General features: G+C 42.7%; 1 protein-coding gene across 1 annotated transcript; it reads left to right on the plus strand.

The window, feature by feature from the left end:
- The first annotated feature begins 30001 nt into the window (after positions 1-30001).
- On the plus strand, positions 30002-60144 carry LOC137444837 (vasoactive intestinal polypeptide receptor 1-like). Its single transcript, XM_068145906.1, has 13 exons — positions 30002-30068; positions 41586-41685; positions 44190-44297; positions 45957-46066; positions 48282-48379; positions 50159-50291; positions 50725-50878; positions 53342-53402; positions 54265-54334; positions 55111-55202; positions 56188-56317; positions 58138-58179; positions 59366-60144. Exons 1-13 carry the CDS (start codon positions 30024-30026, stop codon positions 59552-59554), a joined length of 1332 nt encoding a protein of 443 aa, XP_068002007.1. The 5' UTR covers positions 30002-30023; the 3' UTR covers positions 59555-60144.
- Positions 60145-68519: the final 8375 nt, after the last annotated feature.

Consider the following 68519-nt stretch of genomic DNA (forward strand, 5'->3'; position numbering starts at 1 on the left):
CAGATACTGGATTCCAGTGTTTTCTGAAGTGCAGAAGGTTTGGTGGACCATGTTGTTGTTTATTTATAGGATCTATCTGTATCCTTCCTAGGGAACTTGAGAAAGAGACAAAGAGCAGGCATGGCAGAAGATGACCAGTAGTGAAGTGAGCTGAGACATTTGCTTGAGGTTCATCAACTGCAGTGTCTTGGCCAACAGCAGAACAGGGACTGCAGAAAATGCAGGAGCTCATGAAGGAAACAACCTGCTTTAGGAGGCAACAGAATAATTGGCTTCACAGTAGACCTGGGGAGTGCTGCTATAGTCCTTGGAGTCTGAAGACAAAAAAAGTTTAGTGAACCAACATGAGTGAGCTGGATCATGAACTTGGTTGATGCTTCTAAAACTCAGTATTTACATGGGCATCTCATACTGAATAGACTGGATTGTCAGGACTTTGTTTTAAAACATTTGCTGAATTCTCCAGCAGAAAGTACCTGAAGGGAGGTCGTAGCCAGGTGGGGGTTTGTCTCTTCTCCCAGGCACCCAGCACCAGAACAAGGGGACACAGTCTCAAGCTGTGCCAGGGGAAATTTAAGCTGGATGTTAGGAAGTTCTTCTCAGAGATTGGCCATTGAAATCTGCTGCTCAGGGAGGTGGTGGAGTCACCAGCACTGGAGGTGTTTAAGAAGAGACTGGATGGGACATTTGGTGCTATGGTTTCATTGATTAGATGCTGTTGGATGATAGGTTGGACTTGATCTCAAAGGTCTCTACCAGCCTGGTTAATTCTACTCTGAATACTGGTTTGGAAACTGTAGATTAAGTTCCTGAGTCCTATTCCACCAGCTTATAACTTCATTGGCTACCTTACAGCAATAGAACTACTTTCAAGGAGTGCATGAATGAAGGAAAATTACTTCTGCAACACAGGGAGTAAGCCACATTCACTGTCTGTAAGGCTGTAAATGTGTCCTCTAGCTCCAGACTGTGAGAGTCTGGGATCTCCTATCTAAAAAAACCCCAAACCCATAACCAGCCAAAACCCCCCACAAACCAAAGAACCAAACCAACCAAAAAAGTCCCAACAATAATAGGGCTCTCAATGGTTCCTAGTCCCTTGTTCCATATGGTTCATAAATTTACCAACTCTTCCTTTCTGCAGCATCTGACTCGTGCTACATTGTGCAAGAAGTTCGCCACTTGTGCAGATTTTGTTCCTGCTCTCTCAGTAGAGCACAAATTGCTGCAGATGAGCACAAGATGTTACAAATGGCTGGATATGGGAAGATGATTGAGAAGTTCTTCCCTGGACCACCAGTTATTTACCTTTGTTAGTACAACTTGCACTCACAGTTATATTGCAGAGCCAAGTGGGACACATTGAACTAAAACTGCTGATCACAACAGTATTCAAACCATAGCAAACCTCTTCAAATATTAATTTTCAGTCTTGTTTTTGTAGGAGCCTGCTTAGCTTTTGGCAGAACTAATTTAGTGAAGGCAATTCATTTTGGAGCAATCACAGCAGAGTTGTTTAGATCAGGGGAGTTTAATGAGAGTGATCATCATAATTATGAAGTGACCTTTTGCTATTTATTGGAACATGAACTTCATGAGTTCCAGGAAAAAAACAATAATCCAGGTGGCACTGAAGAAGGATAAAAGAATACATTAAGGTTTCTCTTAAATTTGACTTCTTTCAGTATTCATAATCTTAACATTTAAAATTCTGGTCCAGCTTAAAACATCTCTTTGCCAGTTACACTCCACTCTTAACACAGACTCAGAATGGTTTGTGTTGGAAGAGAGCTTTAAAGGTCATCTTGTCCAAGCCTTGCAGTCAGCAGGGACATCTTCAACTAGAGCAGGTTGCTCAGAGCCCCAAACAACCTGACCTGGAATGGTTCCAGAAATGGAACATCTACTACTTCTCTGGACAACCTGTGCCAATGTTTTACCATCCTCAGTGTATAAAATTTCTTCCTTCTATCTAGTCTGAATGTTCCCTCTCTTACTTTAAGCCCATCACCTCTTCTCCTGCCACAAAAGGCCCTGCTTAAAAGTCTGTCATCATCTTCCTCATAGGTCCCCTTTAAGTACTGAAAGGCTACAATAAGCTCTCTCCAGAGCTGCCTTCTTCAGGCTAAAGCACCCCAATTCTCTCAGCCTGTCCTCACAGCAGAGGCGTTCCATCTATTTGGTTGTGAAGTGCCACAACTCTCCAGAAAAACTACAGGTATTTCCTCACTGTCCATGCAAGCAAGGAAAAGGGAAATTAAAAGTGCATTGGCTACTAGTGAAAAGGATTAGAGTAATAACAGAAAGCACAGCTGGGACTTGAAGTGGAATTAACAGAGCAAAACTCCAACAATTGTTCCAACAGCAACAACTCCCATGACAAAGTGACTTGGAAGCTTCTGTCCTTTGAGAAAGGAAAAAGTGTCCTGTGTAAAAGCAACTGTGAAGGACAGAGACAGATATTCAAGTCTTTACTGGGGGTTGAAGAGCATCTCTGGTGATTGTAATTTTAGTTGCTCACCAGGAAGGCTTTCCCCTCCCCCCCACTGGCTAAGGTGAAACGATATTGGGGTCTCAATGGAGACAAGTGATTCCCTGTGTGCATGTGAAATTAAACATTAAAAATCTAATAACTTGGAGGGTAGCATTTACTAAATCACTGAATTCATCTGGCTTATTCTTGTGGACTTAATCTTTAAAGGTCATCTCACTCAACCCCCCTTGTGAGGCACAGAAATGCCAAGATTTCATTCTAAATTTTATAAACTTTGACTCTAAACAGATATATTTGTGTGAGAAGCTCTTTCAGTACAAGCTGGAGAAGGAAGAGTGGTTTAAGGGTTTCCTATAACCTGAAAGGGGGATTTAATTCTTCTATTAATTGAAATATTAATGGTTAGGGAAGTTCTGAGTTTAAAAACAACTATCAAAACCAGATAGGTCCTGTGATGTGAGGCTGAAGGAGCTGGGGTGGCTTAGCCTGGAGAAGAGGAGGCTCAGAGGAGACCTTATTGCTCTCTCCAACTACCTGAAGTGAAATTGTGGCCAGGTGGGTGTTGGTCTCTTGTCCCAGGCAACCTGTGACAGAACAAGAGGACACAGTCTCAAGCTGTGCCAGGGGAGGGTTAGGGTTGAGGTGAGGAGAAACTTCCAAGAAACAGTAATTAGCCATTGGAATGTGCTGCTGTCACTGTTACTGGAGGTGTTTAGTAAGAGACTGGATGAGGTACTTGGAGCCTATCTTTGCAAGTGCAGAAGGAAGCTGAAAACCCAACCCAGGTGTGTTTTGCTGGGCCAGTGGGAGTTCTGCAGTGAGAACCCTGGCAGCAGACAACGAATTGATGTAATCCCTCCAGGTCCTTGCTGGAGTGACAAGTCTATAATGCAGGCCCTAGCCAGCAGCGGAAGGGATAATAGTGTGTAGGCTGATAAAGCAAGAGCTCTGTGAGGATTAAATTGGCTACACAGCTTCATCCCCACATCTCATAAAGTGAGGTGTTTAGTTCTTTAGAAAATGATGCTGTCTCTTCCCTGACAGCACCAACCCCAGCAATCTGGCTTTAAAGTGAAGCCATTTCCAGGCTTGTTTCTATCACAGGGCAGCTGGGAGAAGTCAGGGGGGAGCTTATCCCTAATGGACTTTTCTCTCACCAGGTTGATTGTACAGCAGAATGGAAATGGTTTGACACACTACTAGCACATGGCCAGAGGAGCCAAGAGGCCTGATATCCTCTAATTGTTTTATAAGCCACTTTCCCCTCAAATGGGCAGGTGGGTTGAATAGCTACAGAGAAAACCTTCAGTTACAAAGAGAAATGACCACTGGTTGGGTTTCCCAAGTAGGGGGTGTATTATTGCCTCAGACTGAGGGACTGCTGGGAGACAGAGCTAGTTATAGCTTACAGGAATATGACCATGCTGGCTTTGGCAGAGCTGTGGACCCCTGGGGTTGTCTCATGACATCTTATTTCCTTTTTGCTTCAGGCAGGACAGTGGCAATAGAGTCAGCAGCCTGTAAGGATCCAAATGCATAGCTCTAACCTTTTTCACTCCTATATGCACCTATGTGCAGCATATGAAAAGCAACAATCTGTGTATTCATTATGACACTTGCAATCAGATTGCTAAAGATGCTGCTGGTATAGATCATTCTTCATTACAGACAACTGGGACACAAATGTATTTTATAAGCACTTGTAGTAAATTTTTGACCATGCTCCCAGAACTTGCTTCTCTTCTTGATATCAGCCACAAGGCAAAAAAAGCTGCATGGCTCCATCTGATGTCATTTTCTTGACTATTGTCATCCTAACTTCCATCAAAACATTCTAGTCCCAGAAAGTCATTCTTAAGTTTCTAATATTAAAGTGTAGAAGCCAGAAACAGATAGATTGTGACATCATCCATCAGGAAAATTAAGCTGTAAGACTGATGAAGAGTAACAAATATCTTCTACTGGCCTGTATCAGTAGTGTGGCCAGCAGGATCAGGAAAACAGTTGTGCCCCTGTACCTGGCACTGGGGAGGTTACACCTCAAATACTATGTGCAGTTTTGGAGCCTTTACTACAAGAAGGGCACTGAGGTGCTAGACTGGGTCCAGAGAGGGGCAAAGAAACTGGTGAAGGGTCTAGATCACAAGTCTTGTGCCCAGCAGGTCTGGGGATGTTAATCTCCCCCTCTACTCTGCCCTGGTGAGATCACACCTGGAATACTTTGTACAGCTTTGGGCTCCCCCAAGATTATTTGTTTAATCTTGACAGTCTTATAGCTGGATGAAACCCATCAGTTAAATTAACAAATCCAGGCTTTAAGCAATGTCTCTGACTCAGCTGTTCACTCATTCAGTGAGCACAGTCCAATTAAGAACCAGATTAGTCAAGCAGGATCTCCCCTCAGTAAATCCATCTTGGCTACTTCTGATAACCTCCTTGTCTTCCGTATGGTTAGAGATTACCCCCAGTCATCTCATGATATCTAGTCTAAATCTATCCTTCTCTACTTTAAAACCATTGCCCCTTCTCAAATACATCAAACATTATCTGTAATTGACACTATCAGCAGTTAGTCTCTCAGTACTATAAGTTACCGAAACCCAGACTGGAAATTATGATAGGTTGGACATGATGATCTTGAAGGTCTCTTCCAACTTGGTTTATTCTATTCTAAAGTCTGGAGAGTGGGAGGAGGAATAAAACACACCAAAAAAGTCAAAACTCCAAGAGCTTCTAAATAGTTTCAGGGTGTTAAAAGGACATTCAGCCCTCTGAATCTTTTCTAGTGCAGCTACCTGAACAGTCCCAGATGTTAAGAGACCTGTTTGTTCAATTAACAGATTTCTTAATGAAAAGAAATCTGTGACAGTTCCAACCTGCAATTAAACACTGATCTTTCTCCTGAAGGGAGAACTTTCCTCAAAGTGCTGTCTGAATGTAACCATTTCAGCCATCACTGCAAGTGACAGCTCCTAGCAACATGTCAGGGAAAAAAAAAAGGGGGGGGAAAAAGAGAAAGGAAAAAAGACAGTATGGATCCAGGCTCAGCATGTTCTATAACAACATAATTGTCATAACCCTGAAGGAAAAGTATTTGTCAGACACTGTCAGTTCCAGCAGCTGCAGAGTCTCAATTTTCTCCAAATTATAAGGTTGGGCTTAAGGACTCTTTGTAACAGAGTGGGGAGGAAAAAAAAAACCAAAACAACCCCCAAAAGTAACATATAGAAAAATGAAGTTCCTTGTCAGGAATAAAAGATCCAGTTAAACCTCCACAATTAACCCCCATAATGATGATGATGTGAAGGAGGCATCCAAGCTTGATTTGGACTCTGCTGTGCAAGTACTGCAAACAAGCAGGGAGAAGTGTTTCTTACAGCAGAAGTTTGGAGCCCTCAGGATATTGGTTGAAGTAAGATGTTAAATAAAAGCCATGTGCTGACCATCAAGTCAAGAGTAACCAGCTTGAAACAGTTAATAACTACCAAATCCTGCTCTTGGTCAGCTGAGGAACTGAGCAGCCATGGCTGTGCTGTGTTACACCCATGTACAAAGAGGAGGGGTTGATACCTACATTTCAAAATAGAAACAGTGATGAGAGCTTCCTTCTCAGCCCCCTTTCTCTCTTCATTGCTGCTCTCCACAACATTACACAGCTTGTGGCAACAATCCTAAACACTTGACTCCTTTTTATTTGTTATTTAAATAGCTTATTTATTCAGGAGAAGAAATCCAATCCTATTCCAGGTGTTTTGGTTGGTCTTGATCAACCACTGCTTCCTCATGCATTGTTATAAAACTCAAGTAACCTAAATGCCTAAAATCCCATTTCCCAAATATACTTTACTAAAAAGCACAGGATTTAGAGTTCCCCCCCCCCAATAAATTCCATGCATATATTTCACTAGCATACCCTTTGCAAATCTACTTGCCTTTAAGAAGCTGCTTCTTAATTGGACTGTGGTCCCTAAATGAGTGAAGAGCTGAGTCAGAGACATTACTTAAATGAACAAATCCAGGCTTTATCTTATGGGTTTCATCTGACTGTAAGAGACTATGGCTGCTAAGGTGAAAGAAAAATGGAATAAACCAGGTTGGAAGAGACCTTAGAGATCATCATGTCCAACACATTATCCAACACTATCTAATCAACTAAACCATGGCACCAAGCACCCCATCCAGTCTCCTCCCGAGCACCTCCAGTGATGGCAACTCCACCACCTCCCTAGGCAGCCCATTCCAATGGGCAATCACTCTCTATGAAGAATTTCCTCCTAACATCCAGTCTAAATCTCCTCTGACACAGCTTGAGATGCTCAGGCCTCTCAATAATGGGGGATCATGTAAGTGTCAGAATCAGGTAAGAACTGACAGTGTTGATAGACTGTACAAAGATTGTATGGATAGTTAAGTGTGTCTCTACAGATTCATTTAAGCTACACAAATATTTTCCTAGTATTACTCTCAGTAAAGAGAAAAATCAACCCAGCAAGATCAAGCAGAGTTGAGATTATTTGGGTGGGTGCCAATATCAGCAGCAATATTAAAATGGAAAGCAAAACATAGCAGAAAAAGACACAGAACTCCTGCTTTCTAATATAAAAGAGTTAATGAAAGGAGCAAACATCTAAATTTTGTTTAAAAAGTCAGGCCTGAAGGTCTGACAGCTTCCTCTTTACAAAGTAAAGTGGAGCTGAAACAGAAGTTGCATGTTTCAAGCCTAATGGGTGCTGAGGAAAGTGCAAGCTCTGTGCAATTCAGCTAGACTACAAAGTTGCTTCACAAGCAAAAAGTTTGACACTTGAGAGGGTGCAGTAAGAAAATCTTGAACCTGTTATCTCTGCTCCCTTCAGCAGAGAGCAGCACAGACATACCAATAAACTAAGTTCTGCAAGAAGAACTGCACTCAGAACTCTGAGCTATTTATCCTGTCAAGCTCATTCATCTTCACCACCAGCAGCCTCACCTGAGACAGTCAGCTTTTGTGCCAGAAAGATCCAACATTATTGAAACACTTCCATCAAATTCCAGGAGAAAACAATAACTGCAATGCTAAGAGTTGCCCCAGCTGGATCCAAAAGCTTCAGTTTATCAGCTAAGCTGGAATCCCAGAATTCACTACTGAAGTGGTAATGGAAACCAGCAACACCTTTCCTAAAAGCTCTTTTAGACCACATCAGCTTCTACGTACTTCAACCACCATCCAAAAAGGAAGTGTACACATTAAATTACACAGAAAAAGGCTGGAATACATCTTGTAGTCCAAGAGTTATTAGAAACCACACTCAGAGCACTGTAATAACACACTGCTGCTTCTCAAGCACCACTAAACCCATTTAGTGAACACTCATAAATCTTACCTGATTGTAATCTTAGTGATGAGGATGCAGCAAAAGAATAGAGTCAAACCTACCCCTTACAGCATGAGAAAACAGAAAAGAACCTCCCTGTGAGATTAGATGTTATTCCATCTGATCTAATCAACCAGTTTGCAAGTGCCAGCAATCCAATCAATACTTATACAACTTGGAATTAACCATCAGGCAGGTTTTACTTTCCTAGTATTTAGGAAGTAGAGTCTAGGGGGTATGGATGCAGGATCACAATGAGAAGTAGGTATTATTGCAGCTGTAGACAGAGTTAAGAGGCAGGATCATGATAATTAGCTCCATTATTTCATCAGCTCTATTGTTTAAGGAATGGTTTTAGGAAACTACAGAGAGTACCTGAAAGGCATATGGAGGCAAAAAGACCATAAAAGGAACAAGAATTATTCAGTATGTAGCCTTATGGGAAAGGCAGAGGTGCCCCTATCCTCTAGGTTTCTTTTATATTTCAGGGCAGATTTTTTTTAATATTAAGACATTTTAAAGGTTTCATTCCAGGTTTGAATAGAAGAGCAGAGCCACACAGAAATCACAGAGCCTTACCATGGTTTGGGTTGGAAAGAGCCTAAAGTTTAAGGATCATCTGTCCAGGAGTTACCTGGACAGAAATCTTCTACACGCTAAATAGGAAGTGACTCAGAGCATTTCAACAGGATTTAGCTGGTTTTGATGTTCCATCTTTTGAGTCATGTAGTCTGAGGTGTACTTGAAAAAGAGTCTATATTCATGGGAAAAGATGTTCAACACTACCTGATGAACAAGACTCCCCTGAGGTGTATCCAGAACAGAAGCACTGCAATTCTTCGTGGATTGCTTTAAGGAAGCATTGCACTTACCAAAAGGAACAACAACAACAGCAAAAAAAGACATTAAGAAAATCCATTCCCAGATGCTGCCATCTTTTCTTTAGCATACATAAAGTGCTTACCTTTTTAGTTCTCCAGAATCTGCCTGGATTTGTGCACAGAGAACTTCAGAGATAGAGCTCAGTCCTAGTAAGGAGGCACAGTCAGCACCACTCCCCTTCATCTTTCCCAAGAAGCTCCTGCTCCCCCACCACCATTTTTGCACCCATCCCAGAGCTGTGGGCAAGACCCTCAACCAGCCAAGGTACTACACAGAGGAGCTGAGCTCCAGTAAACAGACCCAGTCAGTATCCATAGATGATATTGGAGAAATTGTCAATCATAGCCCTAACAACCGGGGGGCCACCAGGCCCCCCGGCCTTTGTTGTCACCACCACCAACACCCAGTGTGCACCATGGGCACTCACCGGTGATGAGAGGAGGATCCTCCAGCCCAGAAGGGCTCAGCTTAGGGCTACTGCCTTTCCTGGGGGGGATTAAATAGGGGAGTGGGTGGGGAGGGCCAAGTGACCACACCTGGGGTGGGAGGAGACTCCAATAGAGCCCAGGTGGGGTTCTTACACGGGACATTAGGGAAAAATCTTTACAGAATGTGCTGCCCAGGGAGGTGGTTGAGTCACCCACCCTGCATGTGTTTAAAGGTTGTTTTGCAAACAATGACAATTAACCAGGTTGGAAAAGACCTCAGAGATCATCAAGTCCAACCTATCATCCAACACCACCTGATCAACTAAACCTGGACATGGTGCTTGTGGACATGGTTTAGGGATGAACTCAGTAGAGCAGGGTTACGAGTTGGATTTGGTGATCCTGAGGGTCTTTCCCAACCTGAATGTTTCTGTGATTGCTCTGAACTAGAGTGTCCAGATTGCAATGGTAGGGTGCAAATCATGACTGTCCCTTCCTCAGTCTCACTAGGAGGCAGACAGAAACTATCAGGCTTAATTATTCCTTAATATCATTATTTATATTCTAAATCACTGGGGGTGTTAGTGCCACATTTCACGCACTGACATGCCGCAAGGAGTCTCAACCAGTGCTGGTAACCCTTTAGTGGCTTCTCTGCAGGATTCCTTGCTGATTTTGTCCCAGAGGCTATTATACAGAGATTATTAGCAAGCCATTAGCAGGTCATTTCATGAGGAAAACATTTAGCTTTCATTACAAAGTCAGCTGGTGACCCAGCTGAGACAGATGCATGTGGGTTTTTTCATGTGAGAACTGTAGATAAGTGAAGTGGTGAATGAGTACAGTTCATTCACATCTGCTGCACCCTTGGTGGTTAGTCATTTTTATTACTGTACTTGTTTTGAGACCAGAACCAATTCTGGTCAGTGATTTGACTTCTCTGCTCAGTCTCTGCTCAGTGAGGGCACTTTCTGAGGTTCAGGGCATGTTTGCACAGCCAGGGGCTGTTTTTGGCAATGAGAACACTGATGGGGAGAGTTACTGCCAAGAACTGGACTGTGGAAAGGCTCTGGCTTAGATTAGGTTCTGTGGAGACCAAGGGCACTGCTAGATCTTGTGTGCCAGGTTTGGGTGTTGTAAAGCAAGAGCTGACACCTGTGAGAAGGAGCAGACAGTCCAGGTGACCCTAAAGTGACCAACAAGGAATTCCACCCCACTGATGTCATCTTCAGGGTAAAGCTGGGGGATCACAAGGGCCAAGTTCTCTTTTTTTTCACCAGCTGGTGTCTGAGAAGACCTCTGTACATTCTTGTCTTCCATCCCAATCAGAGTGTTCCTGAGTCCAGCCTGGGATTTCCCCAGTGCCTGCTTTGCAGCACCAGCGATGACCATTTAGAGAATTCAATATTGATTATGTATATGTTTAATTACTTTCTCATTAACAATTTATTGTTACTGTTTCATTAAAGTTGTTCCAGGTGTGGCTTCTTTCCAACCCATCAGTCTCTCTTCCTTATTCCCTTTTTTTTTTCCCCTTTCAAGAAGGGAAAGGGGTTAGCAGAGAGTATGTCATTCCTTTAGTAGCCAGCTCAGCCTTTACCCTTTACAGTTAGATCAAAAGGATTATGCTGAAAGCTTTTGTGGATTTAATTTTGGGGGGCAAAAATGTGACTAGTCCTAGAATGTTACTTTAGCCCTCAACAAAAGCCTACTCTGCATGTGGAAGAAGAGACAATGCCCTCAGCATGGCTGGATATTTTGGACAAGTGAGGCAGAAACAAGATAAACCTGGGAGAAAGCCAGCTAATCTGGGTCACCAGATGGGATGCTGTACAGCAAAAGGCACAGGAGCTATCTGACTGACAGCAAAAGAAAAGAACACAGCCATTATCAGGAGCTTGAATGTTGGTTTTTTTAGCTAGTGGGGATGGCAACAGAAAAAATCTGTAGCAGATTTGTGTGTGCTTATAAAACAACAGACGTTTAAGAGAGCAACGTTGTACCAAACAGAGCCAGTAGAGGCTATTTATTATCCAGGCAAGAGCAGCAAGGCAGGAATAATTAGTTATTGTAAGTTGAAATCCAGGAGAAAAGAAAACAAACCAGCATCTATTTCTTAAAGGCTCTAGAGATTTGCTCCTGCATCTGCCTTTTGGCATTCAGGCCAAGCTGCCATACATCCATCTCTGAAACTTAGAGGGCAGCCAGCAAAATCCCCACTGTGCCTTGCTGTGCACAGCATGAGTGCTCTAATGTATCAGCTGAATATCTTCTTCAGCCCCCAAAAGTTCTTGTTCAGTTTTGCCTCCAAAACGAGGGCTGAAGGCTCACATACAAACAATAACTTCTGCTCTCCTCTCGTGAACAGCTGATGGGACTGGGAGCTTTGGGACCTCAAATTGGTTGAATTGAAACATTTCCTAACAAGGTCTACAAAATTAAAAGTAAAATAAAATGAAGTCCTCAGAGGACTTGCTTTAATCAACTGTGCTAGTTAATGGGTTTAGCTCACCAGCCTGATCTCTTTCTCAGTCTCTTCTGCCAACCTGCCCTTAATCACCAGCAGGGTAACTGAAAACCTAAATGATCTCAGAGAGACTTGCTTGCAAGCAAAATCACTGCCTGCCACAGCATGGGATTCCCCTAATTAGGACCTTAAATCCGCTCCTTCTACCATCAGTGGTCATCATGGCTTAAAGCATAAATGACTTTTTAGTGCAGGGAAAGACTCTTAGAGGAAGATATTTTGCCACTTTAGCAGCAAGTATGTACATAAAAGATATTTAAAGCAATGAGATGGAAGATTTAAAAGAGAGAGAGTAGAAAGGTCCCCATTACAGTTATAACAAACCAAGACATGTTCCCTGATGCCTAACTGTGTTGATGGACTCTTCTCTAGCATCCTTGTGTTTTGAGCATCTCTCTTCTAACCTTATTCAATTTTTTTCCTCTAATTAATGTGATAACCTGAACTCACAGCTTGACTTATTAATTTTTTTTCCTCTAATTAACGTGATGAAATGAACTCACAGCTTGACTTGCTCATCAGAGTTGGATTTTGTGGTTTAACGTTCACACAGGGAAAAGGCAAGGGAAAAAAAAACCCAACCCACCCAACCAAACAAAACCTGTTCACTGGGGAAAATGTTACCTGGTGTTTTTAAGGAAGATCAAACAGACTGCACATATTATCCAGCCTTATTGTGTAGAAGGCATAGGTGAAGTGTTCCAAAGACAAACAACACCTTCATGCACACACACATGGTTAAAAGTAAAACCTAAGGTTCTGCTGTCTGCTTAGACCCAGAGGAGCAGAAGCTGGAGGCACAGGATCAGTCCCACTGCAGGGAGACTGCACATTTCCTTAGTCCTTGCTGTATTGCCTCAGAAGCATCTTTTCTTCTCTCTTGCAGTAATAGAAATGCAAAAACCTGTTTTCCTGAACCTCCCCCAACCCTGTGTCTTGGGTCTGTCATGCCCTGTTCCCTTCCAGGCAGTTATCAGGCTTCAGCACTTCAGGAATGGGACCTTATTGCAGGGGAGACCTTCTTGCTGTCTACAACTACCTGAAGGGAGGTTGTAGCCAGGTGGGGGTTGGTCTCTTCTCCCAGGCACCCAGCACCAGAACAAGAGGACACGGTCTCAAACTGCACCAGGGGAGGTTTAGGCTGGAGGTGAGGAGAAAGTTCTTCACAGAGAGAGTAGTTAGCCATTGGAATGTGCTGCCCAGGGAGGTGGTGGAGTCACCGTCCCTGGAGGTGTTCAAGAGGGGATTGGATGTGGCACTTGGTGCCATGGTTTAGTAGTCATGAGGTGTTGGGTGACAGGTTGGACTTGATGATCTCTGAGGTCTTCTCCAACCTTGTTGATTCTGTGACTCAAATCACCTGATTTTGGATGCATTGCTGAGGTGTCTTCAGCAACAAGTGTGGCTTTTTCATGATGCACTGGAGTGACAGAGAAGCTAAAGACACTAAACCAGCCTGATGGCTTCTTTGAGTCCCTGCTAAAATGCATCTCCCTCTTTCCTTTTTCTTTCTTTCCTTTTCCCTTCCTCTACAGGAACTTTGTTTCTATGACTCATTCTTTTCTTGTTCAAAGAACTTTACATAAGAGAAAGGTAAATATGACTTGGATTGGTACAAACCAGCTCTGCTGGCCTGGACTGGAGGCCAAAGCTGGGTTGATTAAAAAAGTTTGACGTCATGTTCTCCAAATAGAAAGCAAAATAACATATTTTAGAGGGCTGAGGGGAGGGGAAAGCACAGTATTTAAGGCATCTAATTTACCAACAAGTGAATAAAGAAATGCATAGAGATTTACATGGAAAATCCCCATTTCCCCTCTTTTCCAGAGCTTGATTTTGTCTTATGTTAAGCACAACAAAGTGGAGAAGAGGAGGCTCAGGGGAGACCTTCTTGCTGTCTACAACTACCTGAAGGGAGGTTGTAGCCAGGTGGGGGTTGGTTTCTTCTCCCAGGCAATGAGCACCAGAACAAGAGGACACAGTCTCAAGCTGTGCCAGGGGAGGCTTAGGCTGGGGGCAAGGAGAAAGTTCTTCCCAGAAAGAATAATTGGCCATTGGAATGTGCTGCCCAGGGGGGTGGTGGAGTCACCCTCCTTGGAGGTGTTCAAAAAAGGATTGGATTTGGCACTTGAAACCATGGTTTAGTTGTCAGGAAGTATTAGGTATATAGGTGATAGGTTGGACTTGATGATCTCTGAGATCTTTTCCGAACTTGTTGATTCTGTGGAAGTTAAACATGGAACAAATATCCACAAGCTCTGTTTAGGCAGAACATTTCTTGCTGCTGCTGTTTCAGATGTGTTGTAAAGACAGTGTGCTCAAAACTTTTGCTTTAGTTTTTTCCCTCACTGTTTGCTGTTTTAATGGCAGCTACCACCTCTGTTTCCAGGTTTTGCTTCATTAAAGCTGGAAGCAATCTTGCTGTTGAGCAAGGTCAGATGTTTAACATTGCCATCATGCACAAAGCAGATAATCATAGAATCATAGAATTGTTAGGGTTGGAAAAGACCTCAAGGATCATCTAGTTCCAACCCTCCTGGAACTAGATGATAATGGACACGTGAGTCCAAGTTATTCACAAATAAGCCCTGAAAAGGTAAGGCTGATTGGACCTTATTAAGGCAGAGACCTATTGTTTTGAGGGCAGTGGAACAAAAATCATCCTGAGTGCAGATTCCTACACATTGTTCTAAAAACTAAACTGGAGTAAGATTGCAAACTGGAGCAAAATAAATAATAACAATAAAAAAGTCTCCCCCAACAGCTGTCATATTTGCCTGGCTTTATTAGCATGAGAGGCAGAGCAGCAAAGAGTCAATTAATTCTTTTCCACAAACATACCCTCTAATTAGTGACTGCTGTTTGTAAACTGAATAGGCACTAAACATGGCAAAGTTTATCTCCACTGGAAGGTAAATATGTGCAAACATGTATAGATTTGGATACAAACACACAGACACATGTATATTTGATATAGCTTGCAGCCTGGAATCATAGAACCATCATTTTAGTTGCAAAAGACCTGCAAGGTCATCCAGTCCAAGCATTCCCAAGCTCTGCCTAGTCTGGTGCTAAAGCATGTCCCTCAGCACCACATGGAGGTGTCTTTTAAACACCTGCAGGGATAGGGATTCAACCACCTCTCTGGGGAGGCTGTTGCAGTGTTTGAGAACCCTTTCAGTGGGGAAGTTTTTTCTAATAGCCAATCTAAACTTCCCCTGATGCAAGTTGAGGCCATTTCCTCTCATTCTATCACTTCCTACTGGAGAACATAGACCAACACCCCTCCCCATTCCAACCTTCTTTCAGGGAGCTGTAGAGAGTGAGGAGGTCTCCCCTCACCCACCTTTTCTCCACTATTTAGACAAAGTGTATGGCTTACTGGGGTCATCATGCCATTAAATCTTGTGACAGTGGTTTTATCATCTGGTAGGAGAAATGCATCTGCCTATTTTACTTTGGAGATGGGAAATAAGCTTTAAACACTGCTTTAGAATTGCCATTTTCTGTCTTACTATCATCGTGCAGGATGTTGTTGTGACAGCACCTAGAAGCTTCAAACAATTTATGGTCAAGATTCTTCATTGTCTGTGAAGTTCCTTTAACTGCATGATAGGAAGACCAGAAACAGAGCTGAGTGATAAGAAGCAGAGGTCAGGTAAACTCATTTCCTTTTGAAATGAAGCATTTCTGGGGTTTGGCTGGAAGAGTACCTGGGGTTTGTGGAGAAATTCTGCACAAGTAAGAGAGCTGAGGGAGCTGGAATTGTTTAGCCTGGAGAAGAGGAGGCTCAGGGGTGACCTCATTGCCCTCTACAACTACCTGAAAGATGGTTGTAGCCAGGAAGGGGTTGGCCTCTTCTCCCAGGCAACCAGCACCAGAACAAGAGGACACAGTCTCATGCTGCGCCAGGGGAGGTTTAGACTCCAGGGGAGGTTCAGACTCGAGGTGAGGAGAAAGTTCTTCACCGAGCGAGTCATTCGTCATTGGAACGGGTTGCCCAGGGAGGTGGTTGAGTCATCGACCCTGGAGGCGTTCAAGGGGAGATTGGACGTGGCACTTGGTGCCATGGTCTAGGCATGGGGTCTGTGTTGATAGGTTGGACTCGATGATCCTCGAGGTCCTTTCCAACTTAAGTGATACTGTGATACTGTGATACTGTGAACATTAGATCATTAGAACATTAGACCTGGAAGGGCTGGCTCTGTATTTTGGTGGAAAGTGATAAAGAAAAGAGAGAGGATGGAATATATCAATCAGATGAACCTGTTTTATCACAGAATCCTTAAGGCTGAAAAAGACCTCCATGATCATCAAGTCCAACCATCAACCTAACACCACCACCATGCCCACTAAACCTGTTCCTGAACTGCCACATCTACACATTTTTTACGTCTCCAGGGATGGTAACTCCACCACCTCCCTGGGCAGCCTGTCCTAATGCTTTGCCATTTAGCAGAGGGGTCAGACTAGCTGATTTCCAGCCCCTACCATTCTGTGATTCTGTGATATCAGAGACATGAGGGTGGCAGTTCAGTGCTGTCCCCCCAGCCATTCTGGTGGTGGCAAGCAAGGAGGATGGATCTGTCTGCCCCCTGATCTTCTGCCAAGATACAGCTTCTCAAAAGCCCTGCTTTTACCATCTTACCATCTCCATCTTGCACTCTTAACCTTGAGAAAGCATCCCAAAGCCATGCTTATCACAAACATGTTACATTCACAAACTCTTTGCTGTGCACCTGTTGCCTGTCCCCATCTCTGCCTACTTCCAAAAATCCAGATTGTTCAAGAGCCAGTTAAGAAAACCTCCCCCCGAGGCCATCATTTTTCAGAAGGGTTGAATCAAACCGCCTGTCCCACCTCCCCAGATCCCTCACTGATGTATCACAGGACTGGATTTAGCTTTTCTTGATCCCCTGGTAGGAAGGGATGACCGAACCTGGGAAGAGCTTGGGTGCCCTCTGCGGGCATCGGGAGAGGTGGAATTCGATGCCTTCAGAAGATCCGCAGCTCCATCTGCTGTCACAGAACCAAACAGCGACGGAGGGAGCAAACGGAAACCGAAGGAAATACCACAAGGAAAACGTTTGGGATGTGAAGCACGTCCTTTGTAAGAATAGAAAGGGGTTTGTGCTTTTGGAAAGGCTTGTCTTCTTAACCGTATTGCACCTGCAGGGCTTTTTGTTTTGTTATGCCCACAGGCTTGCAAGGAATAACTGATGGCTCCAAGGACTGGAGATACTGAGTGGCTTGCAGGAGCACAGTGTCATTGGAGCTGAGATTTCTGAACAGAGCTTTGAGCTTTCAGTGGAAAGCAGCACAACAGAAGAATTCAGCAGGAGGAAGGCTTGAGTTCTTCTCTCCAGACCTGAGTATCAGGTATGTTCCACAGAATCATCAAGTCACCAAGGTTGGAAAAGACTTCTAAGGTGATCAGGTTCAGCTGTCAACACCAGCATGGCCACTAAACCATGTCCTCAAGTGCACAGTCTGTATTTTTGAAACACCTCCAGGGATGATGACTCCAGCACCTCCCAAGGCAGCCTGTTCCAATGCTTGGCCACTCTTTCAGTAAAGAAATTGTTCCTAACATCCAGTCTAAATATCCCCTTGATGCAACATGAGGCCATTTTTTCTTGTCCTTTCACTACTTCCATGAGAAAAGAGTCCAACCCCCACCTCTTTTCAGGTAGAAAGGCTATAAAAATAGAAGTACCCAAGATCAAATTACTGTTCTAAAACTCTCTGCACAGAATGGGCTGGACTCCAGAAAAGTGATTCTTTTTTGTCCCTTTAATTTCATTATTCTTTTGGTTCCTAGAAGCATTTAGGCTTCCTGCGTTGAGGGAGCGATGTCCAATTCAAACATCAAACATGAAAACTCCCTGGAAAAAAAACCCTGGTAATTTATTTAATATCATTTTCAGTGGCTTCTGGAGGGATTGCAGTTGTTCCTCAAGGTTGCTTAATGATTCAGGATGCAGAGGGCTTGTAGGGGTGCATACATCTTGGGAGACAACCCATAGTAGCTCTCTCCTCAGCCTGTCTGGATTAGAGTGACCTTTCGCAGTGAAGATTTTGCCTCTGTGCTTTGGACACTTTTCCTCTGAAACACTGACCGTCTGCAGAGAAGAACAAGCCACTGGACTCAATGTGACATAAATCATTCCCAAATCTTACTTCCAGTGATTCCAGAGATGTAGAAGCATTCCTGTGTGAGATCCAGAGAGGCAGGCTAGGGTTACAAGTACTGTACTTAGGACTTGAGAAGTAAAATTGATTTTATACCCAGTGGTATTTGTTCAGCGTGTGCAAATACAGCCATGTAAATAACTGACTCTGTGTTTAGCTTTCATTACTGAGAAATTAGGGAAACTCCAAGTAAAATGTGAATCCACCTGATATTTCTTTTCCTGCATCTGAAAGGTTAGGTGATGTTTCATTTAGATTTGAAGCTCTTCTTCATCTCTTCAGTTCTAAGAGGTTCTGAAGTTCTCAAGGATTACAAAAGACAAAGTAAAACACACAAAAAAAACCCAATTGGGGTAATTACTTTACAAAAAAATTTGAGGTAATTAAGAAAAAGAAAAAGAAAAAGAAAAAGAAAAAGAAAAAGAAAAAGAAAAAGAAAAAGAAAAAGAAAAAGAAAAAGAAAAAGAAAAAGAAAAAGAAAAAGAAAAAGGAAAAAGAAAAAGAAAAATAAGAAAAAAGAAAAATAAGAAAAAGAGAAAGAGAAAGGAAAAGGAAAAAGAAAAGGAAGAAAAAGAAAAAGGAAAATAAAAAGGGAAAGAAAAAGAAAAAGAGAAAGGAAAAGGAAAAGGAAAAGGAAAAGGAAAAGGAAAAGGAAAAGGAAAAGGAAAAGGAAAAGGAAAAGAAAAAGAAAAAGAAAAAGAAAAAGAAAAAGAAAAGGAAAAGGAAAAAGAAAAAGAGAAAAAGAAAAAGAAAAAGAAAGAAGGAAAAGGAAAAGGAAAAAAAGGAAAAGGAAAAAAAGGAAAAGGAAAAAAAGGAAAAGGAAAAGGAAAAGGAAATCCCACCACAAACTAGAGCAAACCAAAACCCACACACAACAACAACAAACTCTCCACATTTTTGCTCTTAGAATGTTGGAGCTTGTCTTCCCAAGTCACTACTACACATGATGGATCTCTACTTTCCTGGAAATAACTGAAGAATTCCGTATTTTGCTCTGCTTACAGGTGCATTTTGCTCCCCTGACTAGACTGTCTTTATGTCCATCCACCAGCTTTCACACTTTTACTCTCTTAATTCTCTCCCCCATCCCACTGAGCGGGAGGGAGTGAAGTGGCTGTGTGGGGCTAAGCTCCCGAGGTTAAACCTCAACAGAAATTGTGTGTCCTTTAGGAGTGGCAGCTGGAGGCCAGGCATAATGTCCTTGCATATTTCAAATGAGGCCATATGTCCATCCTTAGGCACTTGTAGTGCTCTTTGAATAGTTGCCTGGGTAAAACAAAACAAAATAAAACAAAACAAAACAAAACAAAACAAAAACCAATCAACCAACCAACCAAAAAAAAATGTTAAGAAAAATATTTCTTTCAATTTTTGTTGTTTTGACTTGAAGGGTTTAGGGAAATGTTTTTCCTAAGGAAAAAACTCTGCACACTGAACTACATTTAAATTAGAGTTACAGTCACTGGGGGGGCAGGGCGGAAAGAAGGAGAAAACCAAAAGAGAAAACAAAAGTTGCATCTAGATGGAAAATTTCTAAGCTGCTTTTAAAGCCCAGTTCTTGGATTAGAGTTGTTTTGGGAGTGAAGTGTGGATAAAAGGGCACAGAGTTTAGGTTATAGACTGCCTTCCTTCTGTTGAATTCAATGAAAAACAACCAATTTCCACTGCCTTCAGATTGAACTTTGGATCATAGAATCATAGAATCAATAAGGTTGGAAAAGACCTCAAAGATCATCAAGTCCAACCTGTCACCCAACACCTGATGACTAACTAAACCATGGCTCCAAGTGCCACATCCAATCCCTTTTTGAACACCTCCAGAGATGGTGACTCCACCACCTCCCTGGGCAGCACATTCCAATGGCTAACAACTCTCTCTGGGAAGAACTTTCTCCTCACCTTGAGCCTAAACTTCCCCTGGTGCAGTTTGAGACATTGGATTGAAGTTCATACCCTGAAGTAGAGTTATGAGCAAACCATAGTCCACAGAGTGTCTCCCCAAATATCACCTTGTTGGTGATCACCCGCACTTGCACCTTTTTTGTCTGGTTGAACATGTAGGATTGAAACTATGAATGAGTATTCTTTGAGTGAGTATTCTATGAGTGAGTATTGATTCTATGATTCCAGGAGAGGTTGAGGCTGGATGCTAGGAAGAAGTTCTATGCAGAGAGAGTGATTGCCCATTGGAATGGGCTGCCTGGGGAGGTGGTGGAGTCACCATCATTGGAGGTGTTCAGGAGGAGACTTGATGGGGTGCTTGGTGCCATGGTTTAGTTGTTTAGGTTGGTTGGATTGGTTGATGGATTGGACACAATGATCTTGAAGGTCTCTTCCAACCTGGTCTATTCTATTCTATTCTATTCTATTCTATTCTATTCTATTCTATTCTATTCTATTCTATTCTATTCTATTCTTCTATTCTATTAGTATTTTCCATGGGTAGGAAATCTACAGCCTTTCTCAAAAGCCCAGACAGCAACAAAATCTCTTTATTACTTTTGGTTATTGGGCCAATTGGCTTTGCTCAACAACAAAACCCATTGCCTTGGATTCTTTTATCTATGACCTAATTTCAGCTGTTCCTTTTTCCTCTGTCACAGGGCTGTCATGAACAGTTATACACCAGCAGATCTCTGAAGAGTTGTCCTTGTACAAACATTTACCAAGTTTCTAAATGTGCATTATCTGAATGTTTCTTGGTGTACCTAAATTTCTGTAATGGGTTCCATAACAAAGATGATTGCTCATCAGCTTTCCAATCAGCCTGTGTGATTTCTGTTAGCAAGTGCATTCTACAAACCATCTAACTGTTTTCTTGCCTCTTTCTGAGCTTGAAACACCTTCCCAAGTGCTTGACTTGTCTCAAACACACAGGTAGCATTTATGTTCAAACACTTTGCAGTACTTGGCCCCTACTTCCATTCTCTAGCTTTGCAGAGATATAAGGAGATAAAGATATATAAGAGAGATAAGGAGATAAAGAGATATAAGGCAATAAGCACATCAGATAATCTCTGTATGGCTTTTCGTTGACAGCATGCTGATATCAATCATGTAACACTTGGAATATTGTGATAAATAATCAATAATAAAAGTAAACTATTTCTACTTGTTCTGACCTATTTTGGGGGTCTGGGTTTTTTTGTTGTTGGTTTTTTTTGGGTTATTTTTGTTTGGTTCACTGATGTATTTGAAGGGGAAGAAAATTAACCAGATCAGACTGAGCAGCTCATTTTTGTTTCAAGGTTCTCAGTTCAGTAATGCCTTGACTCACACATTTTGTCTTTTCCTTTCTAACCACCAGCACTTACCCACTTCTTTTCAGCAGGTCCTGTTGTGATAGGACAAGGGGTGATGGTGTCAAGGTATAAGAAGCAGAATTAGATTAGGTAGAAGGGAGAAATTTTTTACCCTGAGGATGGTGAAACACTGGCCCAGGTTGCCCAGAGAGGTGGTAGAAGCCCCATCCTTAGAACTATTCCAGGTCAGGTTGTCTGGGTCTCTGAGCAACCTGATATTGTGGAAGAGGTCCCTGATCAGTGCAAGGGGGATTGAACTAGATGACCTCTACAGGTCCCTTCCTGCCTATTGTATGATTCCAGTACGGTATTCAGGTGTCAGGTCCCTGTCAGAGATAAGACCTTTGTCTTTGCACAAAGAGATGAGTATAAACCAACACAAAGTTGTTAACCAGGTGTTATGACAGCCTACCTGCCTGTCAGATCTCACTGCAGAAGAAAATACAGGGGAGAAAGTACCTTGGGTACCATCAAAGGAATCTGTATGTGTTGTGCCTTTAAAAGTTGTTGGCTGTGTTTGCTTTCTTGAATCCTCTGCTGTGTAAATCTCTTCTTGTTTAATTCTCTCTTCTTGTTTAATTCACCAATGCAGCCAGGACACCACCACAAGCAACAATTCAGCACATAGCACCAGCCCCTCAGCCTCTTCAGGCCACTAAGTAGTTTTACACGTAACCAGCCCAAAAGAGGACAGTCTTCCTGTTCGTGCTTCATGAAATGTCTTTTTAATTATGGTGATTGTACCTCAGTAGCTTTTGCACTATAAAATAAGCACTCCACTGTCAGGAGAAGAAACAATAATAACAACAAGCCCTGCATTAGGAGGAAACATTTAAGTCCTTGATGCAAAGCTCATTGCCATCTATTAATTAACAGGGGCCACAGGAGGTGTTTTTGTCATTCTCAGGGAGAATTGTATTTGCAGCTGATGATTATTTCCCTGGTAATAGGAGGCTGCAGAAATAAACTACTAATCACCTGATCACTTCAACCTGAATTAAGGTGGCAATGTTTCCAAGAAAAGACCTGAAGATGTGTACCCAGGATGTGTCAAGGATGCAATCATGGATCTTCTCAGGATTTATATGCTCTCCTGAAGGCAATTCTAAGAAGAAACCAGCAGTGCAGAACAGCCTGCCTTGCTGTGTGCATTCACCTTCACCCACCTTCTGCTTGAACTTGCTGGTTAATATTTGAACCAAGAGTTTCAGAATTCATAGCAAGTGTAAATGTGAGTGTTGTTGGTTTATTATTTCCTTAATCACATCTCAGAGGAAAATTCAAGGTCTCTCTTTACTGCTGAGAGAGCTTTTATTTAAAGAGCAGAATCAACTTTCCACTCCTGAAATATATTACATGAGGAAAACCCACTGGCTCATTAGGGGCTTGGTTCTGAGTTATTTTAAAGCTCCAGAGCATGAAAATCAGCAGCACGGTCCAGCACAAAGGCACTGATAGATGATTCTGTTCTCTGAGGTTCACTCTCTGAGAGTGGCTGTAAAATAAAGCTCAGTAAAGGTATAAGAGCACAACAGCTAGGTAGTGATTCTTCCAAGAATCCCTGGCTGAATTCCAGCAATCTGCAGCTCAGCAACCTTTGAAAAGATGTTTTTTTTTGAGACAAATTAGTCAATGGCTTAATTCCTTGTCACACAAGTCACTTTAAACACAATGTGTTAGGCTCAGGTGGTCACACCTGAATGCCTATTGACCCATTTTGGCCCTAAATTGACAACTGCTGTTAAAAGAAGATAAGTAGGTATTTGTTAAGGGTGTGGGTTTAGTTGGGGGTTTTATGTTGTTGGTTTGGTTAGTTTCTTATCACTTGTTTCCATCACCCTCCCCATCATTTCCTCCTCCTTTTAGCAGGCTAAGACATAAAACTTGACTCTCCTTATAGATTAAGCCAATGTCAGAATATTTCTTTTTCCACTACCACTATGATTTCTTCTGTAATGTTGCTTGCTTCAAATGGAATTTAACTTAACAAATGAGTCTGAGATGGAATTTAACTTAACAAATGAGCCCAATCTTCATTTTGAGCCCAGGTATTGCCTTCTCTTCCTCATTTGCCAAAACTTTAGACAATAATCTCACTTTGAGTCAAACCAAAATTCCTTTTTCATTTCCTTGTGAATGCCATGACAGGGGCAATGGCATTTATTTGTTTATCTTACAGTTTTCCTGCAGACCAAACTGTGGCAAATCTGTCAAGATGTTGCCAGTTTACAAGCTTTGCAGGGTCAAGTCTCTTCTTTGTCTCACTGGAGAAGTTTGTGGGTTTTTTTTCCCCTCCTGCACTTCTGCTTCAGAAGGTAAGGTGATAATTACCTGGTGTCATCGCTTTTGTGTTAACATGAAATGAATGCTTAGGATACTATAGGAAAAAGGATTCCATATTTTTCTGTGTCATGAATTTGTCATGAGGAACTGTTCTGACACTGACAAATGGACCTGTTCATGATTTGTTAGTTTGGACTCTGATTTTAGTTTGGTATGTTATTTGAAAAGTGGTTTTCCATCTAAAATCAGTCATTTGAAACCACTTTTTATAGTCAAAAGAATTTCTTTAAATGTATTTAATGGTTTATTCTATTCTAATCTCTTAGGAGAGGGGAAAATCGTTTACACTAGAGGACATAAATGAAAGTACAGAGGGAAATGGGAATAAAGAAGAGAAGTTGATGGGAGATTTTTTGACTGTGTTTTGTATGTGATCCTTTCTCATTACTAGACTGTCAGATATTATTTGTGAAACAGGAAACACCTCAGCTTCTAAGAGTGTGAAGGAATTGCTGTTTCTGAGATGTGTGGTAGCTTAGATTGCAAGATACTTCTCTGTGCTCCTCGGGGTAGTCTTTAGGGAATCCACTTTGCAGCATCCGCTTTGTCAGACTTTGGGGAGGTAAGACATAAGGTGAAGGCCTCCCTCCTTACTCCATAGTCATCAGAAAAGGGGAGAGATGTCCTTCAACAAAATACTTCAGAGCAGAAGCTTAACTTCGACACTCTGGGGAGCAGGGCCTCTCTAGAGGAAATTAACATAAGGCTTTTATCCAAGTTTTATGTAAATGGATGTATTCCACAGTTCTCCTTCCATGGGCTGAGTATATATGTTGAAGAAAGTAGGCTGAAAGTATATCAGAGTTGTGGGTTTGTATTTGTTTTAGCCTGGAGAAGACAAGGCTCAGAGGAGACCTTCTTGCTGTCTACAACTACCTGAAGGGAGGTTGTAGCCAGGAGGGGGTTGGTCTCTTCTCCCAGGCAACTAGCACCAGAACAAGAGGACACAGTCTCAAGCTGTGCCAGAGGAGGTTTAGGCTGGATGTTAGGAAGAAGTTCTTCATAGAAAGGGAGATTGGCCACTGTAATGTGCTGCCCAGGGAGGTGGTGGAGTCACCATCCCTGGAGGAGTTTAGGAAGAGACTGGATGAGGCACCTGGTGCCATGGTTTAGTTGATTAGATGGTGTTGGGCGATAGGTTGGACTTGAAGATCTCGAAGCTCTTTTCCAGCCTGATTAATTCAATTCTATTCTATTTAAGTATTTTACATTATTTTCCTTATAAGCAGCCATTAAATAATAATGATAAAAAAGCAATGAAAATGAGTGTGTTTGCACACTGCAGTCTTGTTCTGTGTGTAATTCAGATACCATCCATCACAACAAAGTATAAATGAGTTCTTAGCAGGAACCTTCTATGCTGTTTCCATCACTGTAAAAGAAGCCTTTCTAATTTATTTAGTCTTGCTATTAACCACAGCAGGAGCTCACTTCTCCAGCTTATACAACCAGACAGATGTCTACATCAGGTATCTGTACCCGTGGGTGGAATTCCACCCCTCAAGCAAACATCTACACCTGAATGATCATCCTAGCCTCCTTTTAGAGATGGTGGAGAGGAGTAAGCCCTGAGGAGTTGATTATCTTCTCCTCTGTAGACATGTAAAATATATCTGGCAAATTGCATTCAACGGTGTCTGTGACTGTGAAAATACCTTGCAATAATCAGTTCACATCTACACTCTAAGTGTCTGAAATTAGATGAGACAAGTACTACTGCAGGGGTGTGAGATGAGCTATCTGCTTGAGCCCCTTCTTTGATCAGTGGACACACTGGCCGAATCAAAGAGAAACTCTGGCCAAAAGATTCCCTTCTCTCTGTTAAACATAAAAGAAGGGGAGACCAGTATACACCAGTAACTCCACTTCTGTGTTGTTAAAAGTAGGTTATTCACATCTACCTATCGTGTTTTGTAGACTCAGCCCAAGAATCTTCTCTTGGACCTCATGAGTTGAGCAAACTTAATCTTAAAACTTCATTTCAGTGAATAAAAATCAGTGCTCTACTTACTGTGAAAAAAACCACAGAGAAATTAAAGTGGAAACAGCCAGAGGAAAGCCAGAAAACAAATGAATAATATAATGCAGAGAACTATTTCTGAGGACAGGAACAGCTGGTTTGTCAACTCTTTACAGACTATTAATAGGAAGGAAGATTGTATTGCCTGTCACTTGGAAAAGCAAATTCCCCTAGGTTTGACAAACTAACTTTCTTATTCAGCAAATGAGATACAATGGAAAGGGTGAAGGGACCACTGACAGATTGTTTGGTTTTGCTTTTGAGTAGAAATGCTGCAAAGATTAAAGGAGTTTATTTTTAAGAGAGTACAAATGGTACCTTTGAGGCAGGTGAGCACAGATAAAAGATCTTTTTCAGATTCAGAGAGCACCTCAGATGCTTGCATGGAATTAAGTTTATGGATGTGGGATAAGTTTGTACATGGGATGGAATTCATGGGAGCCAAGTGTCCATGGCCACATGATGAAACTGTCTCTATTGCTGTGGTCCTTGGAGTCAGAGCAGGTGGCAGTAGCAGAACCCAGGTGCATAAAAAGTCAAAGGCTTAGGAAACTTCAGGAGTTCATTCTAGCCAGGAAAACATACAAAGTAGGTAACAGAGATAGTGCATGTAAAGAAAATTAACCAGTGAAACTATCCTTTTGAAGCTCTAAGTACTCATTTTCTGACATTTTGTGAGTTCTTTAGTATCTCAACACCAATCTGTTTCTTCAGTTTCTTTTATTCTCATGCTCTCACCCCACTGTCTCAAACATCCCACAGAAATCAGCCTTGGCTTCCATCCTTTTTATACACCCCCCATTTTTTTGACTGGTGTTTTGCTTTTAGTTCTAGTTGCCACATTCTATCCAAGAACTGGATTATGAGCTTTCAGGACTTGCAGCCTTCTTCCCATACCCTAAGGGCTTTTTGTTTTGCATCTTTGTTCAGATTTGTGAAAAGGTTGTTTAGAAATGTCAATAGAGTCACCTTTATTCTCTGCCTGATAGCTCAAACAGCAATGTGGTGCTGGTGCATTATGCTCTTGCTGTCTAAGGAAGTGCTTGTACATGCAGAGAGAAAATGCAGCTGCATTACAGAAAGGGCTTTTTTGTTATGGGAAAGCTTTACTCAGGTAATGTATGGCATAAAGAAACATTCTACAGAAGTTCTAAGCAGCTCAGTAAATGTCAAGTCATTGTCATTAAATGACATCAATTGATTCAGAATATCCATGATGGGGATTAGGAGGAATCTCAGGTCTGTTGCTTCATTGATTAAGTTTCATACCCTCATGATGGCTGGACTGCTTGATGCTAACAAGAGGATGCTTTTGTGCACATCACAGTTGCATTCTGAGGCCAGAGTGGTGTCCTAGAGAATCAGGAAAGGAAAGCTGGTTGTTATCATAGATTAGTTGTCTTAGAATTGTTGAAGGAAAAAAAAAACAAACTAACAAACAAAATATCAAACAAAGCACAAAACAAAAAAAAATAGTTTTGTTAAGGAACTGTTTTGTGATAAAATGCAACAGAATGCCTCAGAGCATACCAGAGATTTGGGAAGTATGGGGACTTTAGTGTATGGTTTCATTATTGCATCTTCTTTGGGTGCATACAGAGAAATAACAAAGACTAGAAAGACCAAAGTAAATTAGTACAATAAACAGAAATTAGGTTTTAGCCTAAATAAGGGCTTAGCCTACAAAATGATCTGTTTAAAGTAATGAAGGCATAGAAGTAGACTAAGGAACTCTGAGACTGTAATGCAGGTGAGGTTTATAACATCAACTGCAGTAAGATGCTACAAAAACCTGAAGAGGAGATTCTTTTTTCTTTATTAGTATGGACAAAAGCTCTCACAAGAGGAGTTTGCAGCTATTTAATTGAATGCTCAAGGACTGGAATGTGGCCTGGGTTTTAGATCAGTTGAATATTAGGTAGGAAAAGCAGATTAAGATATGTGTATGTGTGTGTATCCCTCTCCCTGCCTCCCTCTCCCTGCCTCCCTCTCCCTGCCTCCCTCTCCCTGCCTCCCTCTCCCTGCCTCCCTCTCCCTGCCTCCCTCTCCCTGCCTCCCTCTCCCTGCCTCCCTCTCCCTGCCTCCCTCTCCCTGCCTCCCTCTCCCTGCCTCCCTCTCCCTGCCTCCCTCTCCCTGCCTCCCTCTCCCTGCCTCCCTCTCCCTGCCTCCCTCTCTCTGCCTCCCTCTCCCTCTCTCTGCGACCCCCTTCTGCTTGGAGAATCAATGCCTTCTCCTAAGGACTTCTCCATGGGGTTCTCATTTGGTTTTGCTCCAAACTGTGTGACTTCTTGTGATGACCTAAATGACTTCATTGAAGTGACCTGAGAGGCCTTGCAAAACCAGAATGCAGTTGGCATATTGTGGGCTGGAGTGTCATGCTGCTATCAATGTAATTGCACCTTTGTGGCTATATTGTGACTCCTGAGAGCAAAGTTTTTTGAAACACAGCAACTAAATCCCTATGCAACATGAACTAGCTTTGAAATTTGAGCTGTTTTGAAGGGAAGAAATGGTTGAGGCCAGATCTCCATAGGTCCTCTCTGACCTCAATTCTCCTGTTATTCTATCAACTTGAGCCTATCCTAGGGGTATTTAAGAAGCCTCTACTTTGCATTTTCTATTGCATTAGAATTAGAAGCTGATACCCTGTGGTGTGTGCCTTGACTAGTGAGAGTTGTCTACAGCTTTTAGCTCATTTATTATAGATGAGGCAAACCACTCAAAATCAAATGTCTATTTACTTATTTTAGGTTTTAATCTATCTTATAAGAAACTTGATTTTTGCAGCAGCATTTGAGGCTTATCTCTTCAAGGAAGTGATCAGATGCCATTATGCACCAATGAAAGAGAAATGTGTAGAAGAGGGGAGGTAAATGAGAATTAGTTTACAAATGTTATCCCACAAATCTGTGCCTTTGTCCTCTTCTTTATTCTGCACTGTCTCTCTAGGATGAGACTGGGGATACTATTTGATTTTTAGACCAAGTTTCCTTTGATTTGCAAGACTAAGGTGAAATAAATCCTGATACAAACCACCCACATTTCAGCATCTTGATGCAGCTGTTGACACAGGCACACATTGCCTAGATTCTTATTACAGCAGACTGATTTGTTCAGGACTATCATGCAAAGAGAGAAATAAATAGATGTCACTGACATGACTCAGATTCTACAACAAAAATAAGGTGCCCTTCTGTACCTGAAGCACAGGTGGTGATAGGACTAGGGGGAATGGAATGAAGCTGGAGGTGGGGAGATTCAGACTGGACTTGAGGAGGAAGTTCTTCACCATGAGTGGTGAAGCCCTGGAATGGGTTGTCCAGGGAGGTGGTTGAGGCCCCGTCCTTGGAGGTGTTTAAGATGAGGCTCTGGCCAGCCTGATCTAGTGTGGGGTGTCCCTGCCCATGGCAGGGGGGGTTGGAACTAGATGATCCTTGTGTCCCTTCCAACCCTGACTGATACTATGATACTATGATAAGTATCTAGGTGGAGCTGGCAAACATGATATAGGACTTAGAGGAAAGTTACACACTTAGGAAGAAAGCTGAAGAAATTATTTCCTCTAATGGTACTAGATGTTTATTTTGGAGTAACCTAGGTGAGTCCTGAATCTCCTCTTGCTATAAAGAAGTTTTCTGTTTGTCACCATTGGGAAATAATGAATGATGAACAGGATATGAAACAGCACTTAAATCTTATCAAGAAAAATGGGGTTTGCCTTGTCCACAATTTCTGCTCTAACAGGCTTTGAAAAGAGCTTGGTGCAGTACTTGCTGTGGAAAACCCCAGGACTGCTGCTGAAGTCCTATGACCCCTGACAGTAAAAAAAATGAAGTTAATTTCTGCCCCCTCCCTCCCCAAAATCCAAGCTGTAACCAAGAAGGGTTTTAGCTTTTACCTCTGCCACCAAGAAATAAAACTACATTTGAGGCATTTTCGTAACACTAGAGCCAGAATGTCATTATGTAAGCTGGGGGGTGGGGGGGGGGAATCCTCAGCCACTGCTCAGATTTTTTTTTATCTGAGAGGAAGGGTATGCCAAACCCCAAAAGCTCCATCTCCGAGAGTTGCCAGGGAATCTCACATTGTTGGACTCACTGAAAACCCAAAACCTTTGAAATCCTACTGCCACTGCCCACAAGCGTGGTCCCATCCGCAGGAGGGGTAAATCCAGCATCTCTTCTGGCACAGAGAAAGACCAGACAGTGCTCCAGCTTCCTGCAGTTCTACAGGTGGGCAAACAGAAGACAGGATCAGAGACTGGAGTCCAAAATCCCAGGAGGGATGCTGGAGCATTTCCTTCCTTCTGGTCCTGCAGAAGGGGCACGCAGGTGCTGGGCTCTCCCAGGAGGACCCCCGGGCGCCCGGGAAGGGAGGTTCAAAAGCTCTCCGGGGCGGGTCTTGAGCAGGTTGAGGTGGGGTGGGCTGAGTCTCGGCTTTTGGCGGTTTCCCAACAGGCAGAGGGATCGGGGAGGACTCGGCGGATGCTGCGGAGGATGCGAAGTTTGTGCTGGTTGCTGCTGCCGCTGGTGAGTTCCCGACGACGGTCACGCTGGGGTCGGGAGGGACAGGGAGCGGGGCACTGCACATCTGTCTCCTTACAACGCTGTCCACAGCTGGGCGGCTCTGCAGCTGCCCAGCAGGGGCCGGGGAGGCGGGAGATGTCTGCAGATGGGTAACTTTTCTCATAACAGGGAAAGAAAGAAAGAATAATAAGGAAAGGTTTTTAAAAGGGGGAGATGAGCATGTAGGAGGGGAGGAAAGAAAAAATATTCTGGAGTTAGCAGCTTGAGCCAGGTCTTGTCTTTAAAAAAAAAATCAGCTCTAAGATGCTATGAATAAATGCCTCTTGCAGTTACTGCAATTGCAGTTCCCAAAGGAGAGAAAAGCATCCCTAAATCGGAATAGCTGTAGCATGGCTCTAGAGGGACAGAAGGGGACACCCTAGCATCCCAGCTGTCCTAAGAAAGGCAACTTTCCTGAACAAGAAGGATAACTAAAAGGGAACAGTTCTTCCTGATGGATCTGGGACGTTTACCTCTTTGAGAGGATGCTGTCTTTTTTTCACTGCTGAAGGCATCTGCTCACAATGTCACCAAGCAGGTTCATGAACTATCTTATGCCTGCTGTGCACTGGCCACAGCAGCTGAAGATGCAACACTAAACATCAGGGAAAGTGTATGAGCTCAGGGACACATTTCAAGCACATACATTCCTCCCTAAGTCCTGTGCTCTGCTGCTGGCATTGCCGAGGCGGGTTAGCAAAAGCTGGTGTGAGAGTAAGTGCAGCCACAGAACCTCAATCTGCACCTTCAGTTCATCCAGTTGGGAATGCTTCCTGTGGCTGTCATTCCCAGGGACTCATTCACTCCAGCTTCAGTCATTCCACAGCTGAATGCTTAGCATAGGCTGGGATTTGAGCTCTTGGTGTGGTCAAGGGAAGACAGACACCTTCCTGGGAGACATTTCATCTTGTCCTGTGAAAGACTGATGAGGTGAATGTTCCTTCAGGGCTTGATTTTGTCTGCTGATAATTGTGAGAGCTTAGATGGTTACTGACTGGTCTTGAGACTTCAGTTTTAAAAGGTGAAAGATGAGATGTAATTTTTCACACCTATACCTCACATCTTCCAGACCTTTATTCTTCTATATTCATGCAGCTTTACATATAAGTGATAGAATATAGGTCCTTGCTACATAAACCTTGTCACATATAGTTATTACCATGCCTCATACCTTTCTTTCAAGGAAAAGTAGTCAGCCCAAATTGTTACCCTGCTACAGATAGAATAGAATAGAATTAACCAGGTTGGAAGAGACCTCTGAGATCATCAAGTCCAACCTATCACCCAACACCATCTAATTAACTAAACCATGGCACCAAGCACCCCATCCAGTCTATTCCTAAACACCTCCAGGGATGGTGACTTCACCACCTCCCTGGGCAGCACATTCCAATGGCCAATCTCACTTTCTGGGAAGAATTTCTTCCTAACCTCCAGCCTAAACCTCCCCTGGCACAGCTTGAGACTGTGTCCTCTTGTTCTGGTGTTGGTTGTCTGGGAGAAGAGACCAACCCCCACCTGGCTACAACCTCCCTTCAGGTAGTTGTAGACAGCAACAGCAGAGTGCTATGAGTGGCAGAGTGCCTTTGGAGTCTGGACTGGCTTTTTACACATTGTAGGGGCAGAGTTATTTTCTTGCAGCTGTCAGCAGAGTGGAGCTAAGCTGAAGGGTTGTATCATGCACATCTGTGGGCTGCCATCCATCACTTTAATGGTTTAGCCTCTTGCAGCAGGCTCTGCCCATAATAAATTCTCCAGTCTGCTTGCTCTCTGTAGCTTTTGGCTTCAAACTATTACTCAGATATGAACTTCAACTGCATGTCCAGTAAGAGTCCATGCTCTAAATATCAGTGATTTTTGTGTCTCAAACTAGGTCTTGTGGGAAGATTTACATCTTAAGTTAGAATCTCAGAGAGAGAGAGAGAGTTAGACTCTGAGACCTATAAAAGTAAACAGTCATTTCATATTGCAGAGAAGCAATTCTCATGTGGATTCTGGCAATAATTTGTTATTCAGATATGTAAATAAACCCAAAGAATAAACCTGAAGACTTCCTCTGTGAAACAGGGTAATTCTACCCTCCATCAGCTCCACAGGGAGCTGTGTATTGCAAGATATACTTTGTGTCTCGCACGCTAGAGTCCTTGACATTAAAAAATTACCATTTGCTTGTAAAGGACAAGGAACAGAGAGAGGTGGGGGCTGAAATGCATAAAAATGACTTTTCCTGTCTTAAAGAGTTCAGAGTCTCAGGAAACAGAGACTGTGGAGCAGAAAGGGCTTTGCTTTCACTGCCCTTCCTGCTCAGCTAATCTGCTTTTCCTCTTCAACACGGCAGCTGTTCACATTTCTGGGGAAGGGGTTCAGTCTGATCTGGTGAACAGAGGTGAGAATGGAAGCATAAATGGCATTCCACTGAGCTGTATGGTTGCTTCAGCAAAGGTTTTCCTCTGGTAATAGGCGTACAGATCCAAATCCATGGCAAGATGCTGAGCTCCCAGTAACACACAGCTGTGTGCCCAAATTTCTCCCATGGCTACTCTTTGCTGATTTGTGTTGGAGGGAAGCACATGTTTCTCCTGTGAAGCTGGTGCCTGCAGATCTGAAAGTCCCTTCCACAGGGAACTGGAGGTGTGGAAGAATCAGTCTGTTTAGGCATTTCATTAGCCTGTGGGGAGTTAATGGAGGCAGACAGCCTCCTGTACAATGAGTCACTGTCTTCAAATAGGTGTCTGAGAGAAGTAGGAGGAATCCTTCCCTGGAGCTGCTTGTCTGCCTTTATTGATCATCAAGGACAGCTCTATGGGGGAGTTTAGATTAATCATCAAAAATGATGTATCTAAAATTAGGAATCTGGTCTAAATCAGCTCCTTTAGCCCTCTTTCAGTACTACTGGGAAGAGATAGAAACACTCCAAGGACAATGGCTGTGACTAGAGTGAACTTGCTGAATTGATACCTAGGTGTTAGGGATTAGGTGGCTTGCACCCCACCTTGAGAGAAACATTCTACAGCCTCAGAAAGGGAGGATTCTCTCCAGTTTGGAGGAAAACTTGCAGCAGAAGAAATGAGGACTCTCAGCCATTTGTATTCTGTTGTTTTCTAAGTGTTAGTGATAATGAAGTGGTCTACCAAATTTAGCACAGAGCTAATAAATTGATGTTCATCTTTATCAGACTAATATTAATTACACAGAGTTAATAAGCAACAAATAAAAGCAGCATGGCTGTTTACTCACATATTGAATACCTGTGAGTAAGCACAGTGATATACACAGCTGTGTATGTACAGCAGACACTGTTCTGCATAACACTATGCAGTTAAATACAGTCAGATAAATACAATCCAACACACAGAGGAGCACCCTAGCATTACTCCAATGTTTTAAAAGCAATCTTGAAAAGATATTCCTCTAAATGACTGTAAGGCAATCAGTGTCTCAGCTTCTCTTTTTTTCCATAGGTAATTGAGTTAGCAAGAGAAAACAAGCACTGAAAATGGCCTCTAGGTAGTCATTTTCAGCCAAAATACTTGTGAAATAATCTGTTTAACTGGATGAAGAGAAAGGTTGGAAATAGGCCTTTACCTTTGGGCTTGAAAGCTTATGGGATCAAGACTGTGTCAGAGCTTGTGAGTAGAGGGGAGGATGTTTTATGGTAAATAAATAAGCTGCTGGTTGTTGGAGTAATGTCACTGCTGTGGTGATCTCAAGTTTTAGAGTCAGTCAGGTTCAAGAGTGGTAAACATGGAATAGAATAGACCAGGTTGAAAAAGACCTTTGAGATCATCAAGTCCAACCTATAAACAACCTGGACCTTCATCTGTTCTTGCCAGCACATTTGAGTGGTGGACTACTTTTTTTTTTCTTGCTGCAGGAGAAATCTTTGGTTGTTTTTTATAGTTTCATGCAGTTTTCTGGCAGGACATGACACTACACAAATTGCATTCCAAATATCACAGATTTGCTTACAGTGCACAGTGGAAAGGAAGGCCTTTACTGCAGTGATTGTGAAGGTAGCTGCACTGAACAGACAAGAGCTTCTTGAGCTTGAGGAGGTTGGTTCCAGTTGCCTTCCTAGCCCATGTGAAGATTGACCATGATTTTGGTGACCTTTGCTTCTCAGACTGAAGGCTTCTTAAATAGCACTTGGCTTTGTGAGAAAGTTGTTAAGCAGCTGGAAAGAGACAAATCTTATGGAAGATTTTTATGAGATATATATACAACAGTCTGGGAAGTTTGTAGAAAAAGGCTGAGGATTTCTTTCTCTCCTTCAGCTGTTCAACTTGTGCTCAATATTTTTCATGAGCCTCCTTCCATCCTATAAGGCCTTCCTGTTCATCAGAATTTCAGCTGAAAAATAGAATAGAATAGAATTAACCAGGTTGGAAAAGACCTTTGAGATCCTCAAATCCAACCTATCACCCAACACCATCTAATCAACTAAACCCTGGCATCAACTGCCTCATCCAGGCTCTTGTTAAACACTTCCAGTGATGGTGACTCCACCACCTCCCTGGGCAGCATATTTCAATGGCCAATCTCTCTTGCTGGGAAGAACTTCTTCCTAACATCCAGCCTAAACCTCCCCTGGCACAGCTTGAAACTGTGTCCTCTTGTTCTGGTGCTGGTTGCCTGGCAGAAGAGACCAACCCCCACCTGTCATACATATCAGAGCACATCCTGGCTCTCTACTCAATGCCTTTGGCGTCAGTGGCCAACTTTCAGGGCTGCCTGTACACTTCATTCCATGGTTAAAAATGGGCAGAGGATGCAGGAGTTTTGAATGTCTTTGCTGTGCCTTTCTGTATCCTAAAATACCAGGTGAGTTTTTATCTTCCAAGCTGGGAGTCAGTGTGTGACATGAATGGCAGAAAACTCGGGTTTTGTATGAGGAGAGGTAAAATATTCCTGCATCAGAATCATATCACAAAAACTGAGCAGGGGAAGCACATGCACAGAGAATAGGGAGTACAGTGATGACTTCAGAGCAGACCTGAGATGAGATCTGAGGCATGAATGCAAGCTGTAGAGACAGAGGCAAAAAGAACAGTGATTAACATTCTCAGTAAATGATTGATACATTCAATGCTAAACCCATTAATGAGTTTTTAAGGTTACACAGCATTGGAAACTGAACTACATCACTGGCAAGGCCCTTCAAGTTCTCAAAACCTTCCCATCCTGACAATGATTTCAGTCACTTTGATTCTTTTTTGTTATTAATTTTCAAAAAGACTAAGTGTTGCCAATTTAATTCTGCCTCTTTGATCTCACTGAACTGCTTTTTTTCCTCAAAAGTGACTAATGTGTCTGACCATCTTTGAAGCACTTCCCTTGTTTCCAGAGAGCATAGAAAATGTCCTTGCATTTCCCCAAGTGTGCTAATGGACTTCTTAATGAGTGAAGATCTCTCTTTTATGTGAGTTCCAAATTGCAGTTTTTCTACCACCACAACAGCCTAGGGACACCATCTTTGGATGGGCTCTCAGGAAAGATTGCTCTGAACTACAATACAATAGAATAAACCAGGTTGGAAAAGACCCTTGAGATCATTGAGTCCAACCTATCACCCAACACCATCTAATCAACTAAACCATGGCACCAAGTGCCCCATCCAGTCTCTTCCTAAACACTTGTTCTGGTGCTGGGTGCCTGGGAGAAGAGACCAACCCCCACCTGGCTACAAGCTCCTTTCAGGTAGTTGTAGAGAGCAAGAAGGTCTCCCCTGATCCTCCTCTTCTCCAGGCTAAGCAACTCTAGGTCCTTCAGCCTCTTTTTATAAGGCTTGTGCTCCAAACCCCTCCCCAGATTTGTTGCCCTTCTCTGGACACCTTCCAGCATCTCAACATCTTTCCTAAACTGAGGGGCCCAGAACTGGACACAGAAGCCAAGGTGTGTCCTAACCAGTGCTGAGTACAGGGCAGAATGACCTCCCTGCTCCTGTGGCCCACACTATTCCTGATACAGGCCAGGATGCCGTTTGCCTTCTTGGTTGCCCTTAGTATGGTGTGAGGATGTTGCTAGAAAAATTCTCTTCCCAGTGCTTGCTAAGTGATGTTGTCTAGCATAAGAAAATCAAAGCCCAAAGTGTCATTAGCTTGGCTTGGGCAGCATTGACATACCAGTGTTGGGTTAATGGTTGGACATGATCTTTAAGTTCTCTTCCAACAAATATTATTCTATAATTCTGTGAAGTAAATTATCTGTCATGCAACAGAGGAAATGCAAAACAATGTTATCCTTGGTCAGTTACTAACACTTGAGGTTTCAATGCAGTAGGTGGTGAGGAAGTTTAAAAGCAAGCCTGAAATCTAGCTTTCTACACTGCCTCAGGTTTCCTGCATGTCCATGCCTGACACTTTTTAATGCTCAGTGTGTGATTACTTTGTTCCAGGCAAGATTGTTTCAGTGGTTAGGACTTAATGCTAAAAAGCCTTTGTGATTTTTTTTTTGCCTGGGCAGTAATGTTCAAGCCAGCTGAAAGATCTTTGTGTTATGATGCTCAGCAATGCAAAGCTCCATTTCTTCAGTGTTGTCTACAGCACTGCATGGAACCTCTAAGGTTTTTTTGTGCAAGTCTTGGGGGTGAAAATCACCCACTGTGATTTGCAGTAAAGTTCATGCCAGGTTACTGCCTAGCTACTGGGAAATGTTGATCCAAACAGTAGCATTTAAAACCAGCCTCTCTACCCTCCAGCAGATCAACTCTTGCCCCCAGCTTGGTGTCGTCAGCAAATTTATGGATGAGGGCATTGAGTCCATCATCAGTAAATTTGCTGACGACACCAAGCTGGGGGCAAGAGTTGATCTGCTGGAGGGTAGAGAGGCTCTGCAGAGAGACCTGGACAGGCTGGACAGATGGGCAGAATCCAACGGCATGAGATTTAACACATCCAAATGCCGGGTTCTGCACGTTGGCCACAACAACCCCATGCAGTGCTACAGGCTGGGGTCAGAGTGGCTAGAGAGCAGCCAGGCAGAGAGGGATCTGGGGGTGCTGGTTGATGGTAGGCTTAACATGAGCCTGCAGTGTGCCCAGGCAGCCAAGAGGGCCAATGGCATCCTGGCCTGCATCAAGAACAGTGTGGCCAGCAGGAGCAGGGAGGTCATTCTGCCCCTGTACACTGCACTGGTTAGGCCACACCTCGAGTACTGTGTCCAGTTCTGGGCCCCTCAGTTTAGGAAGGATGTTGACTTGCTGGAACGAGTCCAGAGAAGAGCAACAAAGTTGGTGAGGGGTTTGGAACACAGCCCTATGAGGAGAGGCTGAGGGAGCTGGGGCTGCTTAGCCTGGAGAAGAGGAGACTTAGGGGTGACCTTATCACTCTCTACAACTACCTGAAGGGAGGTTGTAGACAGGCTGATGATGGTCTCTTCTCCCAGGCACCCAGTACCAGAACAAGAGGACACAGTCTCAAGCTGCACCAGGGGAGGTTCAGGTTGGATGTTAGGAAGAAGTTCTATACAGAAAGAGTGATTGCGCTATGGAATGGGTTGCCCGGGGAGGTGGTGGAGTCGCCGTCATTGAAGGTGTTCAGAAGGAGACTTGACGGGGTGCTTGGTGCCATGGGTTAGCTGTTTGGGTGGGTTGGATTGGTTGATGGGTTGGACACGATGATCTTGAAGGTCTCTTCCAACCTGGTTTGGTTTATTCTAATAAAGGTTTATTCTAATAAAGGTTTATTATTCTAATAAAGCCTGTTATAGTTATTATGGCAGAGAAGCCTCTGCCACATTGGGCATTCTTGCCTCAGAAGTCACTGCTCTGCTTTGGTTTCTAAATTATCCCTTTCTAGGGTGGACAGGAGCTACTCTTTTCCTACAAAAGCTCAGTTGTTACAGCAGATGCTCCACAAATTGCAGTGTTCCATCCCTGCAACAAATGCTGATCCCCTGTGTTCTTGAAAGCCACATCACCTAACCTCTGCAGGCAGATGAGAGCAACAAGATGTGCTTTTTTTCTCAAGGCATTGTGAGATTAATAACAAAAAAATAAGTAAGCCATAACCAACAAATCACAAGTAATATTCTGCCCAGGAGGCTTTTGGTTAACTGTAAAATAGTTTAATGGTTTTCTTTTCCTTAAAGCCTGAGGAAAACCAACAAACTGAAGCATTATCACAGTATTCAGTTTCTTCTAGATGTGTTTGTTTTTTTTCCCTCCCCCCATTAGAGGGGATTTAATAAATGTGTATAAATATCTGAGGTCTGGGGGTCAGGAGGGAGGGGACAGGCTCTGCTCACTTGCTCCCTGTGATAGGGCAAGGAGCAATGGATGTAAGCTGCAGCACAGCAGGTTCCACCTCAACACAAGGGGATACTTCTTTACTGTAAGGGTCACAGAGCACTGGAACAGGCTGCCCAGAGAGGTTGTGGAGTCTCCTTCTCTGGAGACTTTCACAGACCATCTGGAAGTGTTCTTCTGTGACCTGAGCTAGATTGTATGGTCCTGCTCTGGCAGGGAGGTTGGACTTGATGATCTCTTTGGGTCCCTTCCACCCCTTGACATCCTGTGACCCTGTGATTAGTTCAAGAAGAGCTGAATGAGTGAGTATCACCAGCAGCTGGTCAGGATTTTTAGGCTAAACCATAATAATCATGTTTTCAGGTGATTCATCACTGCTTTCAGAGGCACCAGTCTGGACTCCACAGACGTGGGTTCTGATCTCTTATAGTGATTCCTCTCCTGTGTGTCAAACCAATGCAGCACAACTTCCCTTCGGGTAGGATTATGGGCTTCCCCGGCCACTGCAAATGAATGCCACTGCTTTCAGTCCTGAATTATGGTGACTGAGGCTCTGATTCAGCAGGTGTAGATGTAGCAAAGGAGGGGGGGGGAAGAAATAAAAAAGGAGGTGAATCTTATTTCAAGCAGCAGGCAGTCTGGCACACACATTGAGCATTGGGAACATCTCACCTGCTAAGTCCCTCATTTAAATTCCACTAGCATCAGCTGAATGTGTGGCTAAATTGACTTTTGGGGAAAGATAACCCTTCCTCCTCTGAAACTTTTCATAACTCATCATGTGTCTCTTTCTGCCATTCCCAGCACCTCTGGCATGAGCAGGGAGTTACGTTAACCCATCTATCTCAAGTGGTTGGTTGGTTGTTTTCTTAAAGACACTTCAAATGTTTTGTGGTTTTGATTTCCTTTTGGTTCTGACTGGCCACTGCTTTCAAGTCTTTAGTGAGAAGACTCACTATCTATGGTAAGCTGTACAGCATAGTATCAAGTTGCCATGACTTTAAAATATCACATCTAAAACCATTCCAGATACAAAGATTCTCAGCAGTAACAGAAGCCAGAAATCCCAGAAATGAGAGGACTTACTTCTTTCCTGTCTAGATGAATCTCTCTTTGTAAAGTGACCTAGTGAGAGATTTATGAAGCAATCTTTGTTGTTGCTGCTACCCAAATAATTCATTTGTTATGTAGGCCAGATGCAAAATAAAAATACATGTTGAAAGATAAAGCAATGAGCAGGGAACATATTAATACCTGAAAAATTGCATTCCAGAATTGAGTTGTTGCAGCTGAACAGCAAGAAGGACTATTTTAAGAGTCATTCATGCTGATTTACAAAATGTATTTGAAGTTACCCACTGGAGGAATATAATGTATAAAAAAAAGGCCATCTCTTAATTTTCTTCTCAGACAGTGTTCTGAATCTTCTTTCTGGTCTACTATTAGGATGGATGGACCACCTCTCGGGCTTCATAATTAAAAGCAGTCTCTCTATGCTATTTTAAAACCCAAATATAAGCAGAATCTTTAAAGGTACTTAAAGATAAAGTTGTATTCTATTATTTCTTTTCCCCCTAGCAGATATTAATAAGGTGCAATAGTCTGCATCACTTCCAGTAAAGTTTCTGTAGAGGCTAAAAGAAGTCGTGGTTGCACTGCTTGCTGAAAACATTCTGGACAGTAAATCACTTTCCTGAGACTGAAAAGACAATACAGCAGTGATGTTTGCAGCTGTGCTCTGTTTTCAATGTCATTAGAGGTTTAGAATGGCTTAGAGTCTTCCTCAGACATGTCTAAGGAAGTCTTCAATACATGACTTCAATTTAAATCACTACCTGCTGAGCCCCTGGCTTTGCCTTGAATAGCGTAGCTTGCAAAGGAGCAAACCCTCTGCTCTGTTCCATGTATGTCTTGAAGATTCCAATATCCCAAGGGAAGTTTGGGTGCAGTATTCACCTTTCTGAATACAGATCAGTTCCTTTCTAGCCTCTATTGACTCTGTTGAATCTATTGACTCTGGGTTTAATTCAGTTACCTAAACATAGCTGTGTAGAAATAGGGGAGACATCAGATGAAAATGCATGTGAGGCTTCTCCACAGGACTGGCAAAATGAATGCAGAGTCTACACAAGAGAGCTGAGATCCCAAATGGCACTAACCATTCCTGAGTGAAACACTCTGTAAATGTAACTGAACTGCAGAAGAAGCTCAGATAACAAGATCAGATACAGGCACTGACAGTGTAGATTCTTTCTTAGAATACTATCTTTACAGTGGGAGTGACAGAACACCGGAGCAGGCTGCCCGGAGAGGCTGTGGAGTCTGGACACGTTCAAAACCCATCTGGATGCATTCCTGTGAGGACTACCCTAGGTGATCCTGCTTTTGGCAGGGGGATTGGACCCAATGATTTCTGGAGGTCCCTTCCAACCTCTACTGTACTGTGATACTGTGATATTCTTGCCTTTCTAAAGGCAATAATTTTGGGATGTTCTAGGGTATTAAGGACATCTTCACAGTCACAGCAGATGTGATGCAGGACTAGAGGAGATGAGAAACTTCCTGGAGTGGGAGATGGGAGGCCAAGCAAAATACATGACAGCACCTAAGGGACCTGTGGGTACTGCTTCTGTGGGCTAAACAATCTCAGCTCCCTTAGCCTCTCCTCGTAGGGCTTGTGCTTGAGGCCTCTCCCTAACCTCATTGCCCTTCTCTGGACATGTTCAAGAGTCTCAATGTCAGACTGTGTATCTATTTGTAAGGCCCAGCATGATTATTCCAAGAGCTGATAGAGTTATCTCAGTTTTGGCCAGCTGACAAAGAGCTGGAGATCCAAAGATTGGGAAACCCATTAACGCTTTGTGAAGAACATTAGCTTAAGGGAGAAGTGGTATGGATGTCCAGATGGTAGAAAAGGTGCTACATTACTTGGTGATTTTAATGATCTTTTCCAATCAAGATTATTCTCTAGTTCTATGAGCTTGGCTCTTATGCTACACTGGAGAATCCACATGAGTATGCATATCCAGACACATACACAAACTGATTAATGTATGAGATCACATCCTTGTTCTGCCATTTGCATATCTTAGTTGCAGCAATATCTGGGGAAAAACCAAACATCTGGAGTTTTCACATTCTTAGCTCAGAGTATCAGCCCTGAGGTATAAACTTGAAAGAAATTTGGCTCTTCTCATTCCAATAATCTTGATCTGGTTTGTATTTCTCTCACCCAGGTTGCAGGAATCCATCCAGAATGCAAGATATTCCAGCAGGTGGTGAAAGAAGAGACCCTCTGCTTAGAAAAGAACGAATCTGTTTCCCCTGATCTTAAAGGTAACAACCTTAGTTATGAAGATCTGATATGAATATCTCATGCATAATGTTTCAGGGACACAATGGCAAGATACCATTTGTTATCCTGAGTCAAGATTTGATTCCTATATTATTTGGTTTCTTAATAGTTTGAACTGGGACTTCACCTCATCTATTTTAGTTATCTTAAAATGCTCAATGTCTAAATCCATTTTCTTCTTAGATTCTCTTAAAAGTCAATGGAGGAAGATGGGTGCCCCTAGAACACGTTTAATTGCCTCTGGTTTAGACTCTTTAGAATGAGATGAATAATTTTCTGGAGTAGCATTTTTCTCTGCTAACTACAGAAGGAGACTAAGATGATAAATTCAGACATTGACAAGTTTAGATGCTCAGTTAGGGCAGGAAAGCTCTGCCTGAAACATCTTCACGTTGCTGAAGCATTTTGTATGTTTATATTCCAAACTCCACAGAATCATCCCCAGAAGATGCTGAGAAGCATGCTGAAATCCTTCAGCACGCAAGCCTCTTAATCAGAAGTAGTTCCACATCATTGTTGTTGTACAGAGTTGTGCCTAATGAGTGTCATCAGCAGAGGCCAAGGTGTAATACCTCTCATCATGAAGCAGATGTGTAAAACAAGCCGGTAGAATCAAGCTCTAAATGTGTTTTATTTTCCCTGCTGTCTAAAAGGGAAAGAGGCCTGGGTTATTGGAAAAACAAAACAAAAATATCCCAAGCACTTAAATATCTATCATGGCAACATTACTTGATACAATTTCTACTCCAGTTGTCTTTATGGAGTGTCAGGTGTCTTGGGCAATCGTTTATGTCTTAAAATCCTCAGCATGTAAAATGCTTTGTGCCTCTTGACAAAGTGGTTTCTTTGATGTAGACTATAGATGTCACTGGAAATTAAGCCAGATCTAAGACTTCAAACATAAAGGTTCCCCTCCTACATAAAGTCACCTGATTCACACTTTTAACCCCACATTGCCAAATACTTTGAATTTTTAGAGCCATCTCCTCAGAGGTGCTATAGTCTAAGAGAGAATCATTAAATCCTTTAGTCTAAATGTGTGGGCCTGTACATGTCTAAGTGGGACTTGTATTACTTGACTTGATTAATCTGAAAATTAGCAGCCTAGTTTAGGCTATAAACATCAGAGAGCCCTGGGTATTTGCAGTGAGTGATTCATCCTGTCCTCAGACAGGAGTCACCAATACATGAGATGAATCATGCCCTGAAAGTCCCTGTCTCTTTCTCCTGATGACAGAAGGAACACAGCTAAGATTAGCTAACATATTTCAGACAATTAAATTTAGAGCTAACAAGTCAGGGTTTCTATTTTCCCATCTGGAATCTTTAGGATACCAGGACTTTCATCCTCCAAAGATGATGTGAGGATTACACTGTGGGAGATTCACAGGACTGTCCTTTTGGAAGCCAGGGAGTGACTGTGCTCAGTAATATTGCTTCCACATTTCAGCTCTTGACAAGTTTAGATTTGCCTTGTCCTCAGTCACAGAGGAAACAGAAAAGAATCAGTGAAAGAGAACAGCACCTCTCCAGTGAAACTCATGCACTGCTTTATGCCATTTATGACTACCTAGAGATCAGTTACAGCACCTTGGTTCAGGCACCTTTACACACTGATAACTTTTCTGTCCTGCACCCACAGCTACTTGCCAACAGACACTTTGTGACCACATCTTGAGACTCAATGTGATGCATCTGTGGCAAAGCTGTGATTAACTATCACTTCTGAAGACCTTTTCTATTGACTCATAGCTAGCAGAATGTCCTGTGCCATCACCTAGCAATCTCTGGTTTAGGGAACCTCATGAATGATAACCAGTCAGACCTGCTCCTGGTGATGGCTATTTTGTATGAGGCTGGGAGATGTCCTTCTGGTTTGAGATTAATCCAATCCCTGTTGAAATCACAGAATGGAGAGGGGTAGAAGGGACCTCTGGAGATCACCTAGTCCAACCTGCCTGCTAATGCAGGGACATCTAGAACAAGTCCATTGTAAATATAGCATTGATTGTCTAAACTCAGGACTTCTGCCTTAATTACCTGTAACTCTGGTGAATTTGGTAGACTTAAAGCACAGCATCAAGAGATTAAATCTGAATTTTTAAGTCTGATGTTTTAAAATCAGACTCTGAAAGCAGTAATTAGAAATCTTAAGTGTTAACAATTCAATGTTTTAAGTTTTGGTGACTTTTGTTTTGATCATAGAAAGAACTGTAGATCATTTGGCTTTCAGATTGTGTCTGCTTGGAGTTCAGGCACGTTCTCTGGGATATGGTGGGGGGAGGTCCATGTGGAATGCCAAGTGCCTGTGTGAGCAACGATGCAGGCGAGGAGGATGGAAAACAATACAATCCTTCATTTGCAGAACTGCATGTCCTGATATGGCTCCAGTGGGAATTAGTGGGAAAGTCACAGTCTCATTATGGAAGATAATGGTGTGATGTTCCCTGTGTGTTTCTTTATTTAGAGGCATTTTCTTCTTCAGGATGTGCCAGAGATTGGGATGGTCTAACGTGCTGGCCCAGAGCTGCTTTTGGGGAGGTGGTTAAAGTTCCCTGTCCAAGATTTTTTGAAGAAATCATCAATATCCATGGCAAGATGGCTTTTTTTCCTATTTTTAAGGTTTTTTTATATATATATATATTTCTTATAGTTATAAGATTCAGTAACTTGTTTAATTTAACAGTTCACAACATAAATGTATATCAGTTAGCACACAGCAAGTATTCAGATGCACATTGTCCTGGTTTGAGGCCAGACAGATCCTCTCTTGCCCCTGAAAGGGGCAAAAGAATGACACTCACACAAATGGATTGCAAAGCAGTGGGGAGTTTAAATGGAAAAGCAATTAAGTGTTGTACAGAAGCTACAAAGTGTAGTGACAAAGAATCCCAAAGCGTAGAGAGTCTCTTACAGCACACCCAAAGGCCCCCAGCACTTCCCTTCTTTCCACCTGAGGGTGTACCCAAAACCCCCAGGGCTCTTTCTTCCCCCCTCCCTGCTAGGCAAGTCCCAGACTGGCCAGGTCTGAGATTGCTCCCCCTGTCTCCCTTTCTCCTCCTGGCATTAGGCACAGCCAGGCCTAAGAGGCCTTGAGATACTCCCCCAGCATTACCTGACAGGGAGCATCTCCCACGGGAGCAGAGAGGGGAGAAAGAGAAAGGCTTTGCAGATGGATCTATGGGATGCAGGATTTATGGGTAGAAATTAGCTGTTTCCTGTGTACACCTGTTGGGTTGGACACTCTGGACACTGGAGGTGTAACTTACGTGGCAGTCTAGCAAGCACCCAGCCTAAACTGCCACACGCATCTTGGTTTATAGCCTAAATAATTGCTGTGTGTTGTAAGTTAGTGTTGTGAAGCAGGACAATGAGCAAGTTACTGAAGCTTATATCTATTAGCACTTGTGCTATGCTGTGCTGAATCATCTGGTCTCTTCAGTCTCAAGGTGTGGCCTAACCAGTGCTGGGTACAGGGGGACAATGACTTCCCTATGCCTGCTGGCCACACTATTCTTGATGCAGGCCAGGATGCCATTGGCCTTCTTGGTCACCTGGGCACACTGCTGGCTCTTGTTCAGCTGCTGTCAACCAGTACCCCCAGGTCCTTTTCTGCCTGGCTGCTCTCCAGCCACTCCAACTCCAGCCTGTAGCACTGTATGGGGTTGTTGTGGCCAAAGTGCAGCACCTGGCACTTGGACTTGTTGAATGCCATCATGTTGGACCCTGCCCATCTGTCCAGCCAGTCAAGGTCCCTCTGGAGAGTCCTGCTACCCTCTAACAGATCAACACCTGCTCCCAGCTTGGTGTTATCTGCAAACTTACTGATCACACTCACCATCAAGTTCAAAAATGTTATCTAAGTTCAAAGCAAGATCAGGTGGCTTGCCTGGCTTGTTGTCCGCAGCATAAATTGTGTTTAATGCATGATTTGTTTTCTTCTATGTAAGGACTGAATTTGAAGACTGAATGTACTGGATGAAATGGAGAGATTCCACTGCACCTTGACATTTTCAAATGATAGATATGTAGAATATGGCAGGGGGGTTGGAACTAGGTGATCCTTGAGGTCCCTTCTAACCCTAACAATTCTATGATTCTATAATATCATAACTCTATAGCTAGTATTGCTAACTGTGACTAGACCTGGAAGTGCCCAAATTAAGAACCATGTAAGAATAAATAGTGGGTTTATTTTTCCTCACCAACATCCTTCTTCCCCGCTTCATTCTGATGTATTTTACCATTAAAGGCTTCCTTCTGAGAAACTGCACAGAGGAGGAATATTGGTCAGAACCATTCCCACCATACTCTGTTGCCTGTGGATTTGATGAAAGTTCCAGCAAAGGGCCTGAGGATCAGGTAAGCTTATTATTTCCTTCCCATAGACCTCTCTAGAGTACTGTCTTCTGAATGTTCTGGGTAGTTGGATGCTCTCACACATATGATCCCTGTCAGACTCCAGTAATCACCCATGTGGAGCTCAACAATATTCAGTGTATTTAGAGCCTGGATTACAAATTAGGTTTAATATATAGGAAAGGTGTAGTAGGTGGTACTTTCCTCTCCATCTAATTGTCTCCTCCTGGTGTTAATGAGCAGACTCGTGATTAGTTCACTTGTCCTATCTAATAAAGCCTTTGGTTCTCTGGCAGATGCAACCTGAATACTCAGCATACAGCCACCTCCTAAGGAAACCCTACCAACCTGTCCATAACTTCATAGCAATGTACATCTTTAAGAGGGAACTCCCAGATGCCATTGAGTATCTCCACACTTAGGTGTTCAGTGGAGTAGGAAGTGAACCTCTGTTGTTCCTAGCTGATGATTGCCATTGGTACTCAGTTATGCTCCAGCAGCACTTCTTTTCCATTCACATCTCCATATGATTTAAATTTCATGTTCCTTATCTTATTTGGACCCAAGTTAGGAATGGCACGCACTGGTGGTAGTGCCTCAGTGGTGAATTTTGCCACGTAGCTAAAGGGTTTTGATTAACAAAGATTTGCTTTTTCCTCTGATTTGGAGTTCTTTTCTCTGTTAAATGGGACAGTTCCATCAAGAGAGTGTGGATGTGCTCCCATCCCCTCATCTCCACTCTGTATTGGACAAGGCTCATGCATCTTGTCCAAATGCAGGATAGGATACTTAGAAACATGATTTGTTTAGGGAGCTACTTGAAATTGCTAATCAGTTGTTTCAACCCAGAGCTGCTGCCTTTTGGATAAACTGAGTTTGGATCCATTAGGGAACAGTGTCCACTGCGTTTGCAGAGAGGAAATTCCCCTGGATTCAGAGAATTTAGGGATTTTAAATAATTAGGTAATTTTGTAGTGAATCAGCATAAAATTTGCCTGTATAAAGCAATATAAGCAGGCTTCATTTTTTTTTTTCTTAGGACATAGGATGGTTAAATGCAAAGCAAACAAATGAACTAGAAAGGATTTTTAATATTACAGTATCTGGAAGCTGAATGAACTGTTTGCCCATCAGATTAAAGACTCTGAGGTTTTTCTCTTGGCTTTCATAGAATCATAGAATTGTTAGGGTTGGAAGGGACCTCAGGCATCATCTAGTTCCAATCCCCCTATATCACACTACATCAGGTTGCACAGAGTCACATTCAGCCTGGCCTTCAAAACCCCCAGGGATGAGGCTTCTGCCACCTCCCTGGGCAACCTGTTACAGTGTCTCACCACCCTCATGGGGAAGAACTTCTTCCTACATCCAATCTGAATCTCCCTATTTCCCCACTTTTTTCCCATCCCCCCCAGTCTTACCACTCCCTAACATCCTGAGAAGTCCCTCCCCAGCTTTCTTGTAGCTCCCCTTCAGATACTGGAAGGCCACAAGAAGGTCTCCTTGGAGCCTTCTCTTCTCCAGGCTGAACAGCCCCAACTCCCTCTGTCTGCCCTCATAGGAGAGCTGCTCCAGCCAACTGTTCGTCCTCATGGCCCTTCTCTGGACACATTCCAACATGTCCAGATTCTTCCTGTATTAGAGCCTCCAGAACTGGACACACTGGTGTGGTCTCACCAGAGAGGAGTAGTGGGGGAGAATCACCTCCCTCAACCTGCTGGCAATGCTTTAACTTTCTTACCTCCACAACACAATGTGACTGTCTCACAGTGTTTCAGTTTCCTCACCTGCAAAATGTGAGTTTTATTTCTTCCATGGCAACATCTCTTTATGAAAACCAATATTGATCAAATGTGGTTCAGGTATAATCGAGGGATTCACAAAACTCTCATCAGGAGACTTCAGTGCCTTGGAATCTTTGGGTACCTATGGGAGAAAATGTAATGACTTAACCAAGTTAACATTTTCCTGTTGAGCATGCTCTGTGGGGTCAATATTGCAGATGAGCTTTTGTGCTGCAAAAGCTGCCTCATGTACAGGGTTAAGGAAGATTCAACAGAAAAAGAAAGGTGATTTAGTGATGGAGAGTAAGACCTGGAGCACACAGAGCAGCACAAAGGTGATGGGACTTGACTAGGCATGGAAAATGTGAAATAAGCACACCAGCATGCATGCTGCATAACCACCAGCATTGCTCTGTGTTCTCTTTTTCTCATAGAAATCATATTATTCTGCATTTTGGCGTGTCTACACTGCTGGCTATGCAGCATCAGTGGCTTCACTCATTACCGCTCTAATTGTCTTTGCTGCCTTCAGGTAAAAACCCAATGGTATCTTTTTCAGGATGTCTTAAGAACAGATTCACTCTAATTCCTCTCAAACTCTGTGGTTTTGTTCTAACGTTTTCAAATCTTCCTCAGACATAACACTGTTGGTGGCAATGAGTCCTTCTCTATTTGTGTTGGAGCATAAAACAGTAAAAAAAAGTAGAAAAGGAAAGAAAAGAGGCAGTTAGAGCAGTAAAGCTGTCTGGGCAGTCTGTCTTGGCCTCTTTAATTCCACTTGATTACAGTGAAAATGCTCCAACCTCTTATCACTATTAACATAAAATAGTTATTTGGAATACAAAATAACTCTACTTTTCCAGTGCCTAGCAGGACATGCTCTGCAGAAACTGAGTGTCTCATGCCCCTGACCCAGCAGTAATTCTAAACTGTCCATTCCCTCTGTGAAAGACCATTGCTTCCATAATGGGGAGCTATAGAAAGAGATGTAAAGAAATTTACATGTCCTGCTTGATGATGTTGGGTATTAGGAAATGGATCCTGGCTTTAATTGGTTCCACTGCACTTGGAGAAAAGCTGTAAGCTTACCCTGCAGACAGGAGTGCAGCGCACTCAGAGGACACAGTCTCAAGCTGAGCCACGGGAAGTTTAGGCTGGAGGTGAGGAGAAAGTTCTTCACAGAGAGAGTTATTAACCGTTGGAATGGGCTGCCCAGGGAGGTGGTGGAGTCACCATCCCTGGAGGTGTTCAAGAGGGGACTGGACGTGGCACTTGGCACCATGGTTTAGTAGGCATGAGGTGTTGGGTGACAGGTTGGACTTGATGATCATTGAGGTCTCTTCCAACCTTATTGATTCTATGACCACAGAAGCAGCTTCCTAGCTGGAATGGATTGACAATCTCAAAGGTCATCTCATGTAGAGAGAGAGAGACAGGAACAAGAGGCTGATCTCTCTAAACCTTGCAAGAGATTCCATTAGCTCAAGGTAAAACTGTGGACAGGGCAATCTAGGAAAATAGAATCACTTAGGGTGGAAAAGAGCTTTAAATCATCAAGTCCACCACTAAAACATGTCCCTCAGCACCACATCTACACAGCTTTTATGTCCCTCTGTGGATGGCTATTCCACCACTCCCCTAGGCAGCCTGTTCCAGGGTTTGACAACCCTTTCAGTGAAGATTTTTTTTCTAATGTCCAGCCTAAACCTCCTCTGGTGCAACTTGAGGCTGGTTCCTCTTGTGCTGTTGCCCGTTACCTGGGATAGGAGACCAATGCCATCTCACTACAACTTCTTATCAGAGACTCGTAGAGTCTCCCCTGAGCCTCCTTTGCTCCAGGCTAAACCACCCCCAGATCCCTCAGCCACTCTACAGAAGAGTAATGCAGTCTAGTGTAGGGAAAATTCTTCTCTGGAAGCCATCCCTCAATATGTGACTAACACCCATTCAGTATCCTGTTCTTCTCTGGCCAGAAAAGGACTGAAAATCCTGTTACAGGCTTCAACAAAAAACCTGCTATTTAGAATAATTAAAAGCTATTATAGAGCCCAAGAGTCCCAGAGTTATTCACTGCTTCTGGTAACTCTTTTAAAGGTGTGGTGATTCAAGGACAATTATACTACCACTTTTATTACCTTAAACAGACAATAACTGCTCAGCTCCCTTGTGTCTAGCTCCCTCTCAGATAGTGACAAATGATTTACTTGCTCTGGAAGGAGTTTGGAGTCACCCTCTATTCCTGCCTGACTTTTGCTGAGACCATGAGAAATTTCTCCTGAGGAACAATTTTTCTTTTCTCTTTCCATGTCAGAAAGTTCCACTGCACACGGAATTACATCCATATGCACCTGTTTGTCTCCTTTATCCTGAGAGCAATTGCTGTTTTCACCAAAGATGCTGTTTTGTTTGCAGATGAAAATATGGACCACTGCCTAATGTCAACGGTACTAAACTTCCTGTCTCTCTTCTCTCTTATAGACTGAACAGTTAATTCTTTACCTGAAGAGACAATGGGTGTCCCTTAATCTCATTTCTCTTCAGTTTGCCATAGCTTTAATCTTAAAACAATACCACACAAACCCAAATACCAAACACTATGGCTCCATGCAGCTTTGATATTTAAGGTACAGGTCTGTTGATTCTATAGACATTTCTATTAGTAATGAATTTCACCTGTAAGAGAGAGTCCATTTTCCACTGTCCTAAAAAAAACTGCAATAAAGTCAGTTTAAACAATGGAGGCCCAAACCTGCTGAAAGCTTGTGATAGTTTCTTCATTCTTATATGGTGACCTCGAATGTTGTCTATATTTGTAGAGAAACCACACAGAATGAAGAGCAGATCTAATTGTTGTTTTTCCTTCCTCTTCATTTCCAGGTTGCTTGTAAGGCTGCTGTGGCATTCTTCCAGTTCAGTATTTTAGCAAACTTCTTCTGGCTTCTTATAGAGGGGATATACCTGCAAACACTGCTTTTGCTGACCTTTGTCTCAGACAAGCAGTATGTATGGTGGTTCATATTTACCGGCTGGGGTTAGTACTCCTTTTCCCTTTGTACTCTTTAGCATTTCCATTTACCTTCAGACCTGAACAAAACACTTGTTCTGAGAATGAAAGGTGCCACTTTTCTGTTGCAAACTGCCCCTTCATCCAGCACTACTACATCAGAACCATGCCGTTATTCTGTCTTTATCTGTATCTTGTTAGATATTTAACCATCCAAGACTTTGGAGGAGAGTATAGGGTGGATTACTAGAAGCAGAAGCACTGGGATGCAGCTATTTGAAAGACTGCAGCACTCACCTTTATGACTGAAATTAAATTCATTCAGCAAAAGTAATTGAAAAGTTAGCCATCTAATCCAAACTATCTCTCCAGGTTTCTCCTGCAGACAGTAGAGAGAGGTGAGAGGTATGTATGCTGCAGTGGGGATTAATCTGGTCCTCAAGAAGATGAATATCGTGACTGGGTAGCAGCCCGGAAACATGTTACCTTTCTTCAGTGACTGAAGAAGTGGGGTGACTAACTTTAAGTTGATGCCTTGCTTTTAGTAAGGAGAATTAGATAAATTAATCCTAAAACATATGAGGACAGAATCAAACAAGTCAGGGTTTGGGGTTTTGTTGTTGGGGTTTGCTTTGTCTTTTTCTGAGGTCTTCTGGCTTTAAGGAATCTTTCAATATTGCACTGGTTAAAATTATCTCTGATTATCAGAACATGTGCATGTCAGACACAAACATTCTTTCACAGCTGAGAATTGTTTATTGTGGCTTGCAGATATTTGTTGTGTGGAATCTCAATCTGTTATCCTTTGAGCTTTTAAACTCCAGTTAAAGCTCAAACCGACACATTCGCGTACCTCAGCTTGTCTGCTCTAAAGTAGAGGCAGCCAAACTGAGTGGTTACAGTGACTTCTTTTGACTTAGGAGTGAATTCTGAATTCCCTTTCATCTTCAGAGTCTCTGCCTTTTTAAAAAGTGTAACTACATTTGAAAAGTCTGAATTTTCTAGAAGGGCTCTTGGTTTGGAGCTATTCCAATTAGATTGCCTGAAACCAGACACTTGCGCCTCGATTAATCACGGCTAACTTGAGATAATAAAGGCAACATCTCAATAATGTAGTAATCCTCATCTCCTTTTATAATCAACAGAAAGTGAGAGAAATCTCAGGGGTACCTCAGATGATATGGATGTAAATATTGCCCTTTGTTAATTAAAAAAGACAACTTGAGCTGAATATAGCCTCGGTTTAAACGCTTTAAGCAAAGGTCAGAAATCAGGAAGGAAACTTCTGGGCCTTTCCTACAGATCTCAAGGGATGTTTAGAAAGAGATCACCTATGTTTCAATAGATTTATCAGTGAAAATATCACCTGCTTCAGATTAGAGTCCTTTTTGTGGCAGCTTGAAAATCAGTTAGTCTTTGGAAAAGCAATTGCACAGAAGAAGAGCAAACACAATTGCTAATTTATAAGCCTGCTTAAAAAGAAAAGAAAAACAGGGGAAAAACAAGGAAATAACTTTTGGCCATAAGAGTAGAATTATAAGCAGTCATATAGCAAGTCTAGAAATCACCGATTCCTGGATTTGCCTGAATTGTCTTGGAATGCTCAGAAACTGATAGATCTAGGGGGACTGGTAGGAGCTCCTCAGGATAAGCATGAACTCATCACAGAATCACCAAGGTTGGAAGAGACCTCAAAGATCATCAAGTCCAACCTGTCAACACAGACCTCATGACTAAACCATGGCACCAAGTGCCACATCCAATCCCCTCTTGAACACCTCCAGGGATGGTGACTCCACCATCTCCCTGGGCAACACATTCCAAAGGCGAACAACTCTTCCAGTGAGTGTAAAATGAGCTGTATGCTGGCCAGATAAAAAAGCTCTAGCTAAATAAGTGCAAGTGCTTGTAATTCATAGCCAAACCTTCCAGTAGTTCTTCCCTACTATTTTTTAGAACATAGTTTCAAAACATTCCCTATTTTCCTTTGTTTTGATTTTATTCTCCTGTCATTTTTTCATTCAATTTATTTTTCCTGGGTTCCTTTTTGTTCCTTTTTGTTCCAAGTTCTTTCACAAAGTTTTGTTTTGTTTTCTTTTTTTATTTCATTTAAATTATCTGACCAATTTGACCTCCAATGTACATCCAGTCTGCTACACTGTGAACCTTCTTGGAACAAAGCTTCCATGGGACACAGTAGAATAAAATAGAATTAACCAGGTTGGAAAAGACCTTGAGATCACCAAGTCCAACCTGTCACCCACCACCACCTAATCAACTAAACCATGGCACCAAGCACCCCATCCAGTCTCTTCCTAAACACCTCCCGTGATGGTGACTCCACCACCTCCCTGGGCAGCACATTCCAATGGCCAATCTCTCTTTCTCGGAAGAACTTCTTCCTAACATTCAGCCTAAACCTCCCCTGGCACAGCTTGAGACTATGTCCTCAAGACAGCTGTATTGTGTTCTCTGTGTTGATTTGTCCAGGAGCTCCCACTGCTGTGATGCTTACTTGGGTCCTCACAAGAATCCATCAACAAAATACTGGGTAAGTTAGAGCTTGGAAAAAGGAACCCAGAAGCATGCTGGTTTGTGTTGTGTTTTGATTTTATGGTGGGGAAAAAGAGAAAAAGGAAAAAAAGAACAGTACAGAGCCCATAAAATCAACAGAAGACTTGTTCCAAATTTGTGCCTCCGGTCTTTACACTCTATATGCAAATAAGAAAACAGTTTTAAGTCTGAATTTGATGTGTAATGGAGTAATAAACCTGGAAATGTTATAGCAAACATTGAAATGTCATTGAGTTTCCTAATGCCCAGCCCTTGAAATAATTATGTCTTAAGAAAATCACTGCTTCTGTACAAAATCAGCCACAAAGTGCTGACCCTAATCCCTTCAAACAGATACCTCCCAAAACCCAGATTGTGTCCTTAGAGGTAGTTTCTTTCGTAGATTTGTAGAATACCAGGTTGGAAGGGACCTCAAGGATCATCTAGTCCCGTCTCTCAGGGTAAGAATATAGTTTAGATGAGATGTCCCAGCAACCTGTCAAAACCTCATGACCTCAAAGTCAGTGTATTTGTGAATGAACAGAGCCTTAGTCACTGATTTACACTCCGTAGAACAGTCACTTTTTCACAGCAAAGCAGGAAATAAGCCTGAAAACACAGATGTTCACTTCTTGCTTTGATTCTTCAACTCTTGCCTCTTACTGAATAAGCTTCCTTTATATTGGGCTGCACAGAACATTTTTTGGTGGTATCAGGGTACCAGTACCAGCAGGGGCCTTTAAACAGTGATTTCAAACTTGGTGTGCATCGCTTTCCTGCTCTGTGACAGGAATACATTCATGTGTTGTGGAAAGCTCATGCAAAAAAGGTAAAATAACTGGGTCTGTTTGCTGTTTCAGATGTTGGGATGATGATGAAAATGGAGTGGTGTTATGGATCATCAAAGGTCCCATCCTGCTAACTGTATTAGTATGTTTTTCTTCATACTGTCTTGAGTATCCTTCAAAATGTGAAAGCTGTGTTAGCGTCTCTTGTCAGTAAGCTGGGACAAAAAGAATGGCACATGCTGTGCTATGGAACTTCAAAGAGCTGGAAATTACTGTGGGTTTATTGTTGATTTTGTTGAGGTTGTTAGAATCATAGAATCAATAAGGTTGGAAAAGACCTCAGAGATCATCAAGTCCAATCTGTCACCCAACGCCTCATGACAACTAAACCATGGCTTCAAGTGCCATGTCCAATCCTTTTTTGAACACCTCCAGGGACGGTGACTCCACCACCTCCCTGGGCAACACATTCCAATGGCAAATTATTTTCTCTGTGAAGAACTTTCTCCTCACCTCAAGCCTAAACTTCCCCTGGCACAGCTTGAGACTGTGTCCTCTTCTTCTGATGCTGGTTGCCTGGGTGAAGAGACCAGCCCCCTCCTGTCTACAACCTCCCATCAGGTAGTTGTAGAGAGCAAGAAGGTCTCCCCTGAGCCTCCTCTTCTCCAGGCTAAGCAACCCCAGCTCCCTCAGCCTCTCCTTGCAGCGCTTGTGTTCAAGGCCTCTCCCCAGCTTTGTTGTCCTTCTCTTGACACGTTCAAGAGTCTCAATGTCCTTCTTAAATTGAGTGGCCCAGAACTGGACACAGTACTCAAGCTGTGGCCTAACCAATGCTGAGTACAGGGGCACAATGACCTCCCTGCTCCTGCTGGCCACACTGTTCCTGATGCAGATTTTTATCTCCTTATTTTTTTCCAGATTAACTTCATTATATTTATGAATGTGATCAGAATCCTAGTCCATAAATTGAAGACTCAAGACGGAGGAGGGAGCCATTCAAGCCACTTTGTGTAAGTATTTCTGGGTCTTTTGATGCAGCTCAGCTGTTCCAAGCTGCTATAAGAAATGTTTTATGGGCAGGAGCTGAAAGTGTTCCACTCCTTACTAACAGAAAGAGAAATTCCCAGAAGAAATAGCAATGTAAACTTTGCTTTTCATCCAAAATGTCACATTTTGTCGTTCTTGTTGTGTTTGCTTTTCTTCAAGGGAAGAAGGGTGGGGTGAACGTATTTGAAACAATGAGAAAAGTAGACTATAAAATATTGCAATGACTCAGTTTGAAACTGCAAATGCTAAATTTCAGATAATGCCTCACCACTGCTTAAACAGCTGAATCAACTCTGAGGGGCAGTGATGATTAGCTCTCCATCAATAGTTTTTGAAGTTGAGACACTTCTTTGGGGGATACCTATGTGAGACTGAGATTAGTCTTAGGAGAGTAGATCACAATAGCTAGTTTGGAGTCCCTGGTTTTGCATATACAGAAGGCAGGAGAATAGCTAGTAGTTTAATAGCTGGTCCAGAAGAATCACATGCTGATTTCTTCATCTTAGTACACCAGATATTGACAGTGGGAGTAGCAGAAAGTGATCTTTCCCTTAACCTCCTTGGGTACAGTTATCTCCGTTTTTGCCAGCACCAGAACAAGAGGACACAGTCTCAAGCTGTACCAGGGGAGGTTTAGGCTGGAAGTTAGGAAGAAATTCTTCCCAGAAAGAGAGATTGGCCATTAGAATATGCTGCCCAGGGAGGTGGTGGAGTCTCCATCATTGGAGGTGTTTAGGAAGAGACTGGATGGGGCACTTGGTGCCATGGTTTAGTTGATTAGATGGTGTTGGGTGATAGGTTGGATTCAATGATCTCGAAGTTCTTTTCCCACCTGGTCTATCCTATCCTATCCTATCCTAGTCCTCTGTACAAAACATTGTTTCAACGTGGCTATCACTAATTCTGTATTTCTAACAGGGCATTGTTCTCTAATTCTTGCTTTGCCAGGAGACTTGCTAAATCCACATTACTCTTAATCCCCCTCTTTGGAGTGCACTATGTTGTATTTGCATTCTTCCCGGAAAGCACTGGTCTGGAAGCTCGCCTTTACATTGAGCTGGGCTTGGGATCCTTTCAGGTAAGCTGGACAAAACATTTATCACTCCTAAGGGGTTTGGTCTGGAGCACCACACTCTCAGGAGTTTTATATTTTAGGTTGGTTTGTAGAGTAGGTGTTAATAACACATCTGGATTCAACACACACATCCCATCTTACTCCTTTACAAGCTCTTTCAGTTGTTCCTTCCCTTATCTTATTATTTGAAATCTCACACTACTCTTGAGTTCTGACTCAGACCTCATATTCACAGTCACAACAAAGATTGCAGTTTCTACCTTTATTGAATAACAATGACAGAGTGCCATGAAGATCAGTCTGTGCATTAAGGTAAACTGATGGAAACTAATTACACATGTAACAAAGGTGATGACAAGAAGAATGAAAAAAGGATAGGATATACCAACCTGTTCTGCCCTTACTGTTAAGCAGCAGTGAATCCATCAAGTTAAGAACTTCTTTGTTCCTTCTATTTTGGCATACATTTGTTAAGAACAATTCCTTGGCTTTGGGAGAGCCAGAGTCTGGGTATGGTGCACTTTGTAACAAATAGCTGAGACCTTTTTCCTGCCCCTTTTCCCCTGTACTCCACAAGGCCTTGTCCACATTGATGTGTTGAATATGATGCTGCTTCCAATGCTTGCTTCTCAACCACAGCTAGAGTCTGCTTGGGAAAACACTTGCTAGCCCAAGCCAAGGCTCTCTTGTGGACCATGTTGACATTTTAACAGCATGGAGAAGCAAAGACCAGGCTTCAGGGCTGTGCCTGGTTCAGTTCACTAGTACAGATGTAGTCTAGCACTACCCAGTGTTTGCCTGTCTTAGCATAGGCTGTGAGATTACCTGGCTCCTGGTTCACTGCTGTTTCTCCAGATAATGCCTGACTAATTTTGGGTGAATATGATCCCAAGACCTGTCCCAATAGGTTGCTGGGTGAACACAGCCACCCTCTTGTGAGTGAAAGAAGATAGTTTAGCAGTAAAAAGCTAGTCCTCACCCAGTTTATTCACTATCACAAATATAGACTACCTTATCCTGTGGACTACTGAGGTGCTTTAGGTCTGGAGCACAAGCCCTATGAGGGGAGGCTGAGGATTGCTGGGGTTGCTTAGCCTGGAGAAAAGGAGGCTGAGAGGAGACCTTATTGCTCTCTACAACTACCTGAAGGGAGGTTGTAGCCAGGTGGGGGGGTTGGTCTTTTCTCCCAGGCAACCAGCACCAGAACAAGAGGACACAGTCTCAAGCTGCACCAGGGGAGGTTTAGGCTGGATGTTAGAAAGAAATTCTTCACAGAAAGAGTGATTTGGAATATGCTGCCCAGGGAGGTGGTGGAGTCACCATAACTGGAGGGGAGGTGTTTAGGAAGAGCCTGAATGGGGTGCTTGGTGCCATGGTTTAGCTGATTAGGTGTTGTTGGGTGATAGGTTGGACTTGATGATCTCAAAGGTCTTTTCCAACCTGGTTAATTCTATATTCTATATTGTACTTGTTTGTAGGATACAGTAAAAAGTCCTTAGTGTCTCCATACAAGGACAGAAGTATAGGTATAACATTGCCAGTCCATTGAGAAATGGTGGGTTGGATTGGTTGATGGATTGGATGCAATGATCTTGAAGGTCTCTTCCAACCTGGTTTATTCTCTTCTAAATGTAATCCTACCATGAAACCCCAATAAATAGTGCCATATCTCCTCAATTCTAATGGAACAATGGAAAATATTTTTTCTTTTTCTGTATTAGTCAATTTTTTAACCAAAATCCAATGTCTTTCTCTGATTCTCTGCTTTCAATCCTGATGGTTATGTTGTTTGTTTTTTCCTCTTCCTTTCTTCCCTGTCTTAGGGTTTTGTTGTAGCTCTTCTATACTGCTTCTCAAATGCAGAGGTGAGTAGCTAGCATACAAGATTATCAAAACCTATTGAACTGAAGGACATCTCTTGGTTTTCATTTTATTTTTTCCTATTGCCAGAGCAGATCTGTGCTTTCATCTGCTTCTGAAAGCATGAAATACCCAAGTCTTTTTTGTCTCCCTTGGTACCTTTGTTGACTTTATTTGTATTCATGCAGTTCTGCCAGAAGGACACAAAATAAGCTTTGAAACAGTGACCCTTTAGAAATGATTGGTGACTTTCCTGGCAGGGGAATTTTTTTCTGCTTTATGGCTGATAGTTACCATGATGAACTCTCAATGGAAAGCTTGTTACATTCCTTCCTTTCTTTAGGTTTAGTTTCTACTGGGGAGTTTCTACCTTCCTTTTTCTAGCTCCTCCTCCTCCTTTTCCTCCTGAATGTCTACAGTGGTAGCAGGAAACAGAAGGCAATTAATCCACAACAGAATGTGGATTCACATGCGCTCATGTGAATGGTGGCAAGGACTGTGCACCTTCTTGCACTCCTTCTAACACAGCTTTCAGCTGCCATATGTAGGGCAACAGAAACTGTCAGCACCCTCTCCCCTCACCCAAGACCCAGCAGTATCAATAACAGGTTATGGAGCTCCAAGGTTGTTCAACCTGCTTGTTAGGTGTGTCAGACAGCAAAAATACCAGTTTTGCCTTTGCTTTTGAGATCCCCTGACACCTCTCTCAAATGCAATATGTATTCATGTCAGTTCAGTATCTTTCAAAATCAGCAAGGAATCTTTAGGAAAGATCTCAGTCTAGGTGCACTAAAAGCCTGGAGAAGGGTCCTAATTGTACAAAGCAGGTCCCAGCAAGGAGACACAGAAGGTTGAGTGCAAGGCAAAAGCAGGAATTATACAAAGAGGCAGAAATTTGAATGAAGCAGACCTACAATAACAAACTAAGAAACCAGCCAAAAGCCTCCCTGTCATCCTCTGAATTTTGGAAATGAAGTCTGCTTATTTGCAAAACTCCACAGGGACATAGCTTAAGTCCTAACAATGTGTTGAGGCTTAACCCTGATTGATTTGGGTGCTTTTGGGCATTTAAAAAGTCACTCAGATATTCTGGCATATTTTACCTTCAATGTCAACTAAGTTTGAATGTTCTGATTCTTTGGGGTTTGGTATTTGGTTGGTTGGTTAGTTGTGTTAATTCCTTTTCTGTAGGTTCAGAGTGAGCTGAAGAAACAGCTGTGCAGATGGCAGCATCGAGAATACCTGACCTTCATACACAAACACAGGGCTTTGTCCAGAGAAAACAGCCCAGTCAACTATGTCACCCAGTTGTCATTGCTTGAAAAAATCAGCCCAACAAGGAAAACCTCTGTGTACCAGAATGGTGTCACTTCTGTCTGAACTTTTCTCCAAGGAGGAGTTGCTGTGACATTGTAACATACTACCTGGGAGATGGCCAGCTTGGATCCTTCACAGTCTCCTGTAGCATCAAGAGCCTTCTGTGAATTTGTTGTTCTGAATGTGAGCTGCTTTCCCACCCTGGTACAGATCACTATTTCAATCCTAGTTCTCTCTTCCCTTAAGCATATAAAGTCCACTTCTTTTGTTATGCAGGTTAGCATCCCCCAAAAACCTGGACAACCCCTGCCAGGCCCATCATGATGGTTACATCTTTGATGCTCTTTCCCAAAATGTCTTACCTTCAAAAGCACTGCTTCATTTGAAATAGTGATGTGGTGGCAAAGGTTTGCTATAATGATTAGTGAAGTTTTACCAGCTTTGAGTCAACTTCAGCCAACTTCCATTGGCAATTATACCAAGAAACCTACCTATGGAGCAACAACATCCTTTAAAAGGAATCTCAAAGTGTTTCAGGAGTGACACAAGGACAAAGAACCACAGAACAGTAGGAGTTGGCAGGGGCCTGTGAACATCTAGTCCAATGCCCAAGCTGAAGCAAGGTCACCCAGAGCAGATTGCCCAGGATCATGATGTCCAGACAGAATCTTTCCAGTGAAGGAGAAGGCACAGGCTCTCTGGGCAGGCTGTTCCAGTGCTCCCTCACCCTCAAGGTAAAGTAGTTTTTCCTTAAGCTCAGGTGAAACCTCCTGTGTTCTTGTTGGTACTTGTGGAAATGCATATCATCTGCTTGCTGGCGTTGTCTTCCATGGCAGTCTAAGAGACAGATTATAGCAGGCCAGAGGAACCTAAGCCCTTTCTTGTCTACTGGAAAACATGCAGTAGCTGAACACTAGGCAAATTATGAACATTTGAAGGAAGAACATAGAGAAAACCAAATGCAGTGCACCAGTTGAGCTACCTTGAGCTCAGGATAACCTACAGACTTAGTCTTACTGCCCAGAACTAGGTCCTTGTGTAGCAGGAGCAAAACTTCGGCCACTATAACCTTGATGATTGGCTGGGTCCATCTCTGAAATGTATAAGGAAATTTGGCTTTTGAGTTTGGTTTTGCTTTGTGGGTTTTGTTTTGTTTTGTTTTTCTCCTGGGACCTCCTTTTGAAGGCTAATTTGCTGTGACTGCTGTGCTTCTCTCAGTCCTGCCTATTATTTCTCAGCTCATTATCACTCCACTCAATGACATTTCTGGAGTCAGAATCATCAGCACATCAGTGTGGTCTGGTGAAGCAAAGGTCTAGAAAACAACAGTGTAGGAATGTTGTGCTTTCATCACTTTTTGCAGTGGCCTTCCACTTTCTTCAGGACTGAGTTGGAGTCTACTTGAAACTCCAAAATTAAAGAAAGGGTACAGTTAGAGTTCCTTTCAAGTTTGGACACTTCCAAGGAGAATCTACACTGAGACCTGAAAGCACTGTTGAAGACCATGGCCATTCCAGCACCTGATGGCTTTCTGTGAGGTGCAGTACCATTTAGCTTTCAAAAGTAGTGCCCCAACCAATCCCTTGCTTTGCCCTACTCTTGAGTAATCATTTATGCAAGGAGACATTTGACTTCATGGAAACCTCTTTGTTGATTTTAGGTACTTTATCTCTAGTTGCATTACTAGAACAGAGAGGAATGATCCAGATTTCTATAAATGCAATTCAGGTCACTCCTTTATTAATTAGGTATTCAATTCATCTGTCCCAATGGATCAGCTGTCCTCTGTAAGTTGTAATTTTGTCTGTTCTGTGATTCTTATTAGTTTTCCTTGTCAAAGTAACCTTTGCTCCTGTGAAGTTTGTTACCTTGCATATAAATGTGAAGACCTTCATGTGTTGTACATCTATAAAATGCCAGTGATAATTACAACCGCTCTGAGCCTGGAAGTTTTAATTATGCCAGGTTGGGTATTTAATTTGAGACTTCGTAACAAATGGACACTTCTATCATCATACTGACTATGAATACAGTTTTGAAGGCAATGGACATGCACCATTTCGAGTTTTTCTTCCAAGGTAAGGTTTCCATTCCATGATCCTGCAACCTGAGTTAATCCTCCATTCTCTTTCCAAGACACCATCTCTAAGACATTGGGACTTCGATACCCTGCTTCGATCCATTTTTGAGACAAGACCTGTAATTCTGACTACTTCTGAAGGTTTTCTTGAGCAAATAGTTGTGACAAACACCAGTGAGTTTTCTACATGAAGGAGCTGACCCAGGTAGCACACCTGAGGAGAAGATGCAGTGCGTAGGAGTAGGGAAAGCTTCAGAGAGAAATCGCTTTAACAGAGCCTGGGAAGGCAGCAGAAGGGTTTTGTGCAGCTGTGTTGAGCAGTGCTGCATGGTCTGTGTGGAGGCACTGCCATCTCGTGGTGCAGCCTGTGCTGGGCATGCTGCTGGCCTGCCTGGATGTGTGCAGCAGGGAATGCAGGGCAGCGAGTACTCAAAAACGTTTCCCTGCTCCTGGCTCCCTGACACACCTCTAAGCTCAGTTTCAGTACGTATATGGCCACTCCCTCATCAAAGAATTAGGCTCCAAATAACTGTGCTTTGGCTAAGCAATGAGAGGGAATAGCCATTGGAAGATGTAGCTTCCATGAAAGCCAGACAAAGACTCATGGTAATTGAACATGGGGAAAATATAAGAGAAATAGCAGAAACAGATCAGGTACTGTGGCTGAACTCTGTTTCAATAGGGTGAGTGTAATATGAAAACTAGCCTGATGATAAATCTCTTGGGTTTTGCTTTGACTATAAAAGAAATGAAGCCTTGAAAAATATCAGATGATATAGAGATCAATCATGTTCCAATTTTGTCCTCTGTTTAAGGACAGTAGACTTTATTTTCCTGCTTTGACCCCTTAGAAATGAGAAGTAGGCCTTGTAGGACCTACAGACCGAAGCTCAGAACAACAGGGGCTGTTAGTTGCAATGGAGAGTGTGTTGCATTGTTATTGGCAGTGTTACACCACAGTAATGATTGATGCTGATGCAGTGTATTAACTCTACTGAATGATAATGAAGAAAGAAGGTGCATGATCCACTAATGACAAAAAGTTCAGGTCTGGTTGGTCCAGGACTGACTTTGTCCAGGAGAATCCAGGGACTCCTTTCTGGACAAGCTGTCAGCCTGTGGCATGGATAGCAGCACTCTGTGCTGGGTTAGGAACTAGCTGGAGGCTGAGCCCAGAGAGTGGTGGTGAATGGTGCCACATCCAGCTGGCAGCCAGTCACTAGTGGTGTTCTCCAGAGATCAGTGTTGGGCCCCATCCTGTTCAATACCTTTATTGATGATCTGGATGAGGGGATTGAGTCAGCCATCAGTAAATTTGCAGATGACACCAAGCTGGGGCCAGGAGTTCATCTGTTAGAGGGTAGAAGGGCTCTCCAGAAGGACCTTGACAGGCTGGACAGATGGGCAGTGTCCAACATGACGGCGTTCAACAAGCCCAAGTGCCAGGTGCTGCACTTTGGCCACACCAACCCCATACAGTGCTACAGGCTGGGGTCAGAGTGGAGAGCAGCCAGGCAGAAAGGGACCTGAGAGTACTGATTGACAGAAGCTGAATATGAGCCAGCAGTGTGCCCAGGTGGCCAAGAAGGCCAACGGCATCCTGGTCTGCATCAGGAATAGTGTGGCCAGCAGGAGCAGGGAGGTCATTGTGCCCCTGTGCTCAGCACTGGTTAGGCCACACCTTGAGTCCTGTGTCCAGTTCTGGGCCCCTCAGTTTAAGAAGGACATTGAGACACTTGAATGTGTCCAGAGAAGGGCAATGAGGCTGGGGAGAGGCCTCAAGCACAGCCCTGTGAGGAGAGGCTGAGGGAGCTGGGGTTGCTTAGCCTGGAGAAGAGGAGGCTCAGGGGAGACCTTATTGCTCTCTACAACTACCTAAAGGGAGGTTGTAGCCAGGAGGAGGTTGGTCTCTTCTCCCAGGCAACCAGCATCAGAACAAGAGGACACAGTCTCAAACTGTGCCAGAGGAAGTTTAGGCTGGAGGTGAGGAGAAAGTTCTTCGCAGAGAGAATAATTGGCCATTGGAATGTGCTGCCCAGGGAGGTGGTGGAGTCTCCATCCCTGGAGGTGTTCAGAAAGGGATTGGACATGGCGCTTGAAGCCATGGTTTGGTAGTCATGAGGTGTTGGATGACAGGTTGGACTTGATGATCTCTGAGGTCTTTTCCAACCTTATTGATACTATGATTCTATGCTTGAAGAAGGAAGTTTACTGTTTTTTAGGCCCAAAAGACCTCCATCCTGCTGCTTCAAGAATAAATACACTACCCTGCAACTTCACAGATGCAAAGTTCTCTTTGGTGCAATCTTATACCAGAACAGCCTTATACAAAATGATAATACATTTATTGTGTCATCTACAGCAGTGTACATGTTAAAAACAATTTCTCAAAACACAAGAAAGGTTAGAAAGCAGCAATTGATAGATCTGTGTTTCCATCTCGTAACAAAGCTGAATAACCCCAGATCCCATAACCAATTAAACCAGTTTTGACAAAAGAAAGGTCGGTATTAGACCCAACAGGCCAGTAAGTTTGTACCTTGACACAGTCAAAATCCAAAATACAGCTTTTCATCCAACAACTTGGTACTTCTCAGAGCTATAGCATGTTGCATTGCCACTAAATTGACAAGAAGGGAAAGAGAACAAACACACCACATACTTGTTTTTACAGGTTACACTGGTACACAAAGGCCTCTTGAGACTTCTCTGCAAGCACAAAGTCCATTGGAAAAGGCATATCCAGAAGCCAAAGTAGTTTCAGACACTGAAGAGTGTCCTATCACACAGTGTCATATCACACAGTAATTCTTCACATGGATGAATTCCCCAAAAGAAAGCCAATGGGAAATTGCAATTATAATCAAAAGAAGGTGAAAGACCACGAGGTTCAAAACATTGTTCAAGCTCTGCTGGTGTGTTTTCATAGAGAAAGTACAATGTGTGTTTAGCTGAACTGAGCTCTTTATCACAGATACACATGGAGCTTAACATCAGAGCATCACAGACTAGGACTGCACACTCCAGATCTTCCTCACATTACTCTTAAATGCAATTCTGAACTGGTTGCATGTGCCTCACTGCTAATAGCAAAGGAAAAAAACCTCAAGTCTCTCTTTTTCACTGCATGTTCTGGTCATATGGACACAATCTGACAGAGGGAGAAAGACTTCCTGAAAACTGCCCTCGGTGAGAGCTACTAAGGCTTTAACAGGCATGCACCTCCCCCCAATTCTACTTGGTAATATTCAACAGAATCCAACTTCAGGCTTTTTAAGACTATTACTTCTCAGCATGCATGAAATGGAACAATAATGACTAGGCAATATTGCCAGGGGAAACAATTTCTACATGTAGACTTCCACAGTGTCAACATCTGTCTCTGATCTGGTCAGTTAGACTTCCTGGTGGAAAGAAACAGATACTGGCAAAGTATGAATCATCTCACCCTTGAGTAGACATCAAAAATCTGCTTGACACTTATGCTCTAGAATTACTTACTTTTCTTGTGTGAGTACAAAGACAAAGTGGAGAAACTATATCAAAGGAAAGTATCTTTGCTATTGATGTCCTAAGTTGTGGTGTGGATATCTCCTCAGCGACAGAGGATCTTCTCCAGGACTTTACCTCTGTGTCAGAATGCCTAGTACTAAAGATGTTGGATGTTAAAAGGCACACATTTAATACAGCTATTGATTTTTAACTCTCTAAGAAAGAAAATCATGTGAACCCAGATATTTGACTGGTTTTTTTTTTTTGTGTTATATACCTCTCTACAGTTGCGGATTCAGGAGTCCAGCAGGCACTGCCTTCACATCAAAGTCTAGCTATCTGAGCTTGGAGCTGAATCCCATTCAGTAGGTTTATCTCAGTTTCCTGGATATCCGCACAGAACTCATAGACATGACATAGGAACTATAGGAGATACCAATCTTATCTGGCAGTTGGAGGCCAAGCAGGACCCAGGGTGATGTCCCATATATCCTGCTCTATCTGCTCTTACTACTTTGTCTTGCCTTGCTTTAGACCTTTCACGCTGTAACAGCTCTACTGAGGTTGTATTTATTGCTCTACAGTGTCATGTAGTAGATGATTTTAAGCACCCTATATTTCTCTGGAAGCCTTGCCCACATGAGAAAACCTCAGAACAGAAAAGAAAGTCTCACTGTCATGAAATCACATAATCAGACCAAGGAGGAAAAGCTTCATTTGTTGAACTTTATAGGTACTTTGACTGAAGGTGGAAACTATGAGGATTACCTTTGGCACTTGGATCCTGTACTTTGTCTTGTAAGAAGGTTTCACAGGACTTCAAAGCAGCTGTAGAATCACAGCTTGCATCTGTCTATAGATGTTGAGGACACAGAGGGGCAAAGTACAGCAGCTTCAACCACAGTGTTGTTCCACCTATGTCTTCTCAAACCAATCACTCTCTGTGGAAACTCTACAAAGAGACCTGGTTGCATCCTGGCATTTCTGCAATATTGGGATTTAGATACTCCTGCCATCATAACCACACTTTCCTCACAATCTCATCTCTAGCACTATTTTGCCAGAGTAGATGTTGGATGAGAGGCATTTTCAACCTTTTTTTTTTGATCTGTGTGAGCCTTTACATAAGTAAGATAAAAACCCTTGAGGAGCTTTGTGAGTATATATTGCTCTATACAAATAATGAACTTCTTTTCCTTAATTATCTCCCAGGGACGCTTCAGAAACAGTCTGTGGGCTCTGAAGTCTCCATGGACCACAGGCTGAAAACTTGCACTGTAAGCAGTTGTTTCTGAAACACTGTTGAAGAGCAGTTTCAAACCAGCAAGGCAGATAAAGCCAATGTGATGACCAAGGTTTGCATTTCTTTTATTGCCACTCTTTACTAAAGTCACTCTGAACATATATATTCTTTTGCTATACCTCTGAAAAGAACAGACTGGAAAGAGCAGAGGTTTAGGGGTTGTGTTAGACACATGAAACCTCTCAAGCTGACACAACCTGCGTATTTTCTACCATGGGAATGTTGATTTCCTGCAGGACAAGAACTGAATGAGTGTCCCATCTCTTTGACTGGAAACAGTGGCAGTGCAGCTTCTCTTGCAAAAGCATAACCAGAAAAGGAGAAGATTGAGATCATGCCTACCTTTAGATCTGACTGGATGGTCTGACTGCTCCAAGACCCCCCAAAAACCAACCAACAAGTCTTGTTTATACACTTTCAAGAGCTGCAAATCTTTCTCTTATTGTTTATTGTTATTTTACTTCCAGGGTACTTGGCGTGCTGCTTGCAGTTAATTTTCCTGCTGCTCTCCATGGATTTCCATATGTCTGTACTTACTTTGCATTGGTTTTGGTGGTTAAATTGAGATTAGAGCTGAAACATATGAAGCTTAATAGCATGATTATTTTTAGGGCTTATCTTTCAGCTGCATAATCAAGCTGTGGACTTTATCTGAAACAAAGCTGTTCACATTTATGAACAGTGAAAGGAACTGGAGGCAAGATTAGTATGACAAGGAGCACAAGTGAGTCAGGAATTGTTATAATTCAAAATTCAGGAAAAGTTTTCTAACTGCCAGAAGAATAAAGCTTTGCAATAAATTTCCTGTGAGAACAGAAGGTGAGTAAAAGAAAAACCTACTGATTTTTAAAAGCAGAGCTGATCAGTTTAGGAGTGGGAGTAAGATGCTGTGAAAACAATGGCCATTACAATTTCCTTTAGATTAAGTGTCCTTGTGGCACTGTGCTGCTCAGGAACACCTAAGAATCAGAGACTAACAGCTCTCTCTCTGCTAAATGTGTTTTGTTCTGGCTCCTTTTGGCTTTGCATGTTTTTACTGATTTATTTTGACCATGAGATTTAGGTGGAAAAACAATCTTGAATCTTTAAGATAACCAGAGAACCTGCATATCCCTTGACAAAGAAGCACAGAAGCTATCATGCTATGCAGATGCAGAATTTCATTCATCATTCATGTGGCAATATTATCAAAAGCCACAACATCACAAATGGTGTGGACAAGGCAAACTATGGCAACTAATCCTTTCATCAGTGAAGAGTGAGGCTTTGAGCAGGACTCTAACAAATGATATATTGTGTCCAGTTCTGGCCCCCACAATTCAAGAAAGTTGCAACCAGACAGGAAAGGATCAAGAGGAGAGCTATGGACATGATCAAAGGGATGGACAACCTGCTCAGTCAGGAAAGGCTGAAGGAGTTATGGTTTTTTTCTCCTGAGAGAAAAGAAGTCTCAGGGTGGAATTTATCACAGTATTACAGTACTAGAAGGGTAGCTAGAAAGATGATGAAGGTTGTCTCTTCACAAGGCCCCACACAGAGAAGATGAGGGGAATAGGTACAATTTGCACCAGGATAGGTTTCATCTCGGTATAAGAAGTAATTTTTTTACAGTGATAAAAAACAATCACTGGAAACAACCTCCCCAAGGTCATGTTTGAGTCCCCATCACAGGAGGTTTTCAAGACATGGCACCACAGAGTGCAAGACAGTCTCATGTAGTGTCCCTTTCCCATCAGAGGCTGGACCAGGTCCTTTCTAACCTGGGTTGTTGATTCTACAAACTGCTCTCCATTCCCTTCTGGAAGGTATCTCACACTTGCCATTGACAATGAAGAGAATCTGGGGAGAATCACCTTTGCAAATATCATCTCAAATTATGAGCACAGAATATTCCTCCTGACCACTCCTGGTTATTATTTAGCCATGTAGTTGCGAAACACAGTTTTTCAGTTGCAATGATGGAGAGCTGCTGAAAATGAGGGGTCAGACACCAGTTGGCTCTGGACTCACTCGCCTTCCTCTTTCTCCCTTTTCCCACCACTTCATTTTAGCACCTGGTTTTCAAATGCAAACAGTTAAATGAGGCATATTTTCTCTCTATGGAATAAAAACTCCCACAACTAAGCATTTAAGTTTCATTATCTGGGCTCTGA

This window comes from Melanerpes formicivorus, unplaced genomic scaffold (genome assembly GCF_026170545.1).
Source record: "Melanerpes formicivorus ecotype bairdi unplaced genomic scaffold, bMelFor1.0.p_v2 SCAF_13, whole genome shotgun sequence".
NCBI lineage: Eukaryota > Metazoa > Chordata > Aves > Piciformes > Picidae > Melanerpes > Melanerpes formicivorus.

Bases quoted from the DNA above. Each gene is read 5' to 3' on its own strand.
- LOC137444837 (XM_068145906.1), top strand. From the start codon at position 30,024: ATGCTGCGGAGGATGCGAAGTTTGTGCTGGTTGCTGCTGCCGCTG. The intron at 46,067-48,281 runs GTAAGCTTATTA...TTTTTCTCATAG, and splicing joins GCAAAGGGCCTGAGGATCAG to AAATCATATTATTCTGCATT. The intron at 48,380-50,158 runs GTAAAAACCCAA...TTTCCATGTCAG, and splicing joins ATTGTCTTTGCTGCCTTCAG to AAAGTTCCACTGCACACGGA.